Here is a 72089-nt window from a genome sequence, read left to right on the forward strand (position 1 = left end):
TTATGATACTCACAAATATACCCCTCTTATTAGGTTATTTTCTAATATTTACAAATACACTGCTCTTACAGGGTTGCTTTCTTATACTCACAAATATACCCCTCATTTGGTGTTGTTTTCTCAAATTCATAAAGATACCCTTTTTACGAGGTTGTTCTCTCATACTCACAAATATACCCTAATTACGAGGTTATTTTCTTATATTGACAGGTATACCCCTTTTATGGGGTTATTTTCTCATACTTATAAATATACCCCGTTTAAGGGGTTTCTTTAATATCCACAAATATACGTGTCTTACGGGGTTGTTTTCTCCTAGTAAAAATGATACGCATTTTATGGAGTTGCTTTCTCATGCTTACAAATATACCCCTTGCACTGGGTTGCTTTCTCTGACTCATAAATTTACCCCTTTTACGAGGTTATTTTATATTACTCACAAATATACCCCTCTTACAAGATTATATTCTTATAATTATAATTATACCCCTCTTATGTTGTTGTTTTCTCATATTAAAAAATATACCCTTTTTACAGGGTTGTTTATTTTCTCATACTCATAAATATACACCTCTGAATTGGTTGTTTTCTCACACTCACAAATATATTCATGTCACGGTGTTGTTTTCTAATATTTTGAAATATACCCCTCTTACGGGGTTGTTTTCTCATATTAAAGAATACGCCCCTTTTACGGAATTATTTTCTCATACTCACAAATATACCCCTCGTACGTGTTTGTTTTCTCATATTCATAAATATATTCTTTTTCTGGGTTGTCCTCTCATACTTCCAAATATACCCCTCTAATGGGGTTGTTTTCTAATATTTAAAAAAATACTGCTCTTATGGGGTTGCTTTCTTACACTCACAAATATACCCCTCATTCGGTGTTGTTTTGTCATATTCATAAAGAAACCCTTTTTACAAGGTTACTTTCTCATACTGACAAATATACCCCACATGCGGGGTTATTTTCTTATATTCTAGAAACTACCCTTGATACGAGGTTGTTTTCTCATACTCGTAAATATACCCATTTTATAAGGTTGTTTTCTCATACTCACAAATATACCACTGTTAGGGGGTCTTTTTTCTAATATTTACAAATATACCCCTCTTACGGGGTTGTATCCTCTTATTAGAAAATATACCCGTTTTTATGGGGTTGTTTTCTCATACTCATAAATATACATTCTTTAGGTTGTTTTCTCATACTCATAAATATTATAAGGTCATTATCTAATATCTTCAAACATACGCCACTTACGAGGTTGTTTTCTAATATTAAAGGATATCCCCCTTCTACGGGGTTATTTTCTCATACTCACAAATATCCTTCTCTTATGGGGTTGTTTTTTAATATTCACAAATATACCTCTCTTATGGGGTTATTTTTTAATATTTACAAATACATCGCTATTACGGGGTTATTTTTTAATATTTACAAATACATCGCTATTACGGCGTTGCTTTCTTATACTCACAAATATACCCCTCATTCGGTGTTATTTTCTCATATTCATAAAGATACCCTTTTTACGAGGTTGTTCTCTCATACTCATAAATATACCCCACTTACGGGGTTGTTTTCTTATATTGACAGGTATACCCCTTTAACGGGGTTATTTTCTCAAACTCACAAATATACCCCGTTTAAGGAGTTTCTTTAATATTTACAAATATACGTGTCATACGGGGTTGTTTATTTCTATTAAAAACTATACGTGTTTTACAGAGTTGCTTTCTCATGCTTACAAATATACCCCTTGTACGGGGTTGCTTTCTTTGACTCATAAATTTACCACTTTTACGTGGTTATTTTCTAGTACTCACAAAGATTCTTATTTTTGCCGTTTTGGTTGCTTAAATTGAGCAAGCAGTTGCCGCTTTCGGTTAATAATAACCAGTTGTCGACCCTTGCTTTCAAGAATTTGGGAATAATTAAATCTATAGAAGTCAGAATTGAGTAATTCTTCTAAGAGATGAAACTAGACATATAAAAGTATATGTCTATTTAATACGAGATTTTTGTATTAAGATAATTTCTCCTAGCAATAAATATACTTTGGTACTAAATTCTGTCCAGAAAACAGAGATGTTGGAGAAAACAAAGATGTAGAGTAGCACGGGCCGTGTGACTCTCGAAAATCGTGTAACTTCATTTTTTCCCATCCAACACGCCCTAGGAAGTTGGGCACGGTCCGTGTAGAGTAGCACGTCTGGCTTATGTTGGTCCTAAACGTGTTGGTCCCAGAAGCTTCCATAAATGTGCTTTTGCTTCTTTTTTTGCACTAACACCTATATAACTCAATAATTTGTGCAACCAAGAAATTTTTTATCCAAAACAACATAAAAATGAAACGAGTTAAGTTCCAAACGAACCGAAATGTAAAAATGAGATAAGTATAAAGGATAAATTAAATCCTAAAAAAACACAGAAATGTAAAGGATAAGCTCGGGAGTGCCTCCCGAGAGCGCTTTTTTTGACCAAGTCGTATAGCTGGACTCATGCAGAAAGTCAATCTCACTAGAATAACACCATATTGACCCGCTCCTCCATCTGAAGCGAGTCTGCATGATAATGCTTCAAACGATGGCCATTCACCTTGAAACTCCCTTTATCACGATGATGCAACTCAACTGTGCCATATGGGAACACTTGCTGGATCACGAACGGTCCTAATCAGTGACTCCTGAGCTTCCCTAGGAACAAACGGAGACGTGAATTGTAGAGCAAAAATCAGTCCCCAACTTGAAACTCCTTGGAGCCCTTTAGTTGCTTGTCATGCCACTTCTTAGTCTGCTCCTTATAGATGAATGAGTTGCCATATGCTTGCTGACGCCACTCATCCAACTTATTGAGCTGCCACTGTCTTTGTGTACCTTCAGAATCAACATCAAAATTACAAGTTCTTAAGTCCTAAAGGGCTTTGTGCTCTAACTCAACAGGTAAATGGCAGGCTTTCCCATACACAAGCCTATAAGGTGTAGAACCTGTAGAGGTACGATAGGTTATCCTGAATGCCCAAAGTGCAACATCTAACTTATTTGCCCAATCCTTGCTACTCACCCCTAAGGATTTCTCTAAAATATGTTTCAAACCCCTATTGGTAACCTCTACTTGCCCACTAGTCTACGGGTGATAGGGTGTAGAAAACCTGCAGGTCACTCCTTATCGTTGAAGTACTCTCTCTCCAGTTGAGCATTACAAAAATGTGTCCCTGAATCATTAATCAGTGCCTTAGGTATGCCAAACCTAGAAAATAATTGCTTAAGGAACTTAGTAATGACTCTAGCATCATTAGTGTGGAAAGCTTGCGCTTCCGGCCACTTAGAACAATACTCAATAGCAACAAGGATATACTTATTTCTAAAAGAAGAAGGAAAGGGACCCATGAAGTCAATGCCCCAAACATCAAAAATCTCAACCGTTTGAACGCTTGTTTAGGGCATCTCATCACGAGCAGAGATGTTACCTGATCTTTGACAAGCATCACAAACCTACATGAATGCTCTAGCATCCCGAAAATGGTTGACCAATAGAATCTAACCTCCAAAACCTTCCTAGCAGTGTGGTTAGCTGCTTGATGACCTCCCGTTTTTTTGTCATGACAACGCCTCAAAATCTGGAGGATCTCTTCCCCATACACGCATCGCCAAATCACCTGGTCTACACAAACTCAAAACAGAAAAGGGTCTTCCCAAATGTAGTACTTCAAATTAGCAAAGAATTTCTTTTTTTGCTGAAATGTCATACCCTTTGGTAAGACCTTTGCAACCAATTAATTTGCAAAATCGAAAAACCAAGGGACATCCGAAGATACCTGAATATAGCAGAAGTACTCATCGGGAAAATTGTCATCAATAGCCCTCTCATCAAGTGCACCTAGGCTTGAGTTTTCCAATCTCGAAAGATGATCTGCGGCCAAGTTCTCCGCACCCTTCTTATCCTTGATCTCAATGTTGAATTCTTGTAAAAGCAATATCCAACAAATGAGTCTCAGCTTAGGGTCTTGCTTTCTAAACAAGTACCTCAACGTCGAAAGATCCGTGTAGACCACGGTCCTGGATAGCACCAAGTATAACCGGAACTTGTCGAATGCGTATACCATAGTAAGCAACTCCTTCTCAGTAGTGGTATAGTGCTCTCGGGAATCTGTCAATGTTTTCTAGCATAATAAATAGGTTGGAACTTATTGTCAATCCTCTGTCCTAAAACAGCTCCAACTGCAAAATCACTAGCATCACACATTAGCTCAAAAGGCAGCCCCGCCCCCATTTAGGTGAAACCATAATAGGGGCTATAGTTAGTTTCTCTTTAAGTAATTCAAAGGCCTGCAAACAGTCATCAAAAAATATAAATGGAACATCTTTGACAAGAAATTGAGTCAAAGATCTAGCAACCTTAGAAAAGTCCTTAATAAACCTTCTACAAAAGCCCGTATGACCAAGAAAACTCCTAACGGCCTTAACCGAGCTAGGGGGTGGCAACTTAGCAATGGTCTCTACCTTAGCTCTATCTATCTCCATCCCTGCATGTGAAATCTTATACCCTAGCACAATATCTTGTCTCACCATAAAATGGCACTTTTCCCAATTCAGCACAAGGTTAGCTTCTACACAACAAGCAAGCATATGCTCTAAATTAAGCAAAATATGGGAGAAAGAATTACCAAATACCGAGAAATCATCCATGAAAACTCCATGGATTCTTCAATCATATCATGAAAGATCACCATCATACACCTTTGGAAAGTAGCAGGTGCATTGCACAAACTGAATGGCATCCTCCTGTAAGCGAACGTACCACAGGGGTAAGTAAAAGTGGTTTCTCTTGGTCCTCAAGTGCAATGGAAATTTGAAAATAACTTGAAAAACCATGAAAGCAATAAAATATATGTCCTGATAAGCGCTCTAACATCTAGTTAGTAAAAGGAAGGCGAAAATGGTCCTTCCGAGTTGCATCATTGAGCCTCCTGTAATCAATGCAAACTCAGAAACCAGTTACCATCCTAGTCGGTATTAACTCATCCTTCTCATTCTTGACCACCATCATACCTCCCTTCTTGGGCACAACCTGCACAAGACTAACCCAAGAGCTGTCAGAAATAGGGTAAATCAATCCTGTATCCAGAAGTTTAATTACCTCCTTCTTGACTACTTCCTTCATGTTCGGGTTCAATCGTCATTGTGGCTGTACCATTGGCCTGTAACTATCCTCCATTAGGATCTTATGCCAACAATAGTTAGGGTTGATTCTAAGAATGTCTGCAATCTTGTATGCAAAGGCCTCGGGGTACTTTTTGAGAGAGGCCAAAGTCATCTCCCTCTCCTCAAGATGTACTTACAGAGTTATTTTCTCATACTCACAAATATACCCCTCTTACGGAGTTATTTTTTCATATTCACAAATATACCTCTCTTACAGGGTTGTTCTTTCATATTAAATAATATATACCCCTTTTGTGGCGTTGTTTTATCATACTCATAAATATACTCCTTATACGAGGTTGCTTTCTCGTATTCATAAATATACCCACTTTACGGGGTTGCTTTCTCATACTCATAAATTTACCCCTCGTACGGGGTTGTCTCCTGCTATTAATAAATATACCCCTTTGACGGTTTTGTTTTCTCATACTCACAAATATGCCCTTCTTATGGGGTTATTCTCTCATATTGATAAATATACCCTTTTACGAGATTGTTTTCTAACACTCATAAATATACCACTCTTCTGGTGTTATTTTTTAATATTTACAAATATATCCTTTTAGGGGTTGTCTTCTAATATTAAAAAATATACCTCTTTTACGGGGCTGTTTTCTGATACTCACAAATCAACCCCACTTATTGGTTGTTTTCTTACATTGACAAATATATACTTTTTACGGGGTTGTCATTTCATACTCACCATTAAACCCCTCTTACGAGGTTGTTTTCTAATATTTACAAATATACTTTTTTATGGGATTGTTTTGTCATATTAAAAATGTATCCTTTTTATAGGGTTATTTTCTCATATTCACAAATATACCCCTCGTATATTTTCTCAAACTCTTACGGGGCCATTTTCTAATATTTACAAATATACTCCACTTATAGGATTATTTTCTCATATTAAAATTGTATCGCTTTCATGGGGTTGTTTTCTTAGACTCACAAATATATGCCTCTCACGGGGTTGTTTTATCATATTCATAAATATATCCATTTTACTAGGCAGCTTTCTCATACTCACAAATATACCCTTCATATGGGGTTGTTTTCTCATATTCATAAATATACCCATTTTACGATGTTGTTTTCTTATACTGACAAATATATCTCTATAACGGGGTTGTTTTCTAATATTTACAAATATAACCCTCTTACGGGGTTGTTTTCTCATATTAAAAAATATAACTTTTTTACGGGGTTATTTTCACATACTCAAAAATATACCTTTCTGACGGGGTTGTTTCTCATATGCATAAACATACCCCTTTTACGGGGTTGTTTTCTTAGACACATAAATATACCCCTCTTACAGGATTGTTTTTGTCACGACCCCACCCGTGGGCCCGTGACCGGCACTAGGGAATGGGTAGGCTTAAGGCCACCGAAACCCGTAGTAAGCCTGACACTCACTGATTTAAATAAATCTCATCTCAAATTAATATTATTAAAACCACAAATTATCTTAATAGCTACATTCTACATAAATACTTCGGTCTGCCAGAAAAACTAGGCGAGACCTGAAGCTCAGAAAATTTACAACTGATACATTTACTATTACTACTGCGGAGAATCTAAGATTTACCAATTCACATACCAAATCAAATACATTACCCGATGATGAAGGAGTCTCGTCGGGAGAACTAACACGAATCCGAAAAAAAAATAAATGGAGACTGTCAGTCTCGAGAGTGAGTTAAAGTCAAATAATCTAGGGACTATTGCTGTTTTATCATATTTATAAACATACCCATTTTACAGGGTGGCTTGCTCATACTCATAAATATACTCCTTATACGGGGTTGCTTTTTCGTATCATAAATATACCCCCTTTATGGGGTTGCTTTCTCATACTCATAAATATATCCTTCGTACGGGGTTGTCTTCTCATATTAATAAATATACCCCTTTACGGTATTGTTTTCTCATACATACAAATATACCCTTCTTACGGGGTTGTTTTCTCATATTCATAAATATACCCATTTTACGAGATTGTTTTCTAACACTCCTAAATATACCGTTCTTCTAGGGTTATTTTCTAATATTTAGAAATATATTCCTTTTACATTGTTGTCTTCTAATATTAAAAGATATACCGCTTTAACAGCGCTGTTTTCTGATATTCATAAATCAACCCCACTTACTGGTTGTTTTCTTATATTGACAAATATACACTGTTTACAGTGTTGTGTTTTCGTACTCACCATTATACCCCTCTTATGGGGTTGTTTTCTAATATTTACAAATATACTCCTCTTTACGAGGTTATTTTATAATATTAAAAAATGCACCTCTTTTACAGGGTTGTTTTCTCATACTCACGAATATACCCCTCGGACGGGATAGTTTTCTCATGTTAAAAGATATACCCTTTTTACGGTATTGTTTTCTCATACTCACAAATAAACCTCTTTTGCGGGGTTCTTTTCTAGTATTTACTAATATATCCCTCTTTCAGGGTTGCTCTCTCATACTCACGAATATACCCCTCTTATGGGGTCTTTTTCTAATATTTACAAATGTACCCCTCTTTCGGTATTTTTTTCTCTTACTAAAAAATGTACCCCTTTTGCAGGGTGGTTTTCTAATATTTACAAATATACCCCTATTACAGAGTTATTTTCTAATATTAATAAATATACTCCTTTTAAGGGTTGCTTTCTCAAACTCACAAATTTACCCCTCGTTCGGGTTCTTTTCTCATATTCATAAATATATCCATTTTCGAGGTTATTTTCTCAAACTCACAAATATACCCTTCATACGAGGTTGTTTTCTCATATTCATAAATTTACCATTTTTACATGGTTGTTTTCTCATTCTCACAAATATATCCCTATTAAGGTGTTGTTTTCTAATATTGACAAATATGCTCTTCTGATGAATTTATTTTTTCATATTAATAAATTAATCCCTTTTACGATGTTATTTTCTCATACTCATAATTATACCCCTCTTACGGAGTTTTTTTCTAGTATTCATGAATATAGCCCTTTTACAGGGTTGTTTTCTCACACTCATAAAAATATAACCCTCTTTCTGGGTTGTTTTCTAATATTTACAAATATAACACTCCTATGGGGTTATTTTCTTATATTAAAAAATATACTCTTTTTACGGAGTTGTTTTCTCAAACTCACAAATATTACCCTCTTACGCAGTTGTTATCTCATATTCATAAATATACCCCACATACGAGGTTATTTTCTCATACTCATAAATGTACCCCATTGACGGGGTGACTTTCTAATATTGACAAATATACTCCTTTTACTGCATTATTTTCTCATTCTCATTAATATACCCATCTTACAGGGCCATTTTCTAATATTTACAAATCTACTCCTCTTACGGTATTATTTTCTCATATTAAAAAATGTATCGCTTTTACGGGGTTGTTTTTTCATATTAACAAATGTATCGCCTTTACGGGGTTGTTTTATCATATTCATAAATATACCGATTTTATGGGGTAGCTTGCTCATACTCATAAATATACCCCTCGTATAGGGTTGTTTTCTCATATTCATAAATATACGCTTTTTATGAGGTTGTTTTCTTATATTGATAAATATGCCTATCTAACGGGGTTGTTTTTTAATATTTACAAATATAACCCTCTCACGGGGTTGTTTTCTCATATTAAAAAATATGACCTTTTTACGGGGTTGTTTTCACACACTCAAAAATATACCTTTCTGACGGGGTTATTTTCTCATATTCATAAATATACCTCTTTTACGGGGTTATTTTCTTAGACACATAAATATACCCCTCTTACGGGGTTGTTTTATCATATTCATAAAAATACCCATTTTACGGGGTGGCTCATACTCACAAATATACCCCTCGTTCAAGGTTATTTTCTCATGTTCATAAATATACTCCTTTTATGAGGTTGGTTTCTCAAACTCAAAAATAGACCCCTCTTACTGGGTTGTTTCCTAATATTTATAAATATATCCTCTTGTGAAGTTGTTTTCTCATATTAATAAAATATTTATTTTCTCATATTAATAAATATATCCCTTTTACAAGGCTGCTTTCTCACACTCATAAACCTCGTATGGGCTCGTTTTCTCAAATTCATAAATATATCCTTTTTACGGGGTTGTTTTCTCATACTCGCAAATATAGCCCTTCTACGGGGTTGTTTTCTAATATTTACAAACAAGCCCCTCTTATAAAGTTGTTTTCTCATTTTAAGAAATATACCCTTTTTACGGGGCTGGTTTCTCATATTCACAAATATACCCCTCATACGAGGTTATTTTATCATATTTATGAATATAACCCTCATACGGGGTTGTAATATACCCCTCTTACGCAGTTGTTTTTTCATACTCATAAATATATCCTTTTTACAATGTTATTTTTCACTTAGTCACAAATATATCCATCTTACAAAGTTGTTTTCTCATATTTCTAAATATACCTCTCTTATCGGATTGTCTTTTCATATTAAAAAAATATACCCCTTTTATAAAATTATTTTCTCATAACCATAAATATAATCCTCATATGCTTTCTCATATTCATAAATATACCTTTTTTATGTGGCAGCTTTCTCATACTCATAAATATACCCCAAGTACGGGGTTGTTTTCTCATATTCATAAATATACCCTTTTTACGAGGTTGTTTTCTCATACTCACAAATATACCCCTTTTACGGGGTTGTATTATACGATTTACAAACATATTCCATTTACGAAGTTGTTTCCTCATATTAATAAATACACCCCATTTATGGAGTTATTTTCGCATACTTACAAATATACCTCTTTTACAGGGTTGTTTTCTCATACTAAAAAATATACCCTTCTAGGGTAGTTCTTTTTCTAATATTTATAAATATATCCCTCTTACGAGGTTTCTTTCTAATATTAAAAGATATACCCCTTTTATAGGGTTATTTTCTTGTATTGACAAATATACCTATTTTACGAGATTATTTTTTTATATTGAGAATATACCCCTTTTATGGAGTTGTGTTCTCATACTCACTAATATACCTCTCTTACGGGGTCATTCTCTAATATTTACAAATATACGCCTCTAATGGGGTTGTTTTGTCATATAAATAAATGTACCCCAATTGCGGAGTTGCTTTCTAAGACTCATAAATGTACTCCTTTTTACAAGGATGTTTTCTCATACACAAATATACCTCTTTTACACGGTTGTTTTCTGATATTTACAAATAAACCCCTCTTACGGAGTTATTTTCTCATAGTAATAAATATAACCCTTTTATAGGGTTTGCTTTCTCAAACTCACAATTATATCCCTCGGATGGGGTTGTCTTCTCATATTCATTAACATACCCCTTTTAGAGGTTGTTTTCCCATACTAAAAAATATACCCTTTTATGGGGTTGTTTTCTAAAATTTTTAAATAAATCCCTCTTACCGGGTTGTTTTATCAAATTCATAAACATACCCTATTATGGGGTCGCTTTCTCATACTCACAAATATACCACTCGTACAGGGTTATTTTCTCATATTCATAAATATACCCCCTCTGTTAGGTTGTTTTCTCATACTCACAAATATATGTCCCTTACTGGTTTATTTTTTGATATTTACAAATATACCCCCCTACGAGGTTGTGTTCTCATAATTGAAAATGTATTCCTTTTATAGGGTTGTTTTCTCATATTAAAAAATATATCTCTGTTACAAGGTTGTTTTCTCATACTTACAAATATACCCCTCTTACGGGGTTATTTTTTAATATTTACAAATATACCCCTCTTTCTTGGTTGTTTTCTTATATTTATAAATATATCCCTCTTAAGGGATTGTATTCTTATATTAAAAGGTATACCCCTTTTACGGGGTTGTTTTCTAATACTCACAAATATATTACTCTCATGGGATTATTTTTTCAAATTTATAAATATACACCTTTCACAGGATTATTTTCTCATACTCACAAATGTGCCCACTTCCGGTTACTTTCTTACATTGACAATTATACCCCTTCTACGGGGTTGTTTTCTCATACTCACAAATATATTCCACTTATGGGGTTGTTTTCAATTATTTACAAGTATGCCCCTTTTATGGAGCTGTCTTCTCATACTCACAAATATATATTTTTTACGGGATTGTTTTCTCATATTAATAAATATGCCCCTTTTACGGGGTGGTTTTCTTAAACTCCCAAATGTACACCTTTTACAATATTGTTTTCTCACACTCATAATTATACCCCTCTTACAGGGTTATTTTCTCATATTCGTAAATATATCCTTTTGACCTGGTTAGTTTCTCATACTCACAAATGTACCGCATTTATGGAGTTCTTTTCTTATATTTACAAATATATCCCTTTTATCGGATTATTTTCTTGTACTCATAAATATACCCCTCTTACGAGGTTATGTTCTAATAGTAACAAATATATCTCTATTATAGTATTGTTTTCTCATATTAAAAAATATACCCCTTTTACATGGTTGTTTTCTCATACTCACAAATATATCACTCTTATAGGTTCGTTTTCTCATACTCATAAATATACCAGTTTTATGAGGTTATTTTCTCACACTCACAAATATACCACAGTTACGGGGTAGTTTTCTATACAAATTTACTCCTCATACGGAGTTGTTTTCTCATATTAAAAAATATACCCCTTTTACAGGGTGGTTTTCTCGTGCTCCTAAATGTACCCTTTTATGGCGTTGTTTTCTCATACTCATATATATACCCCTCTTGCAGGGTTGTTTTCTCATATTTATAAGTATACCCATTTTACGGGGTTAGTTATCCATACTCACAAATGTACCGTACTTACGGGGTTGTTTTCTTCTATTGATAAATATACACTTTTTATGGGGTTGTATTCTCGTACTCATAAATATATCCCTCTTATGTGGTTGTTTTCTATTATTCACAAATATATCACTCTTATACGGTTGTTTTCTCATATTAAAAAATATACCCTTTTTACATGGTTGTTTTCTCATACTCACAAATATACCCCTCTTACGGGGTTGTTTTCTAATATTCACAAATATACCCCTCTTTCTTGGTTGTTTTCTCATATTTACAGATATATCCCTCTCACGAGGTTGTATTCTTATATTAAAAGATATACCCGTTTTACGGGGTTGTTCTCTCATACTCACAAGTATAGCCCTCTTCCGCAGACAGTTTTTAATGTTTACAAATAAATTCCTCTTATGTGGTTTTTTATATTAAAAGATATACCCCTTTTATGGGGTGGTTTTCTCATACTTACAAATATATCACTCTTGTGGGGTTGTCTTCTCATATTCAGAAATATACCCCTTTTATGGGGTTATTTTCTCATACTCACAAATGTACCCACTTACGGGATTATTTTGTTATATTGACAAATATACTCTTTTTACGGGGTTGTTTTCTTATACTCACAATATACTCTTCTTACGAGGTTGTTTACTCATATTAAAAATGTACCCCTTTTACGGGATTATTTTCTGAGACTCATAAATATATTCCTCTTATGGGTTATTTTCTTATATTAATCCCTCTTTTATGTGGTTGTGTTCTCATACTTAAAAATATACCTTTTTTACGGGGTTGTTTTCTCTATTCATAAATATAACCCTTTTATGGGGTTGTTTTCTCATACTCATAAATATTTCCTACTCAGAGGGTGGCTTTCTCATATTAAAGAATAAACCCACTCTATTTTCTTATACTCGTAAATATACCCTCTTACGGGGTTGTTTTCTCATATTCATAATTATATCCCTTTTACGAGGTTTGTTTCCCATGCTCATAAATGTACCGCACTTACGGGGTTATTTTCTTATATTGACAAATATACCCCTTTTATGGGTTTATTTTCTCATATTGATAAATATACCCCTTTTAAGGGGTTGTTTTCTCGTACTCATAAATATAACCCTCTTACATGGTTTTTTCTAATATTCACAAATATACTACTCTTACAAGGTTGTTTTCTAATATTAAAAAATATACCCTTTTTACATGGTTGTTTTCTCATACTCACAAATATACCCCTCTTACAGGTTCATTTTCTCATACTCATAAATATATCACTCTTACAAAGTTTTTTCTCACACTCACAAATATACCACTATTACGGGGTTGTTTTCTAATATTTATAAATATATCCCTCATATAAGGTTGTTTTCTCATATTCATCAATATACCACTTTTACGGGGTTGTTTTCTTACAGTCACAAATATACCCCTCTTACACTTTCATTTTTTAATATTTACAATATATCCCTCTTACGGGGTTGTTTTCTAATATCTACAAATATACCTCTCTTATGGGGTTGTTTTTCATATTCATAAATATACTCCTTATTTTTTCATACTCACAAATGTACTGCACTTACGGGGTGGTTTACTTATATTCATAAATATACCCCTTTTACAGGGTTGCTTTCTTCTCATGTTTAAAAATATACCACTTTTACAAGGTTGTTTTCTCATACTTATAAATATACCCCTCTTATGGGGTTGTTTTCTCATATGTAGAAATATAGCCCTTTTACGGGGGTGTTTTCTTATACTCACAAATATACCCCTCTTTTGGAGTTGTTTTCTAATGTTTACAAATATATCCCTCTTACACGGTTGCTTTCTAATATTCACAAATATACCACTCTTACATGGTTGTATTCACATACTAAAAAATATACCCCTTTTACATGATTGTTTTTTCATACTCACAAATATACCCCTCTTATAGGTTCATTTTCTCATACTCATAAATATACCACTTTTACAAGGTTATTTTCTCACACTCACAAATATACCATTATTACGGGGTAGTTTCTAATATTTACAAATATTCCCCTCGTACAGGGTTATTTTCTCATATTCATAAATATACCCCTCTTACGGGGTCATTTTTTAATATTTACAAATATATCCCTCTTACGGGGTTGTTTTCTAATATCTACAAATATACCTCTCTTACGGGGTTGTTTTCTCATATTCATAAATATACCCCTTGTTTTCTCATGCTAAAAAATACACTGCACTTATGGGGTTGTTTACTTATATTCATAAATATACCCCTTTTATGGGGTTGCATTCTTCTTATGTTAAAAAATATACCTCTGTTACAAGGTTATTTTCTCATACTTATAAATATACCCCTCCTATGGTGTTGTTTTATCATATTAAAATATACCCCTTTTACGGGGTTGTTTTCTCATACTCACAAATATACCCCTCTCTCAAAGTTGTTTTCTAATGTTTACAAATATACCCTTTTTACGGGTTGCTTTCTTTTTTTAAAAGACATACCACTTTTACGGAGTTATCTTCTCATATTTAAAATTATATCCCCCTCCCATCTTACGGGGTTGTTTTGTCCTATATATAAATCTACACCTTTTACGGAGTTATTTTCTCATACTCACAAGTGTACCTACTTACGCAGTTGTTTCCTGATATTGACAAATACACCCCTTTTACGGTTTTTTATTCATACTCATAAATATACCCCTCTTACGGGGTTGTTTTCTCCTATATATAAATATACAAGTTTTACGGAGTTATTTTCTCATACTTACAAATGTGCCGCACTTACGAATTGTTTTCTTATATTGATAAATATGCCCTTTTACAGGGTTGCTTTATTTACATGTTAAAAAATATACCCCTTTTACGCGGTTATTTTCTCATACTTACAAATATACCCCTCTAATAGGGTTATTTTCTCATATTCATAAATATACCCCTTTTACGGGGTTGTTTTCTCATACTCACAAATATACCCCTCTTTCGGAGTTGTTTTCTAATATTTAAAAATATATCCCTTTTACAGGGTTGTTTTCTTATATTAAAAGATATATCCCTTTTAAGGGGTACTTTTCTCATACTCACAAATATACCACTCTCATGGGATTGTTTTCTCTCATTCATAAATATACACCTTTTACGAGGTTATTTTCTCATACTGACAAATGTGCCCACTTATGCGGTTATTTTCTTACTTTGTCAAATATACCCCTTCTATGGGGTTGTTTTCTCATACTAAAAAATACACCCTCACTTACGGGGTTGTTTTTAATTATTTACAAATATACTCCTTTTCGGGGTTGTCTTCTCATACTCACAAATATATCTTTTTTACGGGGTTATTTTTTCATATTAAAAAATATGCCCCTTTTACGGGGTGGTTTTCTCATACTGCTAAATGTACCATTTTTCGGTGTTTGTTTCTCACAGTCATAATTATACCCCTCTTATGGGGTTATTTTCCCATATTCAAAAATATATCCTTCTTACTGGGTTAGTTTCTCATACTCACAAATGTAACGCATTTACGGGGTTCTTTTCTTATATTGACAAATATACCCCTTTTATCGGATTATTTTCTCGTACTCATAAATATACCCCTCTTGCGTGGTTATGTTCTAATAGTCATAAATATATCTCTCTTACAGTATTGTATTCTCATATTAAAAAATATACCCCTTTTATATGGTTGTTTTCTGATACTCACAAATATACCATTCTTACAGGTTTGTTTTCTCATAATCATAAATATACCACTTTTACGAGGTTATTTTCTCACACTCACAAATATACCATTATTAAAGGATTGTTTTCTAGTATTTACAAATATACCCCTCATACGGGGTTGTTTTCTCATATTCATAAATATACCCTTTTTACGGGGTTGTTTTTTCACATTCACAAATATACCCCTCTTGCGGGCTTATTTTTTTAATATTTATAAATATATCCCTCTTTCGGGTTGTTTTCTAATATTTATAAATATATCTCTATTACAGGGTTGTTTTTCATATTAAAAAATAAGCCACTTTTATGGGCTTATTTTCTCGTACTCACAAATGTACCCCAGGGTTGTTTTCTTACATTCATAGATATACCCCTTTACGGGGTTATTCTTTCATATTAAAAAATATACCGATTTTATATAATTAGTTTATCATACTAAAAAATATACCCCTCATATAGGGTAATTTCTCATATTCATAAAGATACTCTTTTTATGAGGTTGTTTTCTCACACTCACAAATATACTCCTGTTATGGATTTGTTTTCTCATATTCATAAATATACACCTTTTACAGTATTATTTTCTCAGACTCATAAATGTACCTAATTACGCAGTTGTTTTCTTATATTGACAAATATACGCCTTTTACGGGATTGTTTTCTAATACTAATAGATATTACAAATATACCCCTTTTATGGTGATATCTTCTCATACTAAAAAATATACCTCTTTTACGGGATTGTTTTCTCATATTAAAACATATACCCCTTATATGGGATAGTCTTCTTAAACTCACAAATGTACCCCTTTTACGGGGTTGTTTATTCATACTCAAAAATATACCCCTCTTATGAGGTTGTTTTCTCCTGTACATAAATATAAACCTTTTATGGAGTTATTTTCTCATACTCATAGATGTACCCACTTACACTGTTGTTTTCTGATATTGACAAATATATTCTTTTTACAAAGTTGTTTATTCATACTCATAAATATACCCCTCTTACAAGGTTGTTTTCTCATATTTATAAATATATCCTTTTTACGGGGTTAGCTTCCCATACTCACAAATGTATCGCACCTACGGGGTTCTTTTCTTATATTGACAAATATACCTCTTTATGGGGCTATTTTCTCATACTCATAAATATCCAAATCTTACGTGGTTGTTCTCTAATATTCACAAATATACCACTCTTACAGGGTTGTTTTCTCTCTTACAGGTTCATTTTCTCATACTCATAAATGTACCACTTTTACGAGGTTATTTTCTCACACTCACACATATACCATTATTACAGGGTAGTTTTCTAGTATTTACAAATATACCACTCATACAGGGTTGTTTTCTCATATTCATAAATTTACTCCTTTTATGGGGTTATTTTCTCACACTCACAAATATACCCCTTTTACGGGCTTATTTTTTAAAATTTACAAATATATCCCTCTTAGGGGTTGTTTCCTAATATCTACAAATATACCTCTCTTACAGGGTTGTTTTCTCATATTCATAAATATACCCCCTGTTTTCTCATACTCACAAATGTATCGCACTTACGCGGTTGTTTACTTATATTCATAAATATACCCCTTTTATGAGGTTGCTTTCTTCTCATGTTAAAAAATATACCCCTGTTACAAGGTTGTTTTCTCATACTATAAAAGAGGGGTTATTTTCTCATAGTCAGAAATATGCCCTTTCTACGGGGTTATTTTCTCATACTCACAAATATACCCCTCTTTTGAAGTTGTTTTCTAATATTTACAAATATATCTCTTACGGAGTTGCTTTCTTTTATTAAAAGATATACAACTTTTACTGATTTATCTTATCATATTTAAAAATATATCCCCCTTACGGGGTTGTTTTCTACTATATATAAATCTACACCTTTTATGGAGTTATTTTCTCATACTCACAAGTGTACCCACTTATGCGGTTGTTTTATGATATTGACATATGTACCTCTTTGGGGTTGTTTATTCATACTCATAAATATACCCCTTTTACGGGGTTGTTTTCTCCTATATATAAATATACGAGTTTTACGGAGTTATTTTCTCATACTTACAAATGTGCCGCACTAACGAATTATTTTCTTATATTGATAAATATGCCCTTTTTACGGGGTTGCTTTATTTTTATGTTAAAAAATATACCCCTTTTATGGGATTGTTTTCTCATACTTACAAATATACCCTTCTAATGGGGTTGTTTTCTCATATATATAAATATACCCCTTTTACGGGGTTGTTTTCTCATACTCACAAATATACCACTCTTTCGGAGTTTTTTTCTAATATTTACAAATATATCCCTCTTACGAAGTTGTTTTCTTATATTAAAAGATATATCCCTTTTACAGGGTTGTTTTCTCATACTCACAAACATACCCCTCTCAAAGGATTGTCTTCTCACATTCATAAATATACACCTTTTACAAGTTTATTTTCTCATACTCACAAATGTGCCCACTTATGCGGTTGTTTTCTTACATTAACAAATATACCTCTTCTATGGGGTTGTTTTCTCATACTCACAAATATACCCCACTTACAAACATACCGCTTTTACGAGATTGTCTTTTCATACTCACAAATATACATTTTTTACGGGGTTATTTTCTCATATTAAAAAATATACCCTTTTAGAGGGTGATTTTCTCGTACTCCCAAATGTACCCCTTTTACGATGTTGTTTTCTCATACTCATAAACATACCCCTTTTCCGGGGTTGTTTTCTCATATTTATAAATATACCCCTTTTACGGGATTAGTTTTCCATACTCACAAATGTACGGCGTTTACAGGGTTGTTTTCTTATATTTACAAATATACCCCTTTTATGGGATTGTTTTCTCGCACTCATAAATATATCCCTCTTATGTTTTTGTTTTCTATTATTCACAAATATACCACTATTACAAGGTTGTTTTCTCATATTAAAAAATATACCCCTTTTACATGGTTGTTTTCTCATACTCAGAAATATACCCCTCTTACAGGTTCATTTTTTCATACTCACAAATATACCATTTTTACAAGGTTATTTTCTCACACTCACAAATATACCATTATTACGGGGTAGTTTTCTAATATTTACAAATATAACCCTCGTACAGGTTTGTTTTCTCATATTCATAAGTATACCCCCATTTACGGAGTGGTTTTCTCATACTCACAAATATACCTATCTTATGGGCTCATTTTTTAATATTTACAAATATATCCCTCTTACGGGAATATTTTCTAATATCTACAAATATACCTCTCTTACGGGGTTATTTTCTCATATTCATAAATATACCCCTTATTTTCTCATACTCACAAATGTACCGCACTTATGGGGTTGTTTTCTCATATTCATAAATATATCCCTTTTACGGGGTTATTTTCTCACACTCACAAATATACCCCTCTTACGGGCTCATTTTTTAATATTTACAAATATATCCCTCTTACATGGTTACTTTCTAATATTTATAAATATATCTCTTTTACATGATTGTTTTCTCATATTCATAAATATACCCCTTTTACGGGGTTATTTTCTCATACTCACAAATATACCCCACTCATGGGATTGTTTTCTCACATTCATAAATATACACCTTTTACGGGGTTATTTTCTCATACTTACAAATGTGCCCACTTATGCGGTTATTTTCTTACATTGATAAATATACCCCCGTTGTTTTCAATTATTTACAAATATACCCCTTTTACGAGGCTGTCATCTCATACTTAAAAATATATCTTTTTACAGGGCTGTTTTCTCATATTAAAAAATATGCCTTTTTATGGGGTGGTTTTCTCACTCCCAAATGTACCCCTTTTATGACATTGTTTTCTCACACTCATAATTATACCCCTCTTACGGGGTTATTTTCTCATATTCATAAATGTATCCTTCTTACCGGGTTAGTTTCTCATACTCACAAATATACCGCTTTTACGGGGTTCTTTTCTTATATTGTCAAATATACCCCTTTTATCGGATTATTTTCTCATACTCATAAATATACCCCTCTTACATGGTTGTATTCTAATATTCACAAATATGCCTTTCTTACAACGTTGTTTTCTTATATTAAAAATATACCCCTTTTACATGGTTGTTTTCTTATACCCATAAATATACCTCATATACAGGTTTTTTTTCTCATACTCATAAATATATCACTTTTACGAGGTTATTTTCTCACATTCACAAATATACCACTGTTACGGGGTAGTTTTCTAGTATTTACAAATATATTTCTCTTATGGGATTAGTTTCTAATATTTACAAATATACCTCTATTACGGGTTTGTTTACTAATATTCATAAATATACGCCTTTTACATGGTTATTTTCTCATACTCACAAATGTACCGCACTTACTGGTTTGTTTTCTTATACTAATAAATATACCCCTCTTACAGGGTTGTTTTCTAATATTTATAAATATACCCTCTTACGGAGTTCTTTTCTCATGTTCAAATATATACATCTTTTACACAATTATTTTCTCACACTCACAAATATACTCGTCTCACGTGGTTATTTTCTAATGTTTACAAATATACCTGCCTTACGAGGTTGTTTTCTTATATTATAAAATATACTCCTTTTACGGGGTTATTTTCTCATACTCATAAATATACCCATGTTATGAGGTTGTTTTCTAATATTTTCAAATATACCCCTCTTACGGGATTGTTTTCTCATATTAAAAAATGTCCCTTTTATAAATTTATTTTCTCATACGCAAAATTGTACCCCTCTTACGAGGTTCTTTTCTCATATTCATAAATATACCACTTTTACCGGGATGCTTTCTCATACTTATAAATATACCTCTCGTACGGGTTTTTTTTCTCATATTCATAAATATACTCTTTTTACGGGGTTGTTTTTATGATATTCAAAAATATACCCCTCTTATTGGGTTATTTTCTAATATTTACAAATACACAGCTCTTACAGGGTTGCTTTCTTATACTAACAAATATACCCCTCATTCGGTGTTGTTTTCTCAAATTTATAAAGATACCCTTTTTATGAGATTGTTCTCTCATACTCACAAATATATCCTAATTACGGGGTTGTTTTCTTATATTGACGGGTATACCCCTTTTACGGGGTTATTTTCTCATACTCACAAATATACCCCGTTTAAGGGGTTTCTTTAATATCTACAAATATATGTGTCTTACAGTGTTGTTTTCTCCTAATAAAAACGATAGGCATTTTACGGAGTTGCTTTCTCATGCTTACAAATATACCCCTTGTACTGGGTTGCTTTCTCTGACTCATAAATTTACCTTTTTTACGAGGTTATTTTCTAGTACTCACAAATATACCCCTCTTACAGGGTTATATTCTAATATTTACAATTATACCCCTCTTACGTTGTTGTTTTCTCATATTAAAAGATATACCCTTTTTACGAGGTTGTTTATTTTCTCATACTCACAAATATACCCCTCTTAATTGGTTGTTTTCTCACACCTAGAAATATACCCATGTCACGGGGTTGTTTTCTAATATTTTGAAATATACCCCTCTTACGGGGTGTTTTCTCATATTAAAAAAATATGTCCCTTTTACGGAATTATTTTCTCATACTCACAAATATACCCCTCGTACGTGTTTATTTTCTCATATTCATAAATATACTCTTTTTGTGGGGTTGTTCTCTCACACTCCCAAATATACCCCTCTAATGGGGTTGTTTTCTAATATTTACAAAAATACCGCTCTTACGGGGTTGCTTTCTTACACTCATAAATATACCCCTCATTCGGTGTTGTTTTCTCATATTCATAAAGAAACCCTTTTTACGAGGTTGCTTTCTCATACTCACAAATATACCCCACATACAAGATTGTTTTCTTATATTCTAGAAAATACCCTTGATACGGGGTTGTTTTCTCATACTCGTAAATATACTCCTTTTATAAGGTTGTTTTCTCATACTCACAAATATACCATTGTTAGGGGGTTGTTTTCTAATATTTACAAATATACCCATCTTACGGGTTGTATCCTCTTATTAGAAAATATACCTGTTTTTATGGGGTTGTTTTCTCATACTCATAAATATACCTTCTTTACGAGGCTGTTTTCTCATACTCACAAATATTATAAGGTCATTATCTAATATTTTCAAACATACGCCAATTACGAGGTTATTTTCTAATATTAAAAATTATCCCCCTTTTACGAGGTTGTTTTCTCATACTCACAAATATCCCCCTGCTCTGGGGTTGTTTTCTAATATTCACAAATATACCCCTCTTATGAGGCTATTTTCTAATATTTACAAATACATCGCTATTACGAGGTTGCTTTCTTATACACCCTTCTTCAAATATACCCCTCATTCGGTGTTATTTTCTCATATTCATAAAGATACCCTTTTTACGAGGTTGTTCTCTCATACTCATAAATATACCCCACTTATGGGGTTGTTTTCTTATATTGACAGGTATACTCTTTTTACGGGGTTATTTTCTCAAACTGACAAATATACCCCGTTTAGGGAGTTTCTTTAATATTTACAAATATACATGTCATATGGGGTTGTTTTTTCCTATTAAAAACTATACGCGTTTTACGGAGTTGCTTTCTCATGCTTACAAATATAGCCCTTGTACGGGGTTACTTTCTCTGACTCATAAATTTACCACTTTTACGTGGTTATTTTCTAGTACTCATAAAGATTGATATTTTTGCCGTTTTGGTTGCTTAAATTGAGCAAACAGATTGCTGCTCGGGTACAACTAGCTATATGACCCTTGCTAAGTAATTTGGGAATTATTAAATCTATAGAAGTCAGATTGAGTAATTCTTCTGGGAGATGAAACTAGACACATAAAAGTATATGTCTATTTAATACAAGATTTTTGTCTTAAGCCAATTTTGCCCAGCAATAAATATACTTTGGTACTAAATTCTGTCTAAAAAACAGAGATGTTGGAGATTAGTTTTATGCTATTTATTTGATGTTAATTTGAGTTAAATTAGTATATAGCTAGATGAAACATGTTTATATGATATTAAAATAGTAATTGAGAGTCTTAGAGGAAGAGTTAGACCTATGAATTAGAGAGGGGATGATAATGCATTAGAACTAGCATTTACATGAATATTTGGAATAGGCATGAAATGTGAATTGATGAATGTGTTAACAGGAACTCAAAGGCTTGGAAAGGAAGTTATGGAGAAAGGAGGTTCTTCTATGCTGAAGGAATAAGTGTATTTTGAGTAAGTAAATAGTTAATATTTGCTATATTTATATATTTAATCAAATGTTTCGTAAATGGTTGTGTTTGCTTAATATTGTGTTATGTTTGAATGAATGAGATGGAAATGATTGGTGTTGAGTGTAACAATTGTTATTGCTTGAATATGATATAAGTGTGTATGTGCATATGAATGGTGGATTCCCTTGTGAATATATATATATATATAAAGCCTTGGGAGGCTAAAGCCTAGAGAGGCTATAAAAGTGTGTAATGTGAGGATGAGGCGGAGCAGCTTACATGTGCGATAGGTGAGGATGAGGCGGAGCAGCACATTAAAGGGGATCCACAAGCCATCAAAACTAACCATAATTGCTGAATTGTATTTTTTTTATGATGGTTGTAATGAATTGAGTAGAATGGTATGAACTTATGCATAAATTATGAATCATGGTAAGTTATGTGATTAGGTGGAAATTGTATCAAGTGTATATGATATAGATTATATTGATTATTTATTTACTGAGCTGGAGGCTCACCCCTCTCCAATTTTTTTTTTCAGGTTTGTAAATAGTAGTGCATCAGTTGGTTGTATCCGAAGTCTAGCTTTTAGCAGTTCTATCAGGTTGGGTCAGTTTTGCGGAGTCTCCTCCTAATGCATTTTGTATGTAGTTATGTGATGTATATGGAAGTATGCCTTGTAAGGCATAAGAAGATGTTTTGAATACTTGTTAAATGATGTTTAAGTATAATCATATGTTTACATGTTAATAACCTTGTGTCTTGATTCTTAACAATCTGCATATTGACCTATCTACATGTAGTATATAGTCTACGATGTTTTTTTGCTACCTGGCAAATGTCTGTTGGTTAGCATGTAACGGGGTTGTGACACGCTGCATCCGACACGCCCGTGTTCTGCCATGTGTGCGCGACACGGGCCATGTCCGAGCCGTGCTCCCAACCAAACTGTGTTCTCAGCTGCCTAAGAATCAACAGGGTTGTGACACGGCCATGTTGATGTACACAGGCCGTGTTATAAACCATGTGACTCTCGGGAACCGTGTAAGTCTTCAACTTTTATATCCCAACACGCCCTAGGGAATAGGACACGTGCTGTGTGGTAGGCCGTGTGACTCTCAGAAACTGTGTAACTTCGTCTTTTCCCATCCAACACGCACTAGGAAGTTGGGCACGGGCCGTGTAAAGTAGCATGGGCTGTGTTTCAAACCGAGCTGGTCCCGGATTAAAGCCTAGAAATGTGCTTTTGCTCCATTTTTTTACACTAACACCTGTATAACTCAATAATTTACGCAACCAAGAATTTTTCATCCAAAATAACATAAAAATGAAAGTAGTTAAGTTCCAAACCAACTGAAATGTAAAATGAGCTAAGTATAAAGGATAAATTAAATCCTAAAAAAAACACAGAAATGTAAAAGATAAGCTCGGGAGTGCCTCCCGAGAGTGCTTCTTTTGACCAAGTCGTATAGCTGGACTCATACAGAAAGTCAATCTCACTGGAATAACACCATATTGACCCGCTCCTCCATCTTCAAACGATGGCCATTCACCTTGAAACTCCCTTTATCGAGATGATGCAACTCAACTGTACCATATAGGAACACCTACTGGATCACGAACGGTCTTGACCAGCGACTCCTAAGCTTCCCTAGGGAACAAACAGAGACGTGAATTATAGAGCATAACTCAGTCCCCAACTTGAAACTCCTTGGAGCCCCTCAATCGCTTGTCATGCCACTTCTTAGTCTGCTCCTTATAGATGAATGAGTTACCATATGCTTGCTAATGCCACTCATCCAACTCATTGAGCTGCCACTGTCTCTATGTACCTTTAGAATCAACATCAAAATTACAAGTTCTTAAGGCCTAAAGGGCTCCGTGCTCTAACTCAATAGGTAAATGGCAGACTTTCCCACATACAAGCCTATAGGGTGTAAAACCTGTAGAGGTACGATAGGCTATCCTGAATGCCCAAAGTGCAACATCTAACTTATTTGCCCAATCCTTGCTACTCACCCCCAAGGTTTTCTCTAAAATGTGTTTCAAACCCCTATTGGTAACCTCTACTTGCCCACTAGTCTGTGGGTGATAGGGTGTAGAAAACCTGTAGGTCAGTCCTTATCGTTGAAGTACTCTCTCCAATTAAGCATTACAAAAATGAGTCCCTGTATCACTAATCAGTGCCTTAGGTATGCCAAACCTAGCAAACAATTGCTTAAGGAACTTAGTAACGACTCTAGCATCATTAGTGTGGAAAGCTTGCGCTTCCGGCCACTTAGAACAATACTCAACAGCAACAAGGATATACTTGTTTCTAAAAAAAGAAGGAAATGGCCCCATGAAGTCAATGCCCCAAACATCAAAAATCTCAACCGTTTGAATGCTTGTTTGGGGCATCTCATCATGAGTAGAGATGTTACCTGATCTTTAGCAAGCATCACAAACCTGCACGAATGCTCTAGCATCTCGAAAATAGTCGACCAATAGAATCCAGCCTCCAAAACCTTCCTAGTAGTGTGGTTAGCTGCTTGATGACCTCCCATTATTCCGTCATGACAACGCCTCAAAATCTGGAGGACCTTCTCCCCATACACGCATCTCTGAGTCACCTGGTCTGCACAAACTCGAAACAGAAAAGAGTCTTCCCAAATGTAGTACTTCAAATCAGCAAAGAATTTCTTTTTTTGTTGAAATGTTATACCCTTTGGTAAGACCTTTGCGACCAATTAATTTGCAAAATCGAAAAACCAAGGGACATCCAAAGATACCTGAATAGAGCACAAGTACTCATCTGGAAAATTGTCATCAGTAGCCCTCTCATCATGTGCACCTTTTTTATCCTTGATCTCAATGTCGAATTCCTGTAAAAGCAAACTTCAACGAATGAGTCTCGGCTTAGGGTCTTGCTTTCCAAACAAGTACCTCAACGCCGAATGATCCGTGTAGACCACAGTCTTGGATAGCACCAAGTATGAGCGGAACTTGTCGAATGCATATACCATAGCAAGCAACTCCTTCTCAATAGTGGTATAGTGCTCTCAAGCATCAGTCAATGTCTTGCTAGCATAATAAATAGGTTGGAACTTATTGTCAATCCTCTGTCCTAAAACAGCTCCAACTGCAAAATCACTAGCATCACACATTAGCTCAAAAGGCAGGCTTGCCCGCATTTAGGTGAAACCATAATAGGGGCTGTAGTTAGTTTCTCTTTAAGTAATTCAAAGGTCTGCATACAATCATCGAAAAATATAAATGGAACATCTTTGACAAGAAATTGAGTCAAAGGTCTAGCAAGCTTAGAAAAGTCTTTAATAAACCTTCTAAGAAAACCTGTATGACCAAGAAAACTCCTAACGGCCTTAACCAAGCTAGAAGGTGGCAACTTAGCAATGGTCTCTACCTTAGCTCTATCTACCTCCATCCCTACATGTGAAATCTTATGCCCTAGCCCAATACCCTGTCTCACCATAAAATGGCACTTTTCCCAATTCAGCACAAGGTTAGCTTCTACACAGCGTGCAAGCATACGCTCTAAATTAAGCAAAATATAGAAGAAAGAATTACCAAATACCGAGAAATCATCCATGAACACCTCCATGGATTCTTCAATCATGTCATGAAAGACCACCATCATACACCTCTGGAAAGTAGCAGGTGCATTGCACAAACTGAATGACATCCTCTTGTAAGCAAACATATCACAGGGGCAGTAAAAGTGGTTTCTCTTGGTCCCCAGGTGCAATAAGAATCTGAAAATAACTTGAAAAACTGTGAAAGCAATAAAACATATGCCTTGATAAGCGCTCTAACAACTGATCAATAAAAGGAAGAGGAAAATGGTCGTTCCGAGTTGCATCATTGAGCCTCCTGTAATCAATGCAAACTCAGAAACCAGTTACCGTCCTCGTCGGTACCAGCTCATCCTTCTCATTTTTGACCACCATCATACCTCCCTTCTTGGGCACAACCTGCACAAGACTAACCCAAGAGCTGTCAGAAATAGGGTAAATCAAACCTGCATCCAGAAGTTTAATTACCTCCTTCAGGTTCAATCGTCATTGTGGCTGTACCATTGGCCTGTAACTATCCTCCATCAGGATCTTATGACAACAATAGCTGGGGTTGATTCTAGGAATGTCTGCAATCTTGTATGCAAAGGCCTCGGGGTACTTTTTGAGAGAGGCAAAAGTCATCTCCCTCTCCTCAAGAGTCCAATCAACTACAATGATCACCGGCAGCTTCTTCGCCTCATCTAGATATGCATAGATCAAGTGCTTAGGCAACTCCTTCAACTCTAGGGCTGATGGCTCCTCAAGTGAAGGTCTTAATTTCTGCACCCCTGACCTGTCAATATCAACAAAATGGTTAGCGGACCTGCTGGGCTCGCTAGCCAGCAAATAAGCAAGTTGTTCCAACACATCCTCATTTGACAACTCATCCTCATCCTCAGCCTGTAATGCCACCTGCAAAGGATCATCAAGTAATATCTCCTGCAATTGAGACCCCACAATATTATCTAAAACATCCACAGAATATACAATATCATCATGTTCAAGTGAATGTTGCATCGAAGTGCTAAGGTCAAAGGTAATAGTCTCATCACCTACTCTAAGCTGTAACTTCCAATCACACACATCTATAACAACCCTAGATGTTGCAAGGAAAGGTCTACCTAGGATTAAAGGTACGCTACTCTCACCCTCCATATCCATAACAACAAAATCAATAGGAAATATAAACTTGTCTACTTGAACAAGTACATTCTCAACTATTCCCCTAGGAAATTTCACAGTCCTATCCACTAACTGTATGCTCATCCTAGTAGGTTTTGGCTCACTCAAACCTAATTTTTCAAACAAACTGCAAGGAATTAATTGATGCTAGTTCCTAAATCAGCTAAAGCATCACTAAAATGCAAATCACCAATAATACAGGAAACAGTAAAACTCCCTAGATCACGCCTCTTTACTGGCAGCTGGTTTTGAAGAACGGCTGAGCACTCCTCATTTAGTGTCATTAGTCCCAAGTCCTCCCTTTGGTTGCTTAGAATCTCTTTTAGGAATCTCGCATACCTAGGCATCTGCGATATAGCCTTAATAAAAGGTAGGTTAATCTTCAGTTGCTTAAATAAATCCAAAAACTTACCAAACTGCTGATTAACCTTTTCCTACTTCAACCTGGCAGTATATAGAATTGGCGGCTGGTATTCTCTCACAGGACTACTCTTCTTGTCCTCAGTTCGCGCAAGCTCTATCACCTTGGGCTCTAGCTCATTCCTGGCTGGCTCATCCTGCACAACAACATCATCATCAACCATAGGCAAAGAGCTAGCTAACTGCTTACCTAATCTCAAGGTGACAGCCTTAACATGCTCCCTCGGGTTTGACTCTGTGGTGCTGGGGGTGTCCCTGGCTGTCTCTCAACCAACATCTTAGAAATCTGGCCTATCTGATTCTCTAAATTCTGTATGGAGGCCTGTTGATTTCTAAGAACTGTGTCCGTCTGCTGAAACCTGTTCTTTGAATTGGACGCAAAATTCATCATCAACTCCTTTAAATTGAGCTTCTTCTCCTGGTTATGATGTAGTTGAGGGAGAACAGTCTGCTGTTGGGGTTGCTGCTCGTGCAACTGCTGAAATCCTGATGGACTTTGGGTATTGTTATTTCACTACATTGTCCTATTTGCTTCAGCGACGTTGTTGTTGCCATCTCCCATTACTACTGGTGTATGGACATGAATCTCAATCTGCTCCTCCTCCATGTCTAATCGCTTCCTTAGCTGCTCAAGGAATCGCTCTAGTTTGGGCAAAGGGTCTACTAGTGCAGGATTAGAACTCCTAGTCATAAACTACCTGAAATGAACAAGGTAGCAACAACCAAACAAATAAATGAATGAATAAATGAATAAAAATTTCTGCACGGGCATGTTAGCAAACATAGGTCGTGTTCTGGCCCGTGTTAGCCAACACGGGTCATGCTTTAGGGCGTGGTACCCTCGGAAAACATGTTGCTTTAAAGTGCTTAAGCTACACGGCCTAGAATTTCTGCACGGGCTCCAACACGGGCCTTATTGACTTCCCAAAAGTCAAACCAAGATCAAAAAGCTTTTGATTCCATCCGTTTTCGCCCGAAATTAATATGAAATTACTAAAGCACTGATGATGGACCTATAAAATCTCCTGAAACACGAAAGGACACAAAACACGGGTGATCTTGGAATAAAAACCCAATAAATGCTAAGAAAATTCGCACTAATATGTCAGCAAATATATGTAAAACTATGCATATCATGTTGTTTTCAGACACTCACAAATATAACCCTCTTCTGAGGTTGTTTTTTAATATTTATAAATATATCCCTTTTACGGGGTTGATCTCTAATATTAAAAAATATACCAATTTTATGCGGTCATTTTCTAATACTCATAAATATACCCCTTTTCCGAGGTTGTTTTCTAATATTTATAAATATACCTCTCTTACAGGGTTGTTTTCTCATATTAAAATCTATACCCTTTTTATAGAGTTGTTTTCTCATAGTCACAAAAATAACCCTCTTACGCGATTGGTTTCTCATTTTCATAAATATACCCTCTCTAAGAGGTTATTTTCTCATACTCACAAATGTACCCCATTGACGGGGTGGCTTTCTTATATTGACAAATATACCACTTTTACGGGGTTGTTTTCTAATCTTCACAAACATACCCCTATCATTTTCTAATATTTACAAGTATACATGATGGGCTACTTATGCAACCTACACCTAAGGCAGTGAACCTATCGATGCGGCCTAGCACTAGTGAGTATCAAGGTCCTATCCTTGGAGATTGAGTGAACCTAGAGTTACTACTGTTCACTATGTTATCTAGTCTAAAATAGAGTGTGATAAATCTAAATTAATTAACTAATGATTATGAATGAAAATAAAGGAATAAATAGCAACTAACAATCGAAAGACAATCACAACAAAAGAAGCAAACCCAAAGGGGACCTAAGTGATGGAATTCTAAGGTTGATTTTATAAATTACCAATCTTGCTACTCGTGCCTAAATCCTGAATCGAACTCGGCTCCTCTCTCGAGCTCACCAAGTTCCTAAACCTGCACTAACCTAATGAAATCTCTTCCTATCGGATTATTACAAATTAGCATTAAGCGTGATTTAGATCTATTAAGAGTTGTTAATTCTTAATCCGGCGAGTGAATTAACCTTATCTCTAAGTGTTAACTGCCAGTTCTTACTATTCAATTTCCAGTTGTAACAAGCATTTCTCAACATCAAGAAACAACTCACAATACAATTAATTCAATATCTCAAACTAACTAAATCAAACTTTATTACTGAATAGCAAAAAGATTACAAGAAAGGCAATTACAAATCTAACAACTAAGCACAATCTATCACAATAAAGACCCCAATGGGTTCAAAAGATCTAGCTACTCATGTTCATAGTTAAAGCAAAATAAGGAACAAATAAGGAAAAGAAAATTGAAGGCATGTACACCCTTTTCTTTCAAGTTGGATGAGAAACCCTAATTTTCCAATCCAAAATATCAAACCCTAATTTGCCTCTTAAATGCTCCCAAATGTTGTTTTGATCCTCAAATTGATGTTGAAAACAAGTGTAATCCTCCCTCAATTGATGAATTTGATCTCCCAAGGTCGACAATTGAGGTCTAGAAGACAAGTGAATTGAGTGTATACTCGAATTAGGTCAGAGAAAATCGAGCCCCCTTCAAGAAAATCAAACTTTTGCCTATATACTCTCTTCAGCACGGCCGTGGTCAAGCCTGTGCTGGTCAGCACGGGCAGAGTCCAGGCCATGCTGATCCCTAGTGTTCCATTGTGTTGACCTTTTCCAAGCGTGCCCAAGCCGGTGGTGACCACCACGGGCCGTGGTGGAGGCCGTGGTGGCTACGGAAACTGTGCCAAAAGGCACTCTTGGAAGGTAGCTAGTTGGCAATTCAGCACGACCGGAGTCCAGGCCGTGCTCAACCCTCGAGGTGCTAGTCCTCACCAAATTTGATGGATTTTGGTCCGTAATCACACGTATTTCCCTCGATTATTGATGGTGTCCTTTGAAAATGACCTGAAACGAGAAAGGAAACAAAAGACAGGTGATTCTAGTATAAAACGGGATAATCATACATAAAAAATGAAAACAATCGAGCATGAAAACATGTGTAGTATGATGCCTATCAAATCACCCCACACTTAAGCTTTTGCTTGTCCTCAAGCAATCAACAACTCACTCCTCAAATAAATTCCAAACAACTCAATCAAATACTTCGCAAAAAGTTAGCTCAAAACAAATCTCAAAACTCTGTAATGAATTTCCATAAAACTCCCAAATCACTAAATCCTAAGAGAGAGAACAAAACTAATAAAACTGCTAAAATTAAAATGATAAACCATTCAAACTGAGAAATTGAGAAACATGCCTCACAAGATGCCACTCAAAAACACACAAGTGTATATTGGTGAAAGAGGATCGCCAAGCTCTCAACGCAAAATTAGAGAAAAAAGTGCTTACCATAGGCTTGCTTATAAATCCAATCTCCACTACTGTGAAATAATCAATAATCATGATTAAAGCATCTTGAGCCAGGTTGTAAAGGGGTTAAGGTAGGTTACGGAGAATTATGAAAAGTAGGCTAAAAGTTGTTGGAAAATTATGCGGGTAATGCAAGAAAATAGCCCAGGATCAAATGTTGTACCAAAAATGAACATTAAGTTGCTCCAACAATAAGATGATGCTCGAAATGTACTAAAGGAATAATGAATTCTTCTTCTTCTTTTTTTATATATACCATGTATATATATTACAGCAGCTTATGTAGGAACTACTGTGGTTATTGACATAAACAATAAGAATGAATATCCAATTTTGGATTGAAGGGAGCAACTATGAAAAATCTAGCAACTTAGTGATTATATATAAAAAGAATGCAATTTGATCCAAAATGAAATGCAGCATAAACTTACATAATTTCGAGCAACAATGGTAGAAAGAATGGAAGTGATAAAGTGAGTGTCAAAGGTGAATCACAACGAAAGAAAAGGCTAAGGCTCAAAATTGGTTCACTATGGGGAAAACAGGGTTAGGCTTCTGGCCAAATTGTGTAAATCCTAAGTGCCCAAGTCATCTCATGACTATCAAAAATTCATGGAATCTCAAAAGGAATCACAGAGCAAGTTCTAAAAACAAAGATTCTATGCAATGCTCACTCAACAATAAGAAAAGGAGCATAAAAAAGATAATGATGCCCAATTTGGCTCAAAACCTCATGTGAGTGGGTCAAAATTGTATGAATTCTCAAATCAAAGTTTAAATAATCAATCATAATAACAAGCAGCAACATTAATAGTGTTATATTTCTGAGATAAAGTAAAATGGAAAAATTGAGGAAAAACACAAGTTTTACCTGGCTCGAGTGAAATTAAGAGATTTGTTCATTTCCTTCTTCCAACAAGATTCGATAAAAGTTATAAGGGTATCTATTCAAAAGAGGAAAATCATTAACTACTTGATTGAAACAAAACTCAAGATAATAACAAACTAAGGTGCCTACCCCACACTTAAGTATAACAATGTTCATAGTGTTAGAAAGATTAAAACTGGGTAAGCATATGACTCGCACATCATAATTATTGAAGATCATGCTTAGTTTTCAGGTTGGGAAGCATAGTGTGTTGCTAAAATAACTTAACATAACATAAACAAATGATAAGAAATAAAATAAAATTCAGCATACAAAAGCAAGAAAATAATATAAAATAAAAATAAAGGAAAGAAAATAAAAAGAAAAAGGCAAAAGGAAAAAGAAAAGTTGCACAATTTTTTTCTGCTAGGAGTCGGCTGATGGTGTATCGTCACTGCTTGGACCTGCTTGAAGATGAGGAACAGAGGGCTGCAGTGGATCAGGGTCTGTGAAGCAGCCTACCAGATCGAACTCCATCTCATCGATGAGTTGCTGATTTTGTGCTCTAGCATCCATCAACTTTTTCATTTGCTCCACTAGGAAGTCCGTCTAGGTGGCCTGCCTCTCCAACCCGTTCATAAGCTGCTAAAGCACGGCGTTCATTTCGCCAAGCTGTGCCCTAGTCTCCTCTTGAAATTGCACAAACTGAATATGGTGCTGCTACTGTAGATCGCAGACTCGATCTAGTCGGTCAGCCAGAGCACTAATCTGAGCATTCGATGTCCCTGCAGAATAAGAAGATTAGGCTCCAGATGGAGGCGTAAACACTCTAGCTGGGTTGGGAATCCTAACATTCGGGATCCCAGCCGACGGATCTTGGGCTCCTCTAGCCGCTGCCTCTCTAGCCTCCCTGACTATGGTGTTCACAAGCCTGTACTCTATACCATGTGGGTGTCTAGTAGCCGTGATCATCTGCATGTTGATCATCTGTCTGATCCCTAATGGTGTCATGTCACCAATAATTGAAATCTCTGATAGACAATCATCTAATACGTCCAGTCTCTTGGCTAATCTAGTCACGTATGTGCCAAAACAACAGTGCATCTTCTTTTGGGCGTCTACTATAAATGATCGGACTTGACGAGCCAACAAATATCCCAAGTCCAACTTCTTCTGATGTTGCATAGCCCAGAGGATGAAGACATCGGTCTGTGTCACCGCTCCAAAACTATCTCCTCTGCCTGTAATGGTGTAGGCTAATAAGGTATGGATATAGCGAAGATGATCCGGAAGGCTAGACGCCTTAGACCTACTTGGGTAGTATGTTTCCGACCTTGGTACCAATGAGTCCCACATAGTGTCGTAGGATATTGGGTGGATGTAGAGGCATCCCTAATATTCCTCCCCTGAGATCTCCTGTTTAGTCCATAATCCTAAATGCATGCCAAACTGCGGGACTGACATTGAGAACTCTCTTCCCCTAAGTCTGAAATAAACTGCATCAGGCTGATGCTAGTTTATGATCTGTTGCTGCAGGAAGAAGGTGCTGAGGAACTCAATTGTAAGCTCACGGTAGGTTGGTTCAATGATATCAAGGAATCGCGCATACGGCAGAGTCTCAAACAGAGTGCGCATATCCTGAACCAATCCTACTCTTTATAGGGATGCGAAGTCGATGCAATGACCTGCCATCACTTGCCTCCACCTTATAACTTGGAAACGACTCTCATTTTTGCGATGGAAATGTCCACGATGGATGGCGACCAGTGCGGTGGGTTCACGAGGTGCTCTTGAGCTCGGACTAGATTCTTTGTGCGGTCTTTGAGGGGTGCAGGTGCTTATCGGTCTTGATTCGGTCTTTGTGGAGGAAGATGTTCCTTCGCCACGCGATCACTTGTTGGTAGGAACTCGTTTTGACTGCTTCCTATAGGATTGATCGCAGTCCGTCATATCGCCTGATGCAATGAATCATTAGTTATTCGTACAGGAAATTAAGTTAATAGAAAATCCTACCAAAAATTGGACAGCATAACGGCTATAATTTGACTAACATAAAACTTTAGACTTGACGAAAGACTAAAGCCTCAATCTCCTGCATAAACTAACTAACCCATACATTGCAAACTACTTTATCGTGCACCAACTAAGACAAAAACACTTATTCATAATGGAATGCTATAACAAACTTTAATTATGCAAACCCCCATACTTATCAATTTCATAATCAACTTCACAACAATCAAAACAACTAATATAGAGTAAATCTAATTGAGGTCATCTTAAGGCAGTACAACAACATAAAAATTACCAAAACATACTAGCATATCCTAAATAAAGTATATGCATAAACAAAAACTAAATTAAAAACAAACAAAAGCAAAAAGTGGAGATCCTTACTTGGAATTGCCGAAAAAAATAGGGAGGATGAAAGAAATAGAAGAAAACCACACCTTGGAGCTTTAGAAAAGAAGTGGCAAAAAAAATTTGGAGGCCTTCTTTATATAGGCGTGGGGTCGGCCGCAGGCAGTGTACGGCCGTCTTGATCATCCTGATCTGGACTCGGCCGTCTTGAGCCCTTGTGCTTTGATTTTCACCGACAGCGCGAGGCGGGGGCGGCGTCGCATCGTACGGCACGGTGTTCCGCCCATGATGCCTTTGGAAGCCATGCCAAAATGGCCGAAATTCACCAAGTCTTCATGTGTCTCTCATCACGGGCTTGACTCGGTGTCGATGGGCCGGCACGGTGTTGCGACCCGTGGTGGCCGTAAATCGTGGTAAAGGGAAGGTTTCCAGACTTTCCTTTACCATCTCGGGTCGCCGAGCTTTCTACCTTGATGTGTGCTTTAACACTCTAAGATATGTTGGTCCTCCAAATTACGTATGAGCATCGAGTAGGTTAACTTCTGTAAAACTCAAGAATAACACATTCCAAGCAATATCTAGTAAAAAGATTCAATACTAAAATTGGCTTAAAATAAAACAAACTAAAATTAAACTGAGATATCAAACTAGAGAAGTAAATAAATAATAAAAGATGTCCAAAGAAAAACTCAAAAGGAATAAATAGATTCGGGAATGCCTCCCGAGGGTGCTTCTTTTTGTTCGAGTCGTCTAGTTGGACTCTGCAGCAACATTCCTGCATCGCGGGCAAATTGAGAAGGTGGGCTCAATGTAAGCTGGGGCTCGAGGCATATAAGCGCAAAGAGAAGGTCCGATGTGTGCGGTGGATAACCAAGGAGGTGCTCTCCGCATCGAGTCAGGATGCCCATTCATCCACTCTGAATTTTTGCTAAATGACCTGTCAAAAACAAACTTGCAACTACCCTTCTCGGGTCTATCATAGCACAAAGTATCAAATTGATACAAGTTGTTTTCTTCAGGTAAATAACACATATCATCAGAGAAAGAAACATGTATAGCATCATCCATTTGTACGCCCTATGGTTGTTTATTACATGCAAGACCAATTCCATTAATACTACAAATGGCATGAACATGGTCGGTGGAAGAACTATCAAATGGGGGTAAACTAAAGGTAACATAGTCATCCCTTACATTAAGTTCTAACTTTCCCTCAAATACGTCTATTTTAGCTCTAGTTGTGCCAAGGAAAGGTCTCCCCAAAATCAATGGTACACCATGCTCATTACCCATATCCATAACCACAAAGTCCATAGGAAATATGAACTTATCTACCTTAACTAGCACATTTTCCACAATTCCCCTAGGAAGCTTAACAGAACGGTCAGCTAATTGAATACACATCCTAGTGGATTTTGCCTCCCCCAAACCTAGCTTATTGAACAAACTAGTGGGCATGACATTTATGCTAGCCCCCAAATCAGCTAATGCATCATCAACACACAAATTACCTAAAGTGCAAGGAATAGTGAAACTCCTTGGATCGTGACGTTTCTCTGGCAACTTGCTTTGAAACACTGTTGAACACTCCTCGTTAAGCTGAACATAGGCTACCTCCTCCAACTTCCTTTTTCTGCTAAGTATGTCCTTTAAGAACTTAGCATACTTCGGCATCTACTCCAATGCATCAATAAAAGGTAAGTTAATATGCAGTTGTCTAAAAATATCTAGAAACTTACTGAACTGCTCTTGCGCCTCTGCTTGTTCGCCTCTAGCAGGATAAGGAATCTTATGTTGATATTCCCTGACTGGAATTGGTTTCACCTTTTGTCCCTCAGGTTCCCTAACCTTGCTGCTCGCCTCAATCTACACATCAATAGTGGAGTCGTCAAAAACAGGCTTAGAAGGAGCTGAAACTAACTTACCTGAACGCAAAGTGATGGCATTCACGTGCTCCCTCGGGTTAGACTTAGTGGTTCTAGGGAGCGCTCCTTGTTGCCTCTCAGACAACGTCTTAGAGATTTGGCCAATCTGGGTTTCCAAGTTCTGAATCGAGGCCTGCTGGTTCCTAAATGCACTATCAGTTTGTTGGAACCTTATCTCCGTAGACGTTACAAACTTCATCATAAGCTCCTCTAAATTTGACTTCTTTTCAGGTAGAGGAGGAGCTTGTGCTGATGAAGTCTCCGAAAACTAGGTGGACCACGAGCATTATTGTTCCTCTGGCGAAGTTGGGATGATTCGCCACCTAGGGTTGTATGTGTTCTTTGTAAGGATCGTTCGCTGCCTTGGGGCATTCCCATATAGTCAACTGCTCAACATTAGAACCTTGCGAAGCGGATGGAAAAGTAGAGGAAGATGAAGCAAACATACCTCCAGTCGATTCGCCTTTGTAGTATGGGCCACCACAAAACTTCATGACCAACATTGTTGCATGAGCCGTATCTGAGTTGGTTAATCTTCTTGGTCAGAAGCTCCACCTGAGCTACCAAGGCTGCTGTAGAATCTATTTGGTTAACCATTCCTTGTCTTCCTGGTCGGCTCCTAGAGGATTGCCACTAATAATTGTTCATGGCTATTTCCTCTATCAAATTCTGAGCTTGCTCGGGCGTCTTACTGTTTAGCGCCCCACCTGCTGCAGCATCCACCATCTGCCTCATCGTAAGGTTCAACCCGCTGTAGAAGGTTTGAACCTGCATCCACAATGGTAATCCGTGATGTGGGCAGCATCTCAAAATGTCCTTAAATCTCTCCCATACATCATACATGCTTTCATCATCAAACTGCACAAAAGAAGATATGTCATTTCTAAGTTCAGTAGTTTTAGCAGGAGGAAAATACTTATACAAAAATTTTTTGCCCAACGCCTTCCAGGTAGTAATTCTCTGCTATGAAAGAGATTGCAACCATCTCTTGGCTCTATCCCTCAAGGAAAATGGAAACAATCTCAACCGAATGGCGTCATCGGTTGTTCCATTTATTTTGAATGTGTCACAAATCTCCAGAAAGTTGGAGATATGAGCATTGGGATCCTCGCTGGGCAATCCTCCAAACTGCACGCTCTGCTGGATCATCTGGATAACATTGGTTTTTATTTCAAAGTTGTTGGCCGCTACAGCAGGTCTGACTATACTAGTTTTCGTCCCATCCAAAGATGGTCGAGCAAACTCGTACATCGTCCTCTAATCATCATTGGCCTGGGGGTTGTGGTTCTCCATCACGTCCGCTCCTTGAACCTGAACTATAACTCTATCCTCCTCCTCAACTGCCTACAAACGTTGTCTCAATAATCTGAGAGAGCGCTCCGGGTCAGATAAGGGTTCTATGAGATCAGGGTTAGAGCTCATGGTCATAAACTACCTGAAACCGACAACAAAACAAACACCCAATCAACAATAAAATAAAATAAAGAATATAGAATAAATAAATAAACAGATAATGACTAAATTAACACAAAAACAATTCACTCTAGTTCACCGTTACTTATTCCCCATCAACGGCGCCAAAAACTTGATGGGCTACTTATGCAACCTACACCTAAGGCAGTGAACCTATCGATGCGGCCTAGCACTAGTGAGTATGAAGGTCGTATCCCTGGAGATCGGGTGAACCTAGAGTTACTACTGTTCACTATGTTATCTAGTCTGAAATAGAGTGTGATAAGTCTAAATTAATTAACTAATGATTATGAATGCAAATAAAGGAATAAATAGCAACTGACAATCGAGAGACAATCACAATAAAAGAAGCAAACCCAAAAGGGACTTAAGTGATGGAATTCTAAGGTTGATTTTATAAATTACCAATCTTGCTACCCGTGCTGAAATCCTGAATCGAACTCGGCTCCTCTCTCGAGCTCACCAAGTTCCTAAACCTACACTAACCTAATGGAATCACTTCCTATCAGATTGTTACAAATTAGCATTAAGCGTGATTTAGATCTATTAAGAGTTGTTAATTCTTAATTCGGCGAGTGAATTAACCTTATCTCTAAGTGTTAACTATTAGTTCTTACTATTCAATTTCCAGTTGTAACAAGCATTTCTCAATGTCAAGAAACAACCTACAATACAATTAATTCAACGTCTCAAACTAACTGAATCAAACTTTATTACTGAATAGCAAAAAGATTACAAGAAAGGCAATTACAAATCTAACAACTAAGCACAATCCATCACAATAAAGACCCCAATGGGTTCAAAAGATCTAGCTACTCATGTTCACAGTTAAAGTAAAATAAGGAACAAATAAGGAAAAGAAAATTGAAGGCATGTACACCCTTTTCTTTCAAGTTGGATGAGAAACCCTAATTTTCCAATCCAAAATATCAAACCCTAATTTGCCTCTTGAATGCTCCCAAATGTTGTTTTAATCCTCAAATCGATGTTGAAAACAAGTGTAATCCTCCCTCAATTGATGAATTTGATCTCCCAAGGTCGACAATTAAGGTTTAGAAGACAAGTGAATTGAGTGTATACTCGAATTAGGTCAGAGAAAATCGAGCCCCCTCTAAGAAAATCGAACTTTTGCCTATATACTCTCTTGACACGGTAGTGGTCAAGCTGTGCTAGTCGGCCTGGCCTTGATCCAGTCTTGTCTAAAACACTCTTGGAAGGCAGCTAGTTAGCACGGCCGAAGTCCAGGCCCTTGCTCAACCCTCGGGGTGCTAGTCCTCGCCAAATTTGATTGATTTTGGTCCGTAATCACACGTATTTCCCTTGATTGTTGATGGTGTCCTTCGAGAATGACCTGAAACGAGAAAGGAAACAAAAGACAGGTAATTCTAGCATAAAATGGGATAATCATGCATAAAAAATGTAAACAATCGTGCATGAAAACATGTGTAGTGTGATGCCTATCAATACACCTCTTACGGGATTGTTTTCTCATATTAAAACAAGTATTCCTTTTACGGGATTGTTCTCTTAGACTCATAAATATACCCCTCATATGGGGTTATTTTCTCAAATTTATAAATATAACCCCTTTACGCGGTTGTAATATACCCCTCTTACGGAGTTGTTTTCTCATACTCATAAATATATCCTTTTTACAAAGTTAATTTTCACATACACGCCAATATACCCATCTTACAAAGTTGTTTTCTCATATTCATAAATACACCTATCTTATGGGATTATTTTTTCATATTAAAAAATATACCCCTTTCATAGAGTTATTCTCATAACCATAAATATACTTCTCATACGGGGTTGCTTTCTCATATTCATAAATATACCCTTTTTATGTGGTTGCTTTCTCATACTCATAAATATACCATACGTACAGGGTTCTTTTCTCATATTCATAAATATATCCTTTTTATGGGGTAGTTTTCTCATACTTAGAAATATACCCCTCTTACGGGGTTGTATTATACAATTTACAAACATATCCCATTTATGAAGTTGTTTCCTCATATTAATAAATATACCCCTTTTATGGAGTTCTTTTCTTATACTAACAAATATACCCCTCTTACGGGATTGTTTTCTCATATTCACAAATATACCTTTCTTACGGGGTTGTTCTTTCATATTAAAAAATATACCTCTCTTACGGGGTTATTCTTTCATATTAAAAAATATACTCCTTATACGAGGTTGCTTTCTCCTACTCATAAATATACTCACTTTATGGGGTTACTTTCTCATACTCACAAATATATCCCTCGTACGGGGTTGTGTCCACCTATTAATAAATATACCCCTTTTACAATTTTATTTTCTCATACTCACAAATATACCTTCTTACGGGATTATTTTCTCATATTAATAAATATTATGAGATTGCTTTCTGACACTCATAAATAAACCACTCTTCCAGGTTTCTAATATTTATAAATATATTCTTTTTACGGGGTTGTCTTCTAATATTAAAAGATATACCCCTTTTACGGGGCTATTTTCTGATACTCACAAATCAACCCCACTTACTAGTTGTTTCTTATTTTGACAAATATACACCGTTTACAAAGTTGTTATTTCATACTCACCATTAATCCCCCTCTTATGGGGTTGTTTTGTCGTATTATAAAATGTATCCCTTTTACAGGGTTGTTTTCTCATACTCACGAATATACCCCTCGTATGGATAGTTTGCTCATATTAAAAAAATACCATTTTTACGGTATTGTTTCCTCATACTCACAAAATAAACCTCTTTTACGGGGTTGTTTTCTAGTATTTACTAATATATCCCTTTTACGGGGTTGCTCTCTCATACTCACGAATATACCCCTCTTACGGGGTCATTTTCTAATATTTACAAATGAACCATCTTTCGAGATTTTTTTCTCATACTAAAAAATGTATCCCTTTTGCAAGGCTATTTTCTAATATTTATAAATATACACATCTTACAGAGTTATTTTCTAATATTAATAAATAAACTCCTTTAAGGGGTTGCTTTCTCAAACTCACAAATTTACCCCTCGTATGGTTTCTTTTTTCACATTCATAAATATACCCATTTTCAGAGTTATTTTCTCATATTCACAAATATACCCTTCGTACGGGGTTGTTATTTCATATTCATAAATTTACCATTTTTACATAGTTATTTTCTAATATTTACATATATGCCCATATGACGAATTTATTTTCTGATATTGATAAATAAATCACTTTTACGGTGTTATTTTCTCATACTCACAAGTATACCCCTCTTACGGGGTTTTTTCTTGTATTCATTAATATACCCTTTTTACGGAGTTGTTTTCTCACACTCATAAAAATATACCTCTCTTTCGGAATTATTTTCTAATATTTACAAATATAACTCTCTTATGGGGTTATTTTCTCATATTAGAAAATATACCCATTTTAAGGAGTTGTTTTCTCATACTAACAAATATAACCCTCTTACGCGGTTGTTTTCTCATATTCATAAATATACCCTCTCTACCAGTTTATTTTCTCATACTCACAAATGTACCCTATTCACGGGGTGGCTTTCTTATATTGACAAATATACCTTGTTTACAAGGTTGGTTTCTCATTCTCACCAATATACCTCTCTTATGGGGCCATTTTCTAATATTTACAAATATACATCTCTTACAGATGCTTTTCTCATATTAAAAAATGTATCACTTTTACGGAGTTGTTTTCTTGCCTCTTACGGGGTTGTTTTATCATATTCATAAATATATCCCTTTTACAGGGCAACTTTCTCATACTCACAAATATACCCTTCGTACGGGGTTATTTTCTCATATTCATAAATATATGCTTTTTATAAGATTATTTTCTTATACTAACAAATATACCTCTCTAACGAGGTTGTTTTCTAATATTTATAAATAAAACCCTCTTATGGGGTTGTCTTTTCATATTAAAAAATATAACCTTTTTACAGGGTTGTTTTTACATACTCAAAAATATACCTTTCTGATGGGGTTGTTTTCTCATATTCATAAATATACCCCTTTTATGGGGTTGTTTTATCATATTCATAAACCTACTCATTTTACGGGGTGGCTTTCTCATACTCACAAATATATCCCTCGTACAGAGTTATTTTCTCATGTTCATAAATATACCCCATTCATGAGGTCGATTTCTCATACTCACAAATATACCCCTCTTACTGGATTGTTTCCTAATATTTATAAATATACCCCCTTACAGGGTTGTCTAATATTAACAATTATACTGCTTTTACGGGATCATTTTCTCAAACTCATGAATATATCCTCTTACAAGGTTGTTTTCTCATATTCATAAATACACCACTTTTACTAAGTCGCTTGCTCATATTGACGAATATACCCCTCGTACGGTGTTGTTTTCTCATATTAAAAAATAAACCCTTTTTACGAGTTTGCGTTCTAATATTTACAATTAAACTCCTCTTGCGGATTTATTTTTTTATATTAATAAATATACCCCTTTTACAAGGCTGCTTTCTTATACTCACAAATATACCCCTCGTACGAGGTTGTTTTCTCATATTCATAAATATACCCCTTCTAGAGGATTGTTTTCTCATACTCGCAAATATAGCCCCTTTACGGGGTTGTTTCCTAATATTCACAAACAAACACCTCTTACAGAGTTGTTTTCTCATTTTAAGAAATATACCCCTCTTGCGGGGTTGGTCTCTAATAGTCATAAATATACCCCTCTTGCGGGGTTGGTCTCTAATAGTCATAAATATTATACCCCTCTTGCGAGGTTATTTTTTCAAATTTATAAATATAACCCTTTTACGGGGTTGTAATATACCCCTCTTACAGAGTTGTTTTCTCACTCATAAATATATCCTTTTTACAATGTTATTTTTCACATACTCACAAATATACCCATCTTAAAAAGTTGTTTTCTCATATTCACAAATATACCTATCTTATGGGATTGTTTTTTCATATTAAAAAATATACCCCTTTTATAGAGTTATTTTCTCATAACCATAAATATACTCCTCATACGGGGTTGCTTTCTCATATTCATACATATACCCTTTTTATGTGGTTGTTTTCTCATACTCACAAATATACTCCACATACGGGGGTTATTTTCTCATATTCATATATATACCCTTTTTACAGGGTTGTTTTCTCATACTCAGAAATATACACCCCTTACGGGGTTGTATTATACAATTTACAAACATATCCCATTTACGAAGTTGTTTCCTTATATTAATAAATATACCCATTTTACGGAGTTGTTTTCTCATACTCACAAATATACCCCTCTTACGCGATTATTTTTTTATATTTATAAATATACCTCTCTTACGGGGTTGTTCTTTCATATTAAAAAATATACCCCTTTTTGCAGCATTGTTTTATCATACTTATAAATATACTCCTTATACGAGGTTGCTTTCTCATATTCATAAATATACTCACTTTACGGGGTTGCTTTCTCATACTAACAAATATATCCCTCGTACGGGGTTGTCTCCACCTATTAATAAATATACCCCTTTTACGATTTTATTTTCTCATACTCACAAATATACCCTTCTTACGGGGTTATTTTCTCATATTAATAAATATTATGAGATTGTTTTCTGACACTCATAAATAAACCACTATTCCGGAGTTATTTTCTAATATTTACAAATATATCCTTTTTACGAGGTTGTCTTCTAATAATTAAAGATATAACCCTTTTACGGGGCTATTTTCTGATACTCACAAATCAACCCCACTTACTGGTTGTTGTTTTCTTATATTGACAAATATACACAAATATACCACTCTTCCGCGGGTAGTTTTTAATGTTTACAAATACATCCCTCTTATGTGGTTTTTTTATATTAAGAGATATACCCCTCTTATGGGGTTGTTTTCTCATATTCAGAGATATACCCCTTTTATGGGGTTGTTTTCTTATACTCACAAATGTACCCATTTACAGGGTTATTTTGTTATATTGACAAATATACTCCTTTTACGGGGTTGTTTTCTTATACTCACAAATATACCCCTCTTACAAGGTTGTTTACTCATATTAAAAAATGTACCCCTTTTACGGGGTTATTTTCTGAGACTCATAAATATATTCCGCTTGCGGGTTGTTTTCTTATATTAAAAGATATCCCTCTTTTATGTGGTTGTGTTCTCATACTTAAAAATATACCCTTTTTACGGGGTAGTTTTCTCTATTCATAAATATAACCCTTTTATGGGGTTGTTTTCTCATACTCATAAATATTCCCCTCTTAGAGGGTGGCTTTCTCATATTAAAGAATAAACCCACTCTACGAGGTTGCTTTCTTATACACATAAATATACCACTCTTACGGGGTTGTTTTCTCATATTCATAAATATATCCCTTTTACGGGGTTAGTTTCCCATACTCACAAATGTACCGCACTTATGGAGTTATTTTCTTATATTGACAAATATACCCCTTTATGGGGTTGTTTTCTCGTACTCATAAATATACCCCTCTTACATGGTTGTTTTCTACTATTCACAAATATACCATTCTTACAGGGTTGTTTTCATATATTCAAAAATATACCCCTTTTACGTGGTTGTTTTCTCATACTCATAAATATATCCCTCTTATAGGTTCATTTTCTCATACTCATAAATATATCACTTTTACGAGGTTATTTCTCACACTCACAAATATACTACTATTACGGGATAGTTTTCTAATATTTACAAATATATCCGTCGTACAAGGTTGTTTTCTCATTTTCATCAATATACCACTTTTACAGGATTGTTTTCTCACTCATAAATATACCCTTCTTACACTATCATTTTTTTAATATTTACAATATATCCCTCTTATGGAGTTGTTTTCTAATATCTACAAATATACCTCTCTTATCGGGTTGTTTCTCATATTCATAAATATATACTCCTTGTTTTCTCATACTCACAAATGTACCGCAATTACGGGGTTGTTTACTTATATTCATAAATATACCCCTTTTACGGGGTTGCTTTCTTCTCATGTTTAAATATATACCCCTGTTACAAGGTTGTTTTCTCATACTTATAAATATACCCCTCTTATGGGGTTGTTTTCTCATATTCAGAAATACACCCCATTTACGGGGTTGTTTTCTCAAACTCACAAATATACCCCTCTTTCGGGGTTGTTTTCTAATGTTTATAAATATATCCCTCTTACGCGGTTGCTTTCTAATATTCACAAATATACCACTCTTACATGGTTGTATTCACATACTAAAAAATATACCCCTTTTACATAGTTGTTTTCTCATACTCACAAATATACCCCTCTTATAGGTTCATTTTCTCATATTCATAAATATATCACTTTTACGAGGTTATTTTCTCACACTCACAAATATACCACTATTACGGGGTAGTTTTCTAATATTTACAAATTTAGCCCTCATACAGGGTTGTTTTCTCATATTCATAAATATACCCCTCTTACAGGCTCATTTTTTAATATTTATAAAAATATCCCTCTTACGGGGTTGTTTTCTAATATCTACAAATATAACTCTCTTATGGGGTTATTTTCTCATATTCATAAATATACCCCTTGTTTTCTCATACTCATAAATGTACTGTACTTACGGGGTTATTTACTTATATCATAAATATACCCCTTTTATGGGGTTGTGTTCTTCTCATGTTAAAAAGTATACCCCTGTTACAAGGTTATTTTCTCATACTTATAAATATACCCCTCTTATGGGTTTGTTTTATCATATTCAGAAATATACCCCTTTTACGGGGTTGTTTTGTCATACTCACAAATATACCCCTCTTTTGGAGTTGTTTTCTAATATTTACAAATATATCCCTCTTATGGGTTGCTTTCTTTTATTAAAAGATATACCACTTTTACGGAGTTATCTTCTCATACTTAAAATTATATCCCCCTCCCCCTTACGGGGTTGTTTTGTCCTATACATAAATCTACACCTTTTATGGAGTTATTTTCTCATACTTACAAGTGTACCTACTTATGTAGTTGTTTTCTGATATTGACAAATATACCCTTTTTACGAGGTTTTTTATTCATACTCATAAATATACCCCTCTTATGGGGTTGTTTTTTCCTATATATAAATATACAAGTTTTATGGAGTTATTTTCTCATACTTACAAATGTGGCGCACATATGAATTGTATTCTTATATTGATAAATATGCCCCTTTTACGGGGTTGCTTTATTTACATGTTAAAAATATACCCCTTTTACGCGGTTGTTTTCTCATACTTACAAATATACCCCTCTAATAGGGTTGTTTTCTCATATTCATAAATATACCCTTTTTACGGGGTTGTTTTCTCATACTCACAAATATACCCCTCTTTCGGAGTTGTTTTCTAATATTTAAACATATATCCCTTTTACAGGGTTGTTTTCTTATATTAAAGGATATACCCCTTTTACGGGGTAGTTTTCTCATATTCATAAATATACCACTCTCATGGGATTGTTTTCTCACATTCATAAATATACACCTTTTACGGGGTTATTTTCTCATACTCACAAATGTGCCCACTTATGCAGTTATTTTCTTGCTTTGTCAAATATACCCCTTCTATGGGGTTGTTTTCTCATACTCACAAATATACCCCACTTACGGGGTTGTTTTTAATTATTTACAAATATACCCCTTTTATGGGGCTGTCTTCTCATACTCACAAATATATCTTTTTTACGAGGTAGTTTTCTCATATTAAAAAATATGCCCCTTTTACGGGGTGGTTTTCTCATACTCCTAAATATACCCTTTTTACAGTGTTGTTTTCTCACACTCATAATTATACCCCTCTTACAGGGTTATTTTCCCATATTAAAAAATATATCCTTTTTACTGGGTTAGTTTCTCATACTCACAAATGTAAAACATTTACGGGGTTCTTTTCTTATATTGACAAATATACCCCTTTTATCGGATTATTTTCTCATACTCATAAATATACCCCTCTTACGTGGTTATGTTCTAATAGTCATAAATATATCTCTCTTACAGTATTGTATTCTCATATGAAAAATATACTCCTTTTACATGGTTGTTTTCTCATACTCACAAATATACCACTCTTACAGGTTTGTTTTCTCATACTCATAAATATACCACTTTCACGAGGTTATTTTCTCACACTCACAAATATACCACTATTACGGGATTGTTTTTTAGTATTTACAAATATACCCTCGTACGAGGTTATTTTCTCATATTCATAAATATACCCTTTTTACGGGATTATTTTTTCACACTCATAAATAAACCCTTCTTGCGGGCTTATTTTTTTAATATTTATAAATATATCCCTCTTTCGGGTTGTTTTCTAATATTTATAAATATATCTCTATTACGGGGTTATTTTCTCATATTAAAAAATATACCACTTTTACAGGGTTGTTTTCTCATACTCACAAATGTACCCCGAGGTTGTTTTCTTACATTCATAGATATACCTCTTTACGGGGTTGTTTTTTCATATTAAAAAATATACCGCTTTTACGTAATTATTTTGTCATACTAAAAAATATACCCCTCATATAGGGTAATTTCTCATATTCCTAAAGATACTCTTTTTACGAGGTTGTTTTCTCATACTCACAAATATATTCCTCTTGTGGATTTGTTTTCTCATATTCATAAATATACACCTTTTACAGTATTATTCTCTCAGACTCATAAATGTACCTAATTACATAGTTGTTTTCTTATATTGACAAATGTAGGCCTTTTACAGGATTGTTTTCTATTACCAACATATATTATAAATATATCCCTTTTACGGGGATATCTTCTCATACTAAAAAATATACCTCTTTTACGGAGTTATTTTTTTCATATTAAAATATATACCCCTTATACGGGGTAGTCTTCTTAAACTCCCAAATGTACCCCTTTTACGGGGTTGTTTATTCATACTCAAAAGTATACCCCTCTTATGAGGTTGTTTTCTCCTGTACATAAATATACACCTTTTATGGAGTTATTTTCTCATACTCATAGATGTACCCACTTACACGGTTGTTTAATGATATTGACAAAAATATTCTTTTTACGAAGTTGTTTATTCATACTCATAAATATACCCCTCTTACGGGGTTGTTTTCTTATATTTATAAATATATCCCTTTTATGGGGTTAGTTTCTCATACTCACAAATGTACCGCCCCTACGGGGTTCTTTTCTTATATTGACAAATATACCTCTTTATGGGGCTGTTTTCTCGTACTCATAAATATCCACCTCTTACGTGGTTATTTTCTAATATTCACAAATATACCACTCTTACAGGGTTATTTTCTCATATTAAAAAAAAAACCCCTTTTACATGGTTGTTTTCTCATACTCACAAATATACCCCTCTTACAGGTTCATTTTCTCATACTCATAAATATACCACTTTTACGAGGTTATTTTCTCACACTCACAAATATACCATTATTACAGGGTAGTTTTCTAATATTTATAAATATACCACTCGTACAGGGTTATTTTCTCTTATTCATAAATGTACTCCTTTTACGGGGTTGTTTTCTAACACTCACAAATATACCCCTCTTACGGGCTTATTTTTTAATATTTACAAATATATCCCTCTTAGGAGTTGTGTTATAATATCTACAAATATACCTCTCTTACAGGGTTGTTTTCTTATATTCATAAATATACCCCATGTTTTCTCATACTCACAAATGTACTGCACTTACGGGATTGTTTACTTATATTCATAAATATACCCCTTTTATGAGGTTGCTTTCTTCTCATGTTAAAAAATATACCCCTGTTCAATGTTGTTTTCTCATACTTATAAATATACCCCTCTTATGGGGTTGTTTTCTCATATTCAGAAATATACTCTTTTTACGGGGTTATTTTCTCATACTCACAAATATACCCCTCTTTTGAAGTTGTTTTCTAATATTTACAAATATATCTCTCTTACGGGGCTGATTTCTTTTATTAAAAGATATACCACTTTTACTGAGTTATCTTCTCATATTTAAAAATATATCCCCCTTACGCGGTTGTTTTCTACTATATATATATCTACACATTTTATGGAGTTATTTTCTCATACTCACAAGTGTACCCCACTTATGTGGTTGTTTTCTGATATTAACATATATACCTCTTTTACGGGGTTGTTTATTCATACTCATAAATATACCCCTTTTACGGGGTTGTTTTCTCCTATAAATAAATATACAAGTTCTACGGAGTTATTTTCTCATACTTACAAATGTGCCGCACTAACGAGTTTTCTTATATTGATAAATATGCCCCTTTTACAGGGTTGCTTTATTTTTATGTTAAAAATATACCTCTTTTACGCAATTGTTTTCTCATACTTACAAATATACCCTTATAATAATGGGGTTGTTTTCTCATATTCATAAATATACCCCTTTTACGGGGTTGTTTTCTCATACTCACAAATATACCACTCTTTCGGAGTTCTTTTCTAATATTTACAAATATATCACTCTTACTGAGTTGTTTTCTTATATTAAAAGATATATCCCTTTTACGAGGTTGTTTTCTCATACTCACAAATGTGCCCACTTATGCGGTTGTTTTCTTATATTAACAAATATACCTCTTCTACGGGGTTGTTTTCTCATACTCACAAATATACCCCACTTACAAGGTTATTTTCAATTATTTACAAACATACCTCTTTTACGGGATTGTCTTTTCATACTCACAAATATACATTTTTTACGGGGTTATTTTCTCATATTAAAAAATGTACCTTTTACAGGGTGATTTTCTCGTACTCCCAAATGTGCCCCTTTTACGGTGTTATTTTCTCATACTCATAAACATACCCCTCTTCCTAGGTTGTTTTCTCATATTTATAAATATACCCCTTTTACGGAATTAGTTTTCCATACTCACAAATGTACCGCGTTTACCGGGTTATTTCTTATATTTACAAATATACCCCTTTTATGGGATTATTTTCTCGCACTCATAAATATATCCCTCTTACGTCTTTGTTTTCTAGCATTCACAAATATACCACTATTACAAGGTTGTTTTCTTATATTAAAAAATATACCCCTTTTACATGGTTGTTTTCTCATACTCACAAATATACCCCTCTTATAGGTTCATTTTCTCATACTCACAAATATACCATTTTTACGAGGTTATTTTCTCACACTCACAAATATACCATTACTACGGGGTAGTTTTCTAATATTTACAAATATAACCCTCATACAGGTTTGTTTTCTCATATTCATAAATATACCCCTTTTACGGAGTTGTTTTCTCACACTCACAAATATACCTCTCTTATGGGCTCATTTTTTAATATTTACAAATATATCCCTCTTACGGGAATATTTTCTAATATCTACAAATATACCTCTCTTACGGGGTTGTTTTCTCATATTCATAAATATACCCCTTGTTTTCTCATACTCACAAATGTACTGTACTTACGGGGTTGTTTTCTCATATTCATAAATATATCCCTTTTACGGGGTTGTTTTCTCACACTCACAAATATACCCTTCTTACGAGCTCATTTTTTAATATTTATAAATATATCCCTCTTATAGGGTTGTTTTCTAATATTTATAAATATATCTCTATTTCAGGATTGTTTTCTTATATTCATAAATATACCCCTTTTACGGGGTTGTTTTCTCATACTCACAAATATACCCCTCTTATAGGATTGTTTTCTCACATTCATAAATATACACCTTATATGGAGTTATTTTCTCATACTCACAAATGTGCCCACTTATGCTGTTATTTTCTTACATTGACAAATATACCCCTTTTACAAGGTTGTTTTCAATTATTTACAAATATACCCCTTTTACGAGGTTGTTTTCTCATACTCACAAATATATCTTTTTTACGGGGTTGTTTTCTCATATTAAAAAATATGCCCTTTTATGATGTTGTTTTCTCACACTCATAATTATACCCCTCTTACAGGGTTATTTTCTCATATTCATAAATATATCCTTTTTACCAGGTTAGTTTCTCATATCACAAATGTACCGCATTTACGTGGCTCTTTTCTTATATTGACAAATATATCCCTTTTATCGGTTGTTTTCTCGTACTCATAAATATACCCCTCTTACATGGTTGTATTCTAATATTCACAAATATGCCTTTCTTACAGCGTTCTTTTCTTATATTAAAAATATACCCCTTTTACATGGTTGTTTTCTTATACCCACAAATATACCTCACATATAGGTTATTTTTCTCATACTCATAAATATACCACTTTTGCAAGGTTATTTTCTCACATTCACAAATATACCACTGTTATGGGGTAGCTTTCTAATATTTACAAATATATTCCTCTTACTGGATTATTTTCTAATATTGATAAATATACCTCTATTGTTGGGTTGTTTACTAATATTCATAAATATACGCCTTTTACATGGTTATTTTCTCATACTCACAAATGTACCGCACTTACAGGTTTCTTTTATTATACTAACAAATATACTCCTCTTACAGGGTTGTTTTCTAATATTTACAAATATACCCTCTTACGGAGTTCTTTTCTCATGTTCAAATATATACCTCTTTTATGGAGTTGTTTTCTCACGCTCACAAATATACTTGTCTTACATGGTTATTTTCTAATGTTTACAAATATACCTCGCTTACGAGGTTGTTTTCTCATATTAAAAAATATACTCCTTTTACGGGGTTGTTTTCTCATACTCATAAATATACCCATGTTACGAGGTTGCTTTCTAATATTTTCAAATATACCCCTCTTACGGGATTGTTTTCTCATATTAAAAAATGTCCTTTTTATGAAATTATTTTCTCATACCAAAATTGTACCCCTCTTACGAGGTTGCTTTCTCATATTCATAAATATACCACTTTTACTAGGTTGCTTTCTCATACTTATAAATATACTTCTCGCATGGGTTTTCTTTCTCATATTCATAAATATACTCTTTTTGCGGGGTTGTTTTATGATACTCACAAATATACCCCTCTTATTGGGTTATTTTCTAATATTTACAAATACACCGCTCTTATGGGGTTGCTTTCTTATACTCACAAATATACTCCTCATTCGGTGTTATTTTCTCAAATTCATAAAGATACCCTTTTACGAGGTTGTTCTCTCACACTCACAAATATACCCTAATTACGATGTTGTTTTTTTATATTGACAGGTATACCCCTTTTATGAGGTTATTTTCTCATACTCACAAATATACCCCATTTAAGGGGTTTCTTTAATATCTACAAATATACGTGTCTTACGGGGTTGTTTTCTCCTAGTAGAAACGATACGTGTTTTACGAAATTGCTTTCTCATGCTTACAAATATACCCCTTGTACTAGGTTGCTTTCTCTGACTCATAAATTTACCCCTTTTACGAGGTTATTTTCTAGTACTCACAAATATACCCCTCTTACAGGGTTATATTCTAATATTTACAATTATACCCATCTTACGTTGTTGTTTTCTCATATTAAAAAATATACCCTTTTACGGGGTTGTTTATTTTCTCATACTCACAAATATACCCCTCTTAATTGGTTGTTTTCTCACACTCACAAATATACCCATGTCACGGGGTTGTTTTCTAATATTTTGAAATATACCCCTCTTACGGGGGGTGTTTTCTCATATTAAAAAATATGTACCTTTTACAGAATTATTTTCTCATACTCACAAATATACCCCTCGTACAAGTTTGTTTTCTCATATTCATAAATATACTCTTTTTGTAGGATTGTTCTCTCATACTCCCAAATATACCCCTCTAATGGGGTTGTTTTCTAATATTTACAAAAATACCGCTCTTATGGGGTTGCTTTCTTACACTCACAAATATACCCCTCATTCGGTGTTGTTTTCTTATATTCATAAAGAAACCGTTTTTACGAGGTTGCTTTCTCATACTCACAAATATACCCCACATACGGGGTTGTTTTCTTATATTCCAGAAAATACCCTTGATACGGGGTTGTTCTCTCATACTCGTAAATATACCCCTTTTATAAGGTTGTTTTCTCATACTGACAAATATACCACTGTTAGGGGGTTGTTTTCTAATATTTGCAAATATACCCCTCTTACGGGGTTGTATCCTCTTATTAGAAAATATACCCATTTTTATGGGGTTGTTTTCTCATACTCATAAATATACCTTCTTTACGATGTTGTTTTCTCATACTCACAAATATTATAAGGTCATTATATAATATTTTCAAACATACGCCACTTACGATGTTGTTTTCTAATATTAAAAAATATCCCCTTTTAACGGGGTTGTTTTCTCATACTCACAAATATCCCCATGTTATGGGGTTGTTTTCTAATATTCACAAATATAGCCCACTTATTGGGTTATTTTCTAATATTTACAAACACATCGCTATTATGGGGTTGCTTTCTTATACTCACAAATATACCCCTCGTTCGGTGTTGTTTTCTCATATTCATAAAGATACCTTTTTTACGAGGTTGTTCTCTCATACTCATAAATATACCCAACTTACGGGGTTGTTTTCTTATATTGACAGGTATACCCCTTTACGGGGTTATTTTCTCAAACTCACAAATATACCCCGTTTAGGGAGTTTCTTTAAAATTTACAAATACACGTGTCATATGGGGTTGTTTTATTCTATTAAAAACTATACGCGTTTTACGGAGTTACTTTCTCATGCTTACAAATATACCCCTTGTACGGGGTTGCTTTCTCTGACTCAGAAATTTACCACTTTTACGTGGTTATTTTCTAGTACTCACAAAGATACCCCTCTTTTAGGGTTATTTTCTAATATTTATAAATACACCCCTCTTATGTTATTGTTTTCTCATATTAAAAAATATACCCTTTTTACGGGGTTTTTTCTCATACTCACAAATATAACCCTCTTAATTAGTTGTTTTGTCATACTCACAAATATACCCATGTTACAGGGTTGTTTTCTAATATTTTGAAATATACCCTTCTTACAGGGTTGTTTTCTCATATTAAAAAATATGCACTTTTACAAAATTATTTTCTCACACTCATAAATATACCCCTCGTATGGGTTTGTTTTCTCACATTCATAATTATATCCTCTTTGTGGGGTTGTTCTCTCATACTCACAAATATACCCCTCTAATGGGGTTGTTTTCTAATATTTACAAATATATCGCTCTTAAGGGGTTGCTTTTTTACACTCACAAATATACGCCTCATTCAGTATTGTTTTCTCATATTCATAAAGAAACCTTTTTACGGGGTTGCTTTTTCATACTCACAAATATACCCCACATACGGGGTTATTTTCTCATATTTCCAAAAATACCCTTGATACGGGGTTGTTTTCTCATACTCATAAATATACCCCTTTTATAAGGTTGTTTTCTCATACTCACAAATATAACCCTGTTAGGGGGTTGTTTTCTAATATTTACAAATATACCCCTCTTACGAGGTTGTATCTTCATATTAAAAAGTATACCCGTTTGTATGGGGTTGTTTTCTCAGATTCACAAATATACCCCTCTTAAGGGCTTGTTTTCTCATACTCATAAATATACCTTTTTTATGAGGTTGTTTTCTCATACTCACAAATATTACAAGGTCATTTTCTAATATTTTCAAACATACTCCTCTTACGAGGTTGTTTTCTAATATTAAAAAATATCTCCCTTTTATGGGGTTGTTTTCTCATACTCATAAATATCCCCCTGTTACGGGATTGTTTTCTAATATTCATAAATATATCCTTCATTAGGTGTTGTTTTCTCATATTCATAAAGATACCCTTTTTACGAGGTTGTTCTCTTATACTCACAAATATACCCCACTTACAGGGTTATTTTCTTATATTGACAAGTATATCCCTTTTACGGAGTTATTTTCTCATACTCATAAATATACCATGTTTAGGGTTTTTTTTAATATTTACAAATATATGTGTCTTACGGGGTTATTTTCTGATATTAAAAACTATACGCTTTTTATGGAGTTGCTTTCTCATTCTTACAAACATACCCCTTCTACGGGGTTGCTTTCTTATTCTCATAAATATACCCTTAATTCGGTGTTGTTTTCTCATATTCATAAAGATACCCTTTTTACGAGGTCGCTCTCTCATACTCACAAATATACCCCACTTACGGGGTTATTTTCTTATATTGACAGGTATACCCCTTTTATGAAATTATTTTCTCATACTCACAAATATACCTCGTTTATTGGGATTTTTTAATATTTACAAATATACGTGTCTTACGGGGTTGTTTTCTCATATTAAAAACTATATGCATTTTACGTAGTTGCTTTCTCATTCTTACAAATATACTCATTCTACGGGGTTGCTTTCTCTGACTCATAGATGTATCCCTATTATAGGGTTATTTTCTAGTACTCATAAATATACCCCTCTTAGAGGATTATTTTCTAAAATTTATAAATTTACCCCTCTTACGAAGTTGTTTTTCAAATTAAAAAATATACCCTTTTTTACGAGGTTGTTTTCTCATACTCACAAATATACCCCTCGTACTTGGTTATTTTCTCATATTAAAAGATATACTCCTTTTACGGGGATATTTTCTCATACTCACAAATATACCTATATTACGGGGTTGTTTTCTAATATTTTGAAATATACCCCTCTTACGAGGTTGTTTTCTCATATTAAAAATTATGTCCTTTTTACGGAATTTTCTCATACTAAAAAATGTACTCCTCTTATGAGATTATTTTCTCATATTCATAAATATATCCCTCTTTCCGGGTTGATCTCTCATACTCATAAATATACCCTTCGTACGGGTTTGTTTTCTCATATTCATAAATATACTCTTTTTGTAAGGTTATTCTCTCATACTCACAAATATACCCATCTTATGGGGTTGGTTTCTAATATTTACAAATACACTGCTCTTATGGGGTTGCTTTCTTATACTCACAAATATACCCCTCATTCGGTGTTGTTTTCTCATATTTATAAAGAAACCCTTTTAATGGGGTTGATTTCTCATGCTCACAAATGTATTCCACTTACGGGTTTTTTTTTTATATTGACAGGTATACCCCTTTTATGGAATTATTTTCTCATACTCACAAATATATTTAGGGAGATTTTTTAATATTTACAAATACGTGTCTTACGGGGTTGTTTTCTCATTATAAAAGCTATACGCGTTTTATGGAGTAGCTTTCTCATGCTTACAAATATACCCCTTGTACGGGGTCGCTTTCTCTGACACATAAATTTGCCCCTTTTATGTGGTTATTTTCTCATACTCACAAATGTACCCTTCTTACAGGGTTAGTTTCTAATATTTATAAATATACCCCTCTTACGGTGTTTTTTCTCATATTAAAAAATATATCCTTTTTACGGGGTTGTTTTCTCATACTCACAAATATACTCCTCTTACTTGGTTGTTTCTTCATATTAAAAAATATACTTTTTTTATGTGGTTGTTTTTCATAATCACAAATATACCACTCTTACACGGTTGTTTTCCCATATTAATAATTCTATCCCTTTTTACGGGGTTATTTTCTCATTACAAAAAATATACCCACTTATGAGATTGTTTTCTCGTATTTATAAATATATCCCTTTTACTGAGTTGCTCTCTCATACTCACAAATAAAACCCTCGTACCAGTTTGTTTCATTATATTCATAAATGTACTCTTTTTATGGGGTTATTTTCTCCTACTCACAAATACACCCCTCTTATGGAGTTGTTTTCTAATATTTAAAAATATACCCATCTTATAAGGTTGCTTTCTCACACTCATAAATATAGCCCTAATACGGGGTTGTCTTTTTCTTAAATTCATAAAGATACCCATTTTACTGGGTTGTTTTCTCATATTCACAAATATACCTCTCTAATAGGATTTTTTTTCTTATACTCATAGATATACCATTTTTATGAGGTTATTTTCTCATACTCGCAAATATACCCCTTTTCCGAGATTGTTTTAAAATATTTACATATAAACCCGTTTACAAGGTTGTTTTCTCATATTAAAAAACATACCCCTTTTACGAGATTGTTTTCTCATATTCACAAATACACCCTCGTTACGGGGTTGTTTTCTAATACTTACAAATATACCCCTCTTACGGGGTTCTTTTCTCATATTAAAAAAATTACCCCTTTTACGAAATTGTTTTCTCATATTCATAAATGTACCTGTTTTACTCCATTGTTTTCTCATACTAATCAATACACCCCTCGTACGGGTTTGTTCTCTCATATTCATAAATATACGCTTTTTATGCGGTTGTTTTCTCATACACACAAATATACCCCATGCAGGGTTGTTATCTAATATTTATAAATATATCCCTCTTAAGGGATTACTTTCTCACACTCACAAATATACCCCACATACGGGGTTGTTTCTCATATTTCCAAAAATACCCTTGATACGGGGTTGTTGTCTCATACTTGTAAATATACCCCTTTTATAAGGTTCTTTTTTACTCTCACAAATATTCCCCTGTTAGGGGATTGTTTTCTAATATTTACAAATATACCCCTCTTACGGGGTTGTATCCTCATATTAAAAAATATACCCGTTCTTATGGGGTTTTTTTCTCATATTCACAAATATACGCCTCTTAAGGGGTTGTTTTCTCATACTCATAAATATACCTTTTTTACGAGTTTGTTTTCTCATAATCACAAATATTATGAGGTCATTTTCTAATATTTTCAAATATACCCCTCTTATTAGGTTGTTTTCTAATATTAAAAGATATCCCCCTGTTACGAGGTTATTTTTCAATATTTACAAATATGCCCCTCTTACGGGGTTATTTCTCATGTTAAAAAATATACATGTTTTACCTAATTATTTCTCAAACTAAAAAATATGTCCCTCTTACGGGGTAATTTCCTCATATTCATGAATATAACACTTTTACTGGATTGCTTTCTCATACTCCCAAATATCCATCAAACCAGTTTTTTTCACCATAATTATAAATGTACTCTTTTTATGGGGTTATTTTCTCATACTCATAAATATACCCCTCTTACGGGGTTGTTTTCTAATATTTATATATATATGCCCCTCTTACTAGGTTGTTGTCTTATATTAAAAAATGTACCCCTTTTATGGGGTTTTCTCATACTCACAAATATACCCTTGTTATGTGGTTGTTTTGTAATATTTACAAATATACCCATCTTACGAGGTTGTTTTCTCGTATTAAAAAATATACCCCTTTTACGGGGTTGTTTTCTCATACTCACAAATATATCGCTGTTACGGGGTTATTTTCTAATATTAAAAAATATACTCCTCTTACGGGGTTGTTTTCTCAAATTAAAAATATACACCTTTTAAGGAATTATTTTCTCATAGTAAAAAATATACCCTCGTACGAGATTGTTTTCTCATATTCATAAAGATACCCCTCTTACGGGGTCGTTTTTCATAGTCACAAATATACCCCTCTTTCGGGGTTGTTTTCTCATACTCATAAATATACCTTTTTTACGAGGTTGTCTTCTCATACTCACAAATATAACCCCTCTTATGGGATTATTTTCTAATATTTGCAAATATACTCATAAATATACCTGTTTTACAGGGTTATTTTCCTCATACTCATAAATGTACCCCTATTACGGGGTTATTTCTTAATATTTATAAATATACCCCTCATCCGGGGTTGTTTTCTCACATTAGGAAATATACCCCTTTTATGGAATTGTTTGCTCATACTAAAAAATATACCATTCTGACAGGGTTGTTTTCTTATATTCATAAATATACCCCCTTTAGTAGGTTGCTTTCTTATATTCACAAATATACCCCTTGTAACATTTTGTTGCTTCATATTCATAAATGTACTCTTTTTATAGGGCTATTTTCTCATACTCACAAATATATCCCTCATACGGAGTTATTTTCTAATATTTACAAATATACCACTATTTCGAGGTTGCTTTCTCATACTCACAAATATACCCCTCATACAGGATTGTCTTCTCATATTCATAAAGGTACACTTTTATAGGGTTGTTTTCTCATACTTACAAGTATAACCTCTTACACGGTTGTTTTCTCGTACTCATAAATATACCTTTTTTACGAGGTTATTTTTTCATACTCACAAATATACCCTCTCTTATGGGATTGTTTTCTAATATTTATAAATAAACGCCTCGTACGAGGTTATTTTCTAATATTAAAAAGTAGACCGCTTTTACGAGGTTGTTTGCTCACACTCACAAATATACCCCTGTTATAGAGTTGTTTTCTAATATTTATAAACATGTCCCTCTTATGGGGTTGTTTTCTCATATTAAAAAATATACCTTTTTTACGGAATTATTTTCTCACACTCAAGAATATACCACTTTTACGAGGTTGTTTTCACATATTCATAAATATACCCCTTTTACTGTGTTGCTTTCTCATAATCACAAATATACCCCTCGTACCTATTTATTTCCTCAATTCGTAAATGTACTTTTTTTATGGAGTTATTTTCTCATACTCACAAATAAACCCCTCTTATGAAGTTATTTTCTAATATTTATAAATATACCCCTCTTACGATTTTGCTTTCTCATACTCATAAAGATACTCTTTTCATGGGGTTGTTTACTCCTACTCATAAATATACCCCTATTATGGGATTATTTTCTCATACTCACTTATATACCCCCTCTTACGAAGTTATTTTCTAATATTTACAAATATAGCCCTCTTATAACGTTGTTCTCTCATATTAAAAAATATATTTCCTTTTATGGGGTTGTTTTCTGATACTAACAAATATACTCATGTTATGGGGTTGCTTCTAATATTTACAAATATACCCCTCTTACGGGGTTGTTTTCTCATATTAAAAAATACACCACTTGTACGAAATTATTTTCTCAAACTAAATATACATCACATACGGGGTTGTCTTCTCGTATTCATAAAGGTACCCTTTTTACGGGGTTGTTTTCACATACTAGTAAATATGCCCCTCTTACATGATTATTTTCTCAAACTCATAAAGTTATCTTTTTTTTACGAGGTTGTTTTCTCGTACTCACAACTATACTTTCTCTTTCGGGGTTGTTTTCTCATATTAAAAAATATACACCTTTTACGGGTTTGTTGCTTTCTTATACTCACAAATATACCCCTCGTACCATTTTGTTTCCTCATATTCATAAATGTACTTTTTTATAAGGTTATTTTCTCATACTCACAAGTACACCACTCTTACGAAATTGTTTTCTAATATTTACAAATATACCCTTCTTACGAGGTTGCTTTCTCATACTCACAAATATACTCCTATTACGGGGTTGTTTTCTCATACTCATATATATACCTTCTTTTACGAGGTTGTTTTGTCATACTCACTGATGGTTGCTATTTATGTAGCTATAATCTAAGGCACTGTACCTATCGATGCAATCTAGCACTAATGGCGAGTATCAAGGTCGTATTCCTCGGGAAAGTGAAAGCCCAGCGTTACTCTTTTGCTCTCTGTTATATTAGCCTAAAATGAATGATGAATAATTCCTAAATTAACTAATAGCTACTCTAATTGTTCTCTAACTACGGCTACTAGGGAAGGATTAATTCAAGTTAAGGAATAACCCCTTGGGAATTCTTGTCTCTAGGGAATGGAAACTAAAGATGGAATTGATTGATTGAATTCAATTTCTGTGGAAAATCTCTACGCAATTAACGCCTTTCTCAAGGACACTAACATCTTAACTTAGATTAATTAGGTTGAAATCTCTTTCTAACTCTAATTATCCAAATTAGCATTATGTACCATTTAACACTATTGAGAGTTGTTAATTCTCAATCCGATAGAATGAACACATATTGATAAAGATGCCCTTTTTATGGGATTGTTTTCTCAAACTTACAAATATACCGCTCTTATGGGGTTGTTTTCTAATATTTACAAGTATACCCCTCTTATGAGGTTGTTTTCTCATATTAAAAAATATACCCCTTTTATAGGGTTATTTTCTCATACTCATAAATATACCCCTGTTACGGTGTTGTTTTCTAATATTTATAATTTTTTATGAGGTTTTTTTCTCGTATGAAAAATTATACCCCTTTTACAAAATTGTTTTCTCATAAAAAAATAGATGCGAAGGTTCGGTTCGAAGTTCTAGGCCCATGAATCTCGAGAATCGAGCAGAACAATGGAGCACATTTTGCAGAGATCGAAGAAAAGGATGAAGTTCTTCTCATGGCGTATGTCGAACTTCAAGCAACCAGAAGAGAAAATGTATGGTTCGTGGATTCTGGGTGCTCAAACCACATGTGTGGAGAGAGAAGCATGTTTTCAAGCTTGGACACTGCCTTCACACACAACGTCAAGCTCGGGAACAATCATAAGCTGGTCGTCGAGGGGAAAGGAATGGTAAAGATAACACTTAATCGAATTAGCTATGTGGTCACTGACGTGTATTATGTCCCAGAATTGAAGAACAATCTGCTGAGTGTTGTTGGATATAAGATGACCATAAATGCCATTGTTTCCTCCAGATTTTCAGATCCAATTCTCGCCATGTTTGTCTCTTCTTCAGTATCAGAGAACTCTGCTCCAGATGTGTAATCAACATGCCAAACTGGTGGCCTTCTCGGTCTGCCCACTGTGGAGGTTGTAGCTTCTGTTTGGACTTGATACTCAAAAAATATACCACTCTAACAGGGTTATTTTTTTATATTCATAAAAATACCCCTTAGTGGTTTGCTTTCTCAACTCATTAATATACCTCTCGTACCGGTTTATTTCATCATATTCATCAATGTACTCTTTTTATGTGGTTATTTCTTTGTACTAACAAATACACCCCTCTTATGGTGTTCTTTTCTAATATTTACAAATATACCCCTCTTACGGGATTGTTTTCTTATACTCATAAATATACTCCATCATACGGGGTTGTTTTCTCATATTCATTAAGAAACCTTTCAACGGGGTTGTTTTCTCCTACCCACAAAAATAAGCCTCTTACAGGGCTGCTTTCTCATACTTATAAATATATCTTTTTTTGACGAGGTTGTTTTCTCATACTCATTAACATACCTCGTCTTACGGGGTTGTTTTCTAATATTTACAAATATACCCCTCTTACGAGGTTGTTTTCTCATATTAAAAAATAGACCCCTTTTAGAGGGTTGTTTTCTCATATTCGCAAATCCATCCTTGTTACAGTATTATTTTCTAATATTTACAAGTATACCCCTCTTACGGGGTTGTTTTCTCATACAAAGAAAAATACCACTTTTACGGAATTGTTTTCTCCTACTAAAAAATATACCCCATTTATGGAGTTATTTTCTCATATTCATAAATATACCTTTTACTGCGTTGCTTTCTCATACTTATAAATATACCCCTCGTACGTGTTTGTTTTCTTATATTCATAAATATAGTCTTTTACGGGGTTGTTTTTCATACTTATAAATATAAATTTCTTTTGACAAGGTTTTTTTCTCATAGTAACTAATATATGCCCCCTCTTACGGGGTTCTTTTCTAATATTTATAAATATACCTCTCTTACGGTGTTACTTTCTTATACTCAGAAATATACCCCTTTTACGTGGTTGCTTTCTGATCCTCACAAATATACCCCTTATACGGGTTGTTTTCTCATATTCATAAAGAAATCTTTTTTTGGGCTTATTTCTCATACTCATAAATATAACCCTGTTATATGGTTTTTTTTCTAATAATTACAAATATACCCCTCTTACGGGGTAGTTTCTAATATTAAAAATATACCCCCTTTGTGGGGTTGTTTTCTCATAATCATAAATATACTATTTTACGAGGTTATTTCCTATTCCACTTACGGGGTTGTTTTCTATTATTCAAAAATATAACCCTTTTACACAATTTTTCTTTCATACTAAAAGAAATATACCACTCTTACAAGGTTGTTTTCTCATATTGATAAATATACTCCTTTTACTGGGCTGCTTTCTCATATTGACAAATATACCCTACGTACTAGTTTGTTTCTTCATGTTTAGAAATGTACTCTTTTTATGGGGGGGTTATATTCTCATACTCACAAATACGCCCCTCTTACAGGGTGTTTTTCTAATTTTTATAAATATCCCCCTCTTACGGGGTTGCTTTCTCATACTTACAAATATACCCCTCATACGGTATTGTTTTCTTATATTCATAAAGATACCCTTTTTACAGGGTTGTTTTATCATAGTCACAAATATAACCCTCTTACGGGGTTGTTTTCTCAAACTCATAAATATATCTTTTTCACAAGATTGTTTTCTCATACTCATAAATATACCCATCTTACAGGGTTGTTTTCTAATATTTGTAAATATATCCTCTTATAAGGTTGTTTTCTCATATTAAAAAGTATATCCATTTTACGGGGTTGTTTTCTCATACTCACAAACATACCCCTATTACGGGGTTGTTTTCTAATATTTACAAATATACCCATTTTACGATGTTGTTTTCTCATATTAAAAAGATATGTCCCTTTTACGTAATTATTTTCTTGTACTAAAAAATATACTCCTCTTATAGAGTTGTTTTCTCATATTCATAAATAAACTCCTTTTACGGTGTTATTTTCTCATACTCATAAACATCCCTTATTTGACGAGGTTGTTTTCTCATACTCACTAATATATCTCCTCTTATGCGGTTTTTTCTAATATTTACAGATATACCCCTCTTACGGGGTTGCTTTCCCATACTCATAAATATACCCCTCATACGGGGTTGTTTTCACATATTCACAAAGGTGTCCCTTTTACGGGCTCAAACTTACAAATATATCGCTCTTACGAGATTGTTGTCTAATATTTAGAAATATATCCTGTTATGAGGCTGTTTTCTCATATTAAAAAATATACCCCTTTTATAGGGTTATTTTCTCATACTCACAAATATACCTCTATTACGGTGTTATTTTTTAATATTTACAAATATACCCTCTTACGGGGTTGTTTTCTCATCTTAGAAAATATAACCCTTTTATAGAATTGTTTTCTCATGCTAAAAAATATAACACTCTTATGGGCTTGTTTACTCATATTGATAAATACTCCTTTACTGGGTTGCTTTCTCAAACTCATAAATATACCCCTCGTACCGGTTTGTTTCATCATATTGATAAATGTACTCTTTTTATAGAGTTATTTTCTCATACTCACTAATACACCTCTCTTACGAGGTGTTTTTCTAATATTTATAATTATCCTCCTCTTATGTGGTTGTTTTCTCATACTTACAAATGTATTCCTAATACGAGGTTGTCTTCTCATATTCATAAAGATTCCATTTTTACGGGGTGTTTTCTCATACTCACAAATATACCCCATTACGGGGTTGTTTTTCCATACTCATAAATATACCTTTTTTACAAGGTTATTTTTTTCATACTCATAAATATACCCCTTCTTACGGAGTTGTTTTCTAATATTTACAAATATACCCCTCTTATGAGGTTGTTTTCTCATATTAAAAAATATACCCTTTTTACGGGGTTGTTTTCTCATACACACAAATATACCCCTGTTATAGGATTTTTTCTTATATTTACAAATATACGGCTCTTACGGGATTGTTTTCTTGGAGTAAAAAGTATACCCCTTTTATGGAATTGTTTTCTCATACTAAAAAATATACTCAGCTTACAAGGTTTTTTTTCTCGTATTCATACATATACCCCTTTTACTGGTTTGCTTTCACATATGCCCAAATATACCCATTGTACGTATTTGTTTTCTCATATTCATAAATATACTCTTTTTACGAGGCTATTTTCTCATACTAAAAAATATATCCCTCTTACGGGGTTTTTAATATCTACAAATATATCCGTCTTACGGGGTTACTTTCTCGTACTCAGAGATATACCCTTCATACGAGGTTATTTTCTCATGTTCATAAAGATACCCTTTTTATGGGGTTGTTTTCTCATACTCACAAATATACTTCTTCTATAAGGTTGTTTTCTCATATTAAGAAATATACTCATTTTACGGAATTTTTTTCTCATATTTAAAAATATACCCCTCTTACGGGGTTGTTTTCACATATTCATAAATATACGCTTTTTACTAGGTTGCTTTCTCGTACTCACAATATACCCTCGTACTAGTTTCTTTTCTCATATTCGTTAACATATTATTTTTACAGGATTGATTTCTCATACTCTCAAATATACTCCTCTTACGGGTTTATTTTCTAATATTTATAAATATACCCCTCTTACAGGGTTGCTTTGTCATACTCATAAAATATACCCCTTATATTGGGTTGTTTTCACATATTCATAAAAATGGCCCTTTTACGGGGTTATTATCTTAAACATACAAATATACCGCTCTTATGAGTTTGTTTTTAATATTTATAAGTATACCCCTTTTATGAGGTTCTTTTCTCATATTAATAAATACACCACTTTTACGGGGTTGTTTTCTCATACTCACAAATATACCCCTCTTAATGGTTTGTTTTCTAATATTTTCAAATATACCCCTCTTACGAGGTTTATTTCTCATATTAAAAAATATACCGCTCTTACGGGGTTATTTTCTCATATTAAAAAATATACTGCTCTTATGGGGTTGTTTTCTCATACTCACAAATATACCCCAATTATGGGGTTGTTTTCTAATATTTATAAATATGCCCCTCTGACGGGCTTGTTATCTCATATTAAAAAATATAACTCTTTTACAATATTATTTTCTCACACTAAAAAATATACCACTTTTACGGGGTTGTTTTCTCATATTAATAAATATACCTCTTAGACTGGGTTGCTTTTTCATACTCACAAATATACCACTCGTACTGGTTTATTTCTTTATATTCATAAAATTACTCTTTTTATGGGGTTATGTTTTCATACTCACAAATGCACCCCTCTTATGGGATTGTTTTGTAATATTTATACCCCCTCTTACAGTGTTGCTTTCTCATACTCACAAATATACCCTTCATACGGGATTGTCTTCTCATATTCATAAAGATATCCTTTTGACATGGTTGTTTTCTCATACTCACAAATATACCCCTCTTACGTGGTTGTTTTCTCATACTCACAAATATACCTTTGTTACAAGATTTTTTTCTTATACTCATAAATATACCCCATCCTACGGGGTTGTTTTCTAACATTTATAAATATACCCCTCTTATGAGGTCGTTTTCTCATATTAAAAAATATACCCCTTTTACGAGATTGTTTTCTCAAACTCACAAATATACCCCTCATACGGGGTTATTTTGTCATATTCATAAAGATATTGTAACGACCTGGAACTAGATAACATGAGATATTATCTACTTTGCCTCTTAGTGGCCTCGCAATTTTGTCCCTTTGGCGGGTTCGAAAACTTTACAGGAGGTCCCCTATACTGGAATTTCTCTAAACCAAGCACGTTTAACTGTGGAGTTCCTATAACTCCACAGTCAAACAACCAAAAAGCACCTCAAGTGATTAGTTCCAACTCTTTATATATATGTTATCAATCATTCTCCACCCCATTTCAATGTGCAATTCGATCCATTCATGTACCCCCGTACCTTAGAGTGTTGCTATCCAAGAAGCCTGCCAGAAGCTGCTCCTTGTCCAGGCATTGTATCTTTGCCCCGATGTTCACTTTCCACCCTCGTCGGACCATTTTTCTAGGTCAAGCTGTCATAAATACCCATTTTATGGGATTATTTTCTCATAGTCATAAATATACCCATGTTACGGGATTATTTTCTAAGATTTACAAACCCCTCTTACGACATCAGCAACAACAGTGGGGAGGAGCAGCTCTCTCCCCTAGCTTGATGTCAACATCGAGAAAGAAAGAAGAAGAGGGCAGCGCCGACGACAGGAGAGGGAAGGAAGAAATCTACGGTGGCTTGTAGGAGATGGCCCTCTTGCTTTGGAGAGTGAACGAAGTGAAGTTGAACAAAGCAATTGTCTGCAAATAAAACTTGACCTCAAGAGTGGTATCTTGGGCTTGGGTTAGTAGGAATGAATGAATAATGTGAATTTGGCTTAGGAGGCAATGATTTGATTACCTAAGTGGTAGTGGACTATTTGAGTTGTGTTTGTGAGGCATTTCGCATGAAGTCCTATTTATTCATGAATTCGTATATGCATGATATGCAATGACGACTTAGTTAATATATGTTTGTGTGTGTTTGCTTGGTCATGTGGTAAGAAGAACTACTCGATGATGGCAATGTCACTATTGTCTAATCCGTCTGCTGTTGTTTTTATTCATTGGGTACTTGGCTCGATATTGTCATGAATGGATTCCTTTACCTATACTAGATTTGGATTATCTCGTACTTAATGACAGTGAAGCATACATCATGCATATATGCATTTGAGAAAGTCATTTTAAACATATGTTGTCATCATAAATATACCATTATGATCGGCAATACAAATACGAGATATAGCCCCTTTATGCAAGTGAGTTAAGTCTGGAAGATGTGTCAACATTGTTAAAGCTTGTATGATGTCAGATTCTCCCACTATTGCCCTTGTGATTTTAGTTAACCTATGCAACACTAGCTTCTTCTTTGTCCTCTACTCTATGTTTAGCCTGCTCTGACATTGGCTTGCCGGAGGATGTTGAAGGATAAGACATAAACACTATTATTGGATTAAATTTACTGTAATTATCATGTGATTATTCTATTTATCTTAGGATGTTTATCTCTTGTAACTAGCCTTGTTATGTTATAGCATGTATAAAAAGTTATATACTTCATTGAATATTAATCAATAGAAACACTAATACTTGTAGTGGTTATATGTGAAATTCTTTGAGGAGCATATATCTTTTGACGTTTATGGAGCTATTTGATAGATTACTTTAAGATTTATATTGCTTCATCATCCAATTCTCGTCGAGATGATCAAAATCTGTCTAGAAGTTGATTTCTTATTTCTGGGGCATATCCATGTTGCTATAAGACAAGTCCTGTAAAAATTGTCAATATATTATTGTCCTTCTTGTTCATCCCTTTGGCTAGAATGGGAACTTTTTTAATCCTTTAACTTAATTAAAATCATTCAAAGTTTTTTGCTGCAGTATGTAGTTGGATTATTAAGGATGTCGATAATGAATTTTATATTGGCATATTCATTAGTTTGTCCCTTTCTTTTTAACTTCATTAAATGACTCTTTTAACTTCATTAAATGACTTTTAAGTAAAAAGCTCACTTGCATAATCTTATTTCTCTGAATAAATATTTGTTAACTTACTGCACAATGTACTTAACCTATGCAAATTAATTAGATGATATGCAATTTAATATCATAAGATTAAAAAAGAGAAAAAAGAAAAGGGAAAATTTCACCTCTATCAGTGTACACCTAGCTCATGAAGCGTTAGTCAATCAATATAACGGGAATTAGTGAATAATATCACGGTTAAGTTTGAAATTATTTAATATTAAATATTTTTAATGTTTAGGAACATATGTTAATTTATTATTACATCTTGTAAGCATGAGGGAACTAAATTATCATGAAAAAGAAAAAATATCTTTTCTTTTCTTAAAATAAACCAACAATCCAAGATTAAATTCTAATAAGGCATGAATCAGTGATGATAGGGTTGTATTTAGTATTTAAGAATTTGTTAATATTAGTTTGGTGAAAATTTATGTCAAGCTTGCCACGTATTGTAATTAATGCGTCTTGAATGGGCTTTCTAATTAGATTTTTATAAATTTCTAAGCTCCATTGACAGTTTATTTAGATCCTCAAACGACACCACAAGAATTAAATAAAGAGTAGCAATAAATGTTTGCAAATAAATAAGTTGAAGAACTTATATTTACTTTGTTAGAAATTTATATTCATAATTAATATATTTTAGTAAACATAAATCCAAAGAAATGATTGAATGAAAAATTTGTTGAAAACTAAAATTTTTTCAGAAAATTTATGCTTGATTATTTAAGTATTGCAATGTAGTTGTTGTTCGGTTGATGTTGGGCCCTAATTAATTTGTTTTTACCTTTTATAGAGATCTCCAAGTTCCACTTTACTTATGGATATGCTTCCCAAATAGTTGTAGAGCCCAATTATTTCATTTTACTTGGGAGTTAAGATACAAAAGGTAGAAAGTGGAGATAACTGCTATATAACTGCTTTCACCATTTTCTTCACATGTATTAAATTCTTTAACCGTTACCCTTAATTATTAACTAATTAATTGACTAATTAATTAATTAATTAGATTAATTATTATGGATTTATAGCTTTGGGAAAAAAATAATTATGGTGCCAATAATTGCACCCCGTCCGTGTATTAGCCAGAATTGGCCAATTACAAATATAATTTAACTCCATTGTTTATCTTTCATTTAATGCGTATAGTTATAAATAAGCCACATTTATTTATATTCTGTTTCTCTCTCTTCACTATCTCTCTTCTCCACCAACAACCTCTTTGCTCACTGCTCGACATCGGCGCTGTATCACCACCGCTTTCTTCTATGATGTCATCTGCTCAAGCATCTCAACCCGTTTAAGATATCCTCTCTTAACTTTTGGTATAATATCAGCTTAGTTCGGTTCAAACTGTACCCTCACCTCTTATTCCTCATACTTGGGTTATCACTAGAAAGTATATCTACCTATAAAAGAAAAGCCTCTCCAAGTTTATCATAGAAAAAGGCTAAAAAAGATATAACTTTTATCCAAAAATAATTTTATTTTATGTGTTTATTTGTTGGGTATATGTGAGTAAATAGATTTAAATTTCTAAAAAAATTTTAGGATGTAATATGATATGTATAGAAAATATTTGCTCTTGAGGCACTGAGAAATTTATGTGTAAAAGATTGATTTTTTATTTTTACTTTAGGAACTATAACAATTTAATTTTGGAGGCCAAAGTAAAAACCTATCTTTAGGATCTTAAAATTAAAATTCGGGCCCCTAAGGACAAATTTATTTTTAAGATCTGACATTAAATCTTATCGATTCTCCAAGAACATTTTCAACTTCAAGAACTAGATCCCCAAGGATATTTTTAAGTTGGGGTCTCGCATTACAATATAACTGGATCTTTAAGAATATTTTCTACTTGGAGCTCTTCAATAAAAATATCATCAGGTAGCTTGGAGAACTTGATAAACAAAATTAGAGTTCCAAGAATTAGTTTTACATGGGGATGTCATATTAAAAAATTATCGGTTAATTTAGAAAACTCAATAAACAAAATTAGAGCACCAAGTACTAATTTTACTAGGGGATCTTATATAAAAATACTATTAGTTCCCTAAGGACATTTTTAACTTGGGAACTACTTGAGGCTCCCAACTTAAAACATTTTAAAGTATTACTAGATTCCAAAGAACATTTCTAACTTGGTGAATCGCTTCGGGCTCTCGGCTTAAAATATTTTAAAATAATATTGGATCCCTAAGGACATTTCCAACTTGGCTAATTACTCAGGGACCCTGATTTAAAATATTTTAAACTATTATTGGTCCCTAAAACATTTCCAACTTGGGGCTCCCGACATAAAAATTTTAAACTATTACTAGGTCCTTAAGAACATTTCTAATTTAGGAAACTACTTAGGACTCTCGACTTAAAATATTTTAAAATATTACTTGTCCCCCAAAATATTTCTAACTTGGGGAACTACTTAGGGCTCTACCTTGAATATTTTCTATTGTCCCTTAGAACCAATAAGGGATGGTTGAATTGGTAACCTCAAATCTCAGAAATAAATTAAAGTAAGAAATACACAAGGACTTTAAGAAGGATAAAAGAATTTGGAACAGAGTTATGGTTAGAGAAATTCACACAGAGATTTATAGTAGTTCGGGAACAATCCTCTCTACATCCACTTCTCAAAATCACACTTGAGAATTTTACTATAGTCTTTAAGGTTACAACCTTTGGGTTTTGCAAGTTCACCCAACAAATTAGTATTTTTTCAAGGCTAACACTAAACCTCTTCCCGTAGTGAACTAATCCCTCATTAAGTCCTTTAATTCTTAAGTATTATATGGTTACTCAATAACTAATTTCTTATATTTTTAATACCTAGGCTCATACAACAACCCTTTAGAGTAGTTGAACATAGAAATTCAACTTAATACACTTTAAAAAGAAGAAAATCAAGTGTAATAAGATGAGAAATTAATTTAAAGAGTTTGAGTATAATAAATTTACACACTTGGTAGCTTGAGTCTTTATGTGGAGTATTTATACACTTACTAACCTCTTAGAGATATTATAATATTTTCAAAACTTATTTAATGCAAATCGGATGACTTGGCAAAAAGTTACTTGCAGTCATGAAAAGTGCCCTCACGCTTTCTAAAAAGAGTCATTGAAACTACAATGGCGGCTCTGAGTTGGTGGCTAAGGTTGCAATACTCGCTGACATCACATTAAATGTGAAAACCATGCTCGCGCCAAAATGTCGCACTCACACTTGACAGGTGCACTCAAAAGCGCCCTCGCACTTCTTGTCATGCAAATGCTTGCCATGTTTGAGCTTTTATCGTTAATTAAGCCACCCTCATGCTTTTAAAGCGCCCTCGCACTTTCAAGGCACCCTTGTGCTTTTAAGGCAACCTCACGCTTTTTAGGTCCTTTTGCAATTCTTACTTAAGAGCTTGAGGAACCCTTGCCTTATGAATGAACCCATAATGTACTGCCAATCAGACACCCAAATATGATATTAGCTACATTGAATTTGGATGTTAAGATAAAAATAAAGATCAATTGAGTCTTAGGTCAACGATCTCCCCCTTTTTGATTTTGACAACCAAATTGATAAGAGAAATAAAATTAAATGTTTATAAGTACAATTAGATAGGTAATGAATATGATTTAAAAGTTAGAAAGAAATTTCTTTGATTTC

At 34.1% G+C, this 72089-nt stretch overlaps 1 non-coding gene across 1 annotated transcript; it reads left to right on the plus strand.

Moving 5' to 3' along the window:
* Positions 1–37485: 37485 nt before the first annotated feature.
* On the plus strand, positions 37486–37592 carry LOC112536050. The gene has a single exon (XR_003080117.2). It is a non-coding gene; the product is annotated as a small nucleolar RNA R71 (small nucleolar RNA).
* The last annotated feature ends 34497 nt before the right edge of the window (positions 37593–72089 follow it).

This window comes from Ricinus communis, chromosome 4, assembly GCF_019578655.1.
Source record: "Ricinus communis isolate WT05 ecotype wild-type chromosome 4, ASM1957865v1, whole genome shotgun sequence".
NCBI classification, from domain to species: domain Eukaryota; kingdom Viridiplantae; phylum Streptophyta; class Magnoliopsida; order Malpighiales; family Euphorbiaceae; genus Ricinus; species Ricinus communis.